Here is a 72089-nt window from a genome sequence, read left to right on the forward strand (position 1 = left end):
GTCCCCTTTTTACAGAAGCAGTCAGGAGTCGTCTTCAAGCTGGACCTTATTTGAGTGGTGTCTTTTCAGGTCCACAAATGTTCTGAAGAGGTGGCTGTTGAGGTACCAGATTTATCCTGTGCACTAGCCAATGATTGGAGAAATGGTGCCACCCAAATCTATGTTCTAACAGTACCCCTACCTCCATTAGCATTTCTGTGCCTTGCTGTAAAATTACCCAGAATCCTCTATTTCAATACGGTAGAACCCTTCTGCAACTAAGGAGGCCTGTATTCAGCTTCTTAGCAACTCCCTTATTTAGATGAGTCTCCTCTGACCTGGCAGGGTCTAAAGTGGTTCTCTCTCTCTCACTGTGACTGGAGCTCAGCTTCCCAAAGTCAAAAGAGTTAGGGCCTGATTTGCGGTGGTGGTCCGTGGACCACCAGACTGACAGTCCACCCACTTTATTATGAGTAGCACCACAGGACCGCTGCAACTGCCGGGGATCCCTGATCCTGCAGCAGTGGCATAACTGTCTGAGGCAGCCATATGCTGGTGGGTCTGATGCGGCACCGCTGAGCAAAATACGAGTGTGCTCACTGCGATCCTATCCATGGCGATGAGCCCACCATGGAAAGCGTGGCAGTGAGGCAAGTCAGGGGTCCCTTATACAGCATCTTGTCACCTCTGTGCACAGGGTCCATACAGGGAGGCATATGGTGTGCCTCCCTGTATGTTAGCACCCCCAGTTCCTGCACAAAAAGAAATTCACAGCATAGTGCATTTCGTCCTATGCAGGAATTCGCTTTGGCACTCCAACTGCATTGATTTTCTATGGTTCTCCATTGAGCCTTACAAAGGCACCGCAGTGGGACCTCCACCGCAGGACCCCCTTCACAGGATTAACTCATAATGTGCCAGTCTTGCAGCGGGGCACTGGCGTGGCAGCCCGCCAAATTTGTAATCAGGCCATTAGTGCTGAACATTATTTTTTCCTACAACTGTTGGTGTTCACCCCTGGTTAGCTAATGCCTGATACGTGGTCAGCCGCTAACATCACTTTGTCCTTCCAGGTCTCAGAAACAGGACATTGTCTTCTTAGCCAGATTTGTTAACTCTCCCAGATGGAGGTGTAATGAATGGCAGAAATGGTTTTAAATCTAGTTCTGGCACAGGCAGCCTAAAGTGTACTTTTGTATGGTTACTAAATTCACAATTATACCAGATTTTGAATATCATGTAGGAAATAACTTTGTAGCTTGCATTTTTCCAGGTGTTAATATAGAATTAAATGTTTTAATCACAACTAGGCCTGCCCATTGGAAAAGACAGCTGAATCTACACATTGAATTTGAATATGGGTGTTCAGTCACTGTGAGGGCAAACTTTCTTAATATGTTGGATGCCATTATTTTTGTAGGCATCCTGCCTTCTGGGCATTCAAAAGACACACAATTGATGTACGGAATGCAGAACTAATTAAAACATTCACCCGCAGTCAAGAGATCTGGGTTAAATCCATCATTCTTTTGCTCACCATACCACCCCAGTTTACACCTGGACATATGCAAATCAGTCTTGACCCAGTGCCTCATGGGAACAGTCCAGCCCGAACTGCCAAGCCAGGTCCTCCCTGGACTGGAAACAAGCATCCAAGACAGGTTTTGGGGTTTCACCCCTCATCAGCCAGGATAACTTGAGTACTGTGGCACAGTGAGCCCGGGACCCATGTCTGGGCATACTCGGCGCACTTAGGGCGAGAAAGCAAGAGACACACAACTGATAGACGGAATGCAGAACAATCAAAACATTCACCCCTAGTCAAGAGATCTGGGTTAAAGCACTCATTCTTTTGCTCACCATGCCACCCTAGTTTAGACCTGGCCATATACAAATCAGTCTTGACCCTGTGCCTCATGGGAACAGTCCAGCCCGAACTGCCAAGCCAGGTCCTCCCTGGACCGGAAATAAGCATCCTAGGACCGGTTTTGGGGTTTCATCCCTCATCAGCCAGGATAGATTGATTCTAGTGGCACATTGAACCTAGGACCCACGTTTGGGCATACCCGGCGCACTTAGGGCAAGAAAGCAAAAGACACACAATTGATGGACGGAATGCAGAACAAATCAAAACACTCACCCCCAGTCAAGAGATCTCGGTTAAATCCATCATTCTTTTGCTCAATATGCCACCCCAGTTTAGGCCTGGCTATATGCAAATCAGTCTTGACCCTGTGCTTCATGCGAACAGTCCAGTCCGAACTGCCAAGCCACGTCCTCCCTGGACTGGAAACAAGCATCGTAGGACCGGTTTCGGGGTTTCACCCCTCATCAGCCAGGATAACTTGATTCCAGTGGCACAGTGAGCCGGGACTCATGTCTGGGCATACCCGGCATACTTAGGGTCAGAAAGCAAGAGACACAAAATTGATGGGCTGAATGCAGAACAAATCAAAAATGTCACCCCCAGTCAAGAGATCTGGGTTAAATTCATCATTCTTTTGCTCACCATGCCACCCCATTTAGTGCATACAAGGCAAGTTTAACCCTTTCTATTTGTCGGACATCCCGGCTGTCCGACATCACAGTGGACGTGTGCGGAGGACAGCGGGTGGCTGTCTGATATCCACCCACTCATTATTTCGCCCGCACCGCTGCGGAATTCACGCCCCGGTCAACGGGTTAAGGGATGACATATTAATATATAAAGTAGGTTTTCCTACATAGCAAATGCTATTTTGTTTGCCATGTGTTACTGCATTGCCTTCAAACTGCAGTCCATCTAGAGCACAGCGGTGCTCCTAGTAGCCATATATTCTGCCACATATGTGGCCGGTATAACTACCATATATTTGGTTAAAGATAGAAGGAAAGGTTCATGGGGCAGACTGAAGCAGATAAAACTGATTATCATAAAATTATTTTTTGCAGTGTGAACTTTATAAATTATTGAAAAGTTATGTACACACCTAGAATTGCTTTAGTCAATGTTGTTCTTAGTTTCATTGTGTACTTTGTATGACTTATTGACATGGTCCTCATCATACTTTTATATGTCATCAGCTTAAGGCCATCGTATGTACATTAACTGACAAGTACATTTAAACAAATGACCCTATCTGGAATAGTATCAATCGTGATCTATCTTAGCTTCCTTCATGACGGTTTCTCTCATGTGAATGAAAGAGAAACTGCATATCTACAGGACACCTTACTGAAACAATACACCATTTCTAAGTGCTGTTGACACCAATATCTGAAATAACCAGGACTTACGTTGTATCTGGAAGGTGCAAAGATTCTGAAGCAGTTTCAGATAGCTGTCTTCTTTTTTTACTCCAATTGGGAATTGATGGCTTGGTCCCCATTAAGTTCCCTGGGATAAGATCCCTGGAAGGACTGCAAGAGTTGATTTTATCAGTTAGGAGTAGGTTGGCACATGCAAATAATTGATTCCAAAGAGGCTACTTTGATATTAGTTCTGATTTCCAATGGCAGTCAAATGAGAGCCCAAAAACAAAACCTCAGACATACATATCCCTGTCCTGTAGGCCATGGAAGATCATGATCCCTGCTTTACATGCAGCAGGTAAAGGGAACACTAACAAATCCCACAATTGAGGCTGTTGTGGAATTTATAATTGCCCTCAATCCCCATGTTGTTCCTAAAGGAGAACTTTGAACACTGGTCGTGTTCTACCTGGACCTGAGCACACCCCTAGTCTGTTAGTCAGCATCAATTTCTAACCCTAGATTCCTTACTCTTTGGTAGAAGTAGGATGGAATTTGTCAGTCAGCTTTGGCTTTCATATTCTGTGCTACAAGACAATAATTTCAGTTTTATGATATTGATGATGGCAAGTCAGAAGGAGACCTTTCAAGATCCGAGGAAGCTAAAACAGTAATTAGCAAGAGGAAATTGCCCATCTTAATTATTTGATACTGATTAGAAAAATTCTGCCAAGCAATTTAAATGCATTATCATAGATCTAGGTCACTCAACCTACTCTGTCAGAATGAAAGCAATAATTTATGGCAGTATTTCTTTTTTATAAAGTAGAAAATTATTATGAAAGCCTCCTGTCCTCACAGACATTGACCAACCACAGTAGACTATCTCATTTACATAACAAAGATGACATTTATTTTATAGAACATTGTCAAGAGCCTCGTGGTGAACAGGAGAGTCTCCCCTTCCCACTAAATAAATATTGACACAGAGAGGGAATGGCATCAGTAAATATAGTGTCTCTAGTATAGTTTTTGTGTTATTCCTTGACAGATGTTGCCAGGTTAGGAAGGATAATAAGGTGTACCAGCAAATAATGTGTCCCAGAGGAAAGCAGGGGAGGGCAGTGGAAACCAGGGATTAGCAGAAGCCTAATTTATGCAAATACTATCTGAGACAGTACACTCTTAGCAAGACCTATTGCCGTGACACTAAAATAAATAGAATACACCTGTTACAACTGTTTTCTACCACCAATTAGAGGAGTTAGAGAAACCGATAAAAATTAGTGCAATAGCAAAGTGGCACCAACTGTCAGACTTCTTCCACAACATTCCTCACTGTTTGGATCCGTTTATGTCTGCCACAAGAAATTCGTTTGGAGAATATTTCTGTGATAAGTTTACTACTAAAGAGCATGCATGGGCTCCATCATTCTGCAGGGTTTATGTCATACATCATTGGGAATAGACATGTTTTTAATAATGAATCTTCAACAGAAGTTATATTATAATGTTTTAGGCTCATAATTGTTTACTCTGATTACATATATTATGAATAGATGAAACCTATATAGTTTGTAAACGGATACATTTCTATCATACAAATAATATGTAAGTATACATATGTGAAGGTTTAGGTCTTTTAAGCACCGTTGTTGAAGTCTATGCAAATAATGTACATGAAATAGTAAGAAAGGGTGAGTGAGTGAATAAGTAGGTTACTTGTCGCCTTCAGTCTTGCTTCAGACCTTAGAGAGGTACTGAAAACACCTTGATGAACAGTAGAGAAGAACCTCTCTCTGGCAACGACTTAGGGAATAGCTGGACCTTGGGTTTTCAAAACCTGTTTTCATCCTTCAATACAATTGACAATGGTTATCTCTTTTTTGTCAGCAGGAGACACGCATTGGGGTTGAAGGTTACAGTACTTCAGCAGTTCAGACGATCCATTCAAATCACACCCATCTGCTAAAGCTAGGTTCCTTCTAGATCCCTTCATTTCAAAAGATCATTAGGTGTCAAATGGTGATGCCTAAAACGTTTCACTCTGAATAAAGTTCATCAACAACAACATAAAATGTAAATATGAAAAAATGAATGTTAAACATATTATTTTGAAAACTGTTCAGCATCCGTAAAGTCAGAAACGTGTTTAGTTGGATGCAAAAATGAAATGCTTTGCAACCTCTAAACCTACCTCTGTATACCATTAATAATGACATTCATTTGAAGCTTCTTACAGCCAAAGAATATTGCACCAGGGTGTACCAGTGCCATTCTTGCAAGCTAAATCAGAAAGTATGGTCACCACATTTTAAATTGATTGAAATCCCACTACGTTATATGTGCTTACCTATGCATGTTACTGTCTGATTATGTCTTTCCCCCAAAAGGGTTTTCTTCCTACAGACACCCTTTTACTCAGACTACCCGTGTTCGCTGTCATTTAATCCCTAATTTTAAAATAGTAAAATGTAGGTAGACAAAGCAGGTTTTGCCATCTTTTGTGAGCTATGAAAGCACTATAGTTCTTTATTCGAACTAAGGGGCCCATTCCGATGTCGGGCGGATTGCCCCCGCCAGGCTGGTGGTAGCCACCGCCAGCCTGGCGGGGGGAATCCGCCCGACATCGTTGCACTAAAGACACCCCGCCATATTAGGATGGCGGGGGGGACCTCCGCGAACCGTCAGCCGCTTTTCTGCCCCGGTCGCCTTGCGGCCGTGGCGAAAAAGGAATAATATGGTGGCGGTGTCTATCAGACACCGCCAGCCATAATAGGATGCCCTTCCTGATGCTTTTCCGCATGCGGAGACTCCCTGCGGGGGCCCGTTGCGGGCCCCCTGGGAGTCCGGGGAGTGTGGGGTGCACATGGGGGGTACCTATGGTACCCCCCCGCATTTCAAAGGGCAACATGACAGGCGGTGCCTGTCATGTTGTGCTTTGAAATGCACAACGTGCATTTTTACCATTGCGGCTGGCGGCGCTTTCAGCACCGCCCGCCGCATTGGTAAAAATACAGGATGCCCCCGCCTGTGTGGCGGGCGCATCTTAATGCTCAAGGCGGGACCGCCGCTGCTATCGCGGGTGGTCCCATTTTGCACGAGGATGGCGGGCGGGCAAAGTCTGCCCGCCATCCTAATGACCCCCTTAAGGCCTGATTCTGAGTTCGGCGGTCTGATGGATCACCAAACGGTTCACTGATAGAATATCGATGGTAAAATTATCGAGAAAAAAAATATAGATTGTAAAAATATCGACTCCCTATACTTAAACACCTAAGTATAAAAATATCAAAGTTAAAAAAAATAGATGTAAAAAATATAGAGTAAAATAAAATAATATATATTAAATGTATAAAATATTGATATGTTTAACAAAATAAATGACATTTAATAAACATTTTAACCAAATATAATAATTAATTAAAAAATATAAATATGCAAACATAATAATTTATACATATGTATATATCTACTTTAAAATAATTTACTATTATATTTATTTTTACTTTTATAAATTATATACAAAATTAAATATATACATATATGAATCATTTAAAATTAAAAAAACACATTCTATAATTAATTAAAACAAACTATTAATAAAAAATTCAAACAAACATTTCGAAATGCAATAAATACAAGAATACGGGAAATGTTGGACAGCAAAATAATTACATTTACTATTCCAACTGCAATGAGTGCAACAGTAGGGAAAATGTTGGATAGCGGAGGGGTAACAATTACTATTCCCACTCCAGTGAGTGCAACAGTAGGAAAATGTGTTGGATAGCCGAGGGGAAAAATTACTATTCCCACTCCAGTGAGTACCACAGTAGCAAAAGTGTTAGATAGCAGTGGGGTAAAAATAACTATTCCCACTCCAGTGATTGTAACAGTAGGGAAAGTGCTGGATAGCGAAGGGGTAAAAATTACTATCCCCACTACAAAGAGTGCAACAGTAGAGGAAGTGTTGGATAGCTGAGTGGTAAAAATGAATATTCCAACTCCAGTGAGTGGCAACAGTAGTGAAAGTATTGGATAGCGTAGGCGTAAACATGACTATTCCCACTCCAGTGATTGCAACAGTAGGGAAAGTGCTGGCTAGCGAAGGGGTAGAAATGACAATTCCCACTTCAAAGAGTGCAACAGTAGGGACATTGTTGAATTTCAGAGGGGTAAAAATAACTATTTCCACTCCAGTGAGTGCAACAGTAAGGAAAGTATTAGATAGCAGAGGGGTACAAATTACTGTTCCCATTCCAGTGATTACAACAATAGGGAAAGTGCTGGAAAATGGAGGGGTAAAAATTACTATTCCCACTCCAGTGAGTGCAACAGTAGTGAAAGTATTGGATAGCGGAGGGATATAAATTACTATTCCCACTCCAATGAGTGCACCAGTAGGGAAAGTTTTGGATAGCAGAGGGGTAAAAATTACTATTCCCACTCCAGTGAGTGCAACAGTAGCGAATGTATTGGATAGCGGAGGGGTAAAAATTACTATTCCCACTCCAGTGGGTGCAACAGTACAAAAAGTGTTGTGTAGCAGTGAAACAAACATTACTAATATAACATTTAAACAATAAAAAAATCTTAAAAATAAATAAACAATATTTTAAAAATATACAATTATATATATTAACCATATAAAAAGAACACATACAATATTAATTACATATAACAAAATGGTGCAAATATTATACAAAATAAATTAATAAATACATTTATAAACAATATTAATTTAAAAGGAGCAAATATTAACAAACAAACAAAATATTCAAAACATTAATGTATTTATTTTATTGCTCACCCTTTAACACCACACAAATAAGAAAGACATCAACATTTGTACTTCAATTTATGTTCTATAATTAACATGAATTTAAAATATAGTATTAATAAACAACATAATACACTTTCATTGAGTACACATTCTTTAACACTATAATATCCACAACACACACCTACAATTTATTACACGAGTACCATAATTAATTACTAATTAATTATGTCAAATTAATTAACAACTAATTAATAATTCCTCAATAAAAATAAATTACTACCCACCCTTCACCACATTTATACCTATAAACACCACAACGCAGACCTAAAATTAATTACACAATTACCATAATAATTTACTAGCTAATTAATCTAAATTAATTAACAACTAATTATTACACAACTATTAATACATTCATTCATACATTTAACACTATAACATTACAATTAAATACATATTAATAAATACAAATTATTCAATACATTTTATATAGTTAAATACCTTACCACCCTATTACCCCATAAACCCACAACCCGCTACAGAACTAAAAATGAAAAATTCAAATAAAAATTATTAACTATTATAAATAATCAATAAACTTTACATAATTAAATTACCACTACAGTTTTCATGGCCCTGAACCCGCCGTGATAAGTACCTTGTATCTGATGCACCTTGACCAAGAGTTTCTGGATTCCTGCTAACCAGGTACCCAGCACCAGAGTTCTTTACCTCAACTGTGCCATTGTTCCACAATTGAACCTTTTAAGTCAGTAGTAAGTGGTACCCCTGGTACCTAGTGCCTCGGGAACTTAAGAAGGACCCTAAGGGCTGCAGCACAAAGTGGGCCACCCAAAGTGAACCCTCACCTAGCTCATGTAAACTGCCATTGCAGCCTGCATGTCTTGGTGCAGCGAAAACCGAAGAGTCGATATGCAAAAGCACTGCATGTGGTATAGGTAAGTCACCCTACAACAGGCATTATAGCCCAAAGGCAGGATGCATTATACCCATGTGTGGTCATATTTATCCGTGTGGAAGTGTCCTAATGATATTTAAGTTCTCCCTTAGATATTACGAGTGTGCAGGGAAGCCATAATGAGCACATGGGCCGGACGCCAGTCATTTTGGGTTCCCCAGCTACATGATGGCTTCACTGTACCAGAAAGTGTTTCAAACAAATCACTTCATCTTAAACCCACACTGATGCCAGTGCTGGATTTATTAATAGATGTACCCCGAAAGCACCTTAGAGGTGCCCCCTCAAAACCTACTGGCTACTGGTGTGTTGACTGACTGGTCTCGACCAGCGAGCCACCCTAGACAAGCTTCTGACCTCCTGAGGTAATAGCCTTCTCTCTGGGCAGAGGTGTTCACACCTTGTCCAAGCAGGATTGGCATTCCAGGACGGGAAGCTTCAAAGGCCCGGACGCCTTTCATATGCAATGCCGGGCCTCTCCAGATGGTGGAGTTGCCCGCCCCCCTGTCCTTATCGCACTTTATGGTGGCAAGACAGGTGTGAGAATTAGATTAGGAGGGGTGCCCACATTCAGCTTACACCACCCCTAGGGCGGGCCAGCCAATGTGGACCCCACTTTTCAGAATTCTCCATCCTGTGTTAGGGAGAATTAGCCTATTAGGTTCTGGTTATACCCACTTCCCACAGGAAGTGGTCATATAGAGGGTGTAGTCGCACTACTGATAGGCAACCCATTGGATATTACATGGCACTCCCATTAACACCCCTAAATTAAGTATTTAGGTGGCACCCCTCAACCCTGTACTTCAGATTAGATGGATTAACAGAAGAAGGGTAAAGAACAGTTACTGCCTGGCGATAACTGCAGCAGAACTTTAGACTTTGGCATGAAACCCTGCCATCCTCAGCCCTCTCTCAACAATTGCAACAGAGTGACTCTTCCTGTAAGCTGGAGAACTACCAAAGCCTTGGGAAGCCTTCCAGCATTTCACAGAAAGTCACCCTTGGAGTGGAAGAGCTTTTTCCCTGAGTGTGGAGGCACTTCCATGCAGAGTCTGGTACACCACCTTGCAGCTCCTTGGCCTGACTGATGCTACAGACGACCAATAGAAGGTACTCGTACTCTGGAATGTCAGATCTGTCGACCCACCAAGTGTGAAGGAAACAGGACCAACCAGAGCCATGCAGTACCAACCCCTGGGGTACCGGACACCCTACACTAATCACCGACAGGGAGTGTCCAGTCCAGACTCTCGCTGCACCAGGACCAAGTAATCATCGAGGGACATCAGCACCAGTGAGACCCACTTCAAGAGTGGCCCAGCTGCCTTGATTTCTCCTCTTCCAGCTGTTTGTCCATGACAGCAAGGTGCACATTTGCACACCAGCCCAATCAACCAAACCACTCTGCTCCCGAGCTCTCCGGCCCGGGTCCCAATGAACTGACTATGACCCAATGCTCCAGGACCCCTTGAAACCTGAGCCCCCATCTGGGAGCCCTCGGACATGCCCACAGGTCCCCCTGTGCATTCTCTTTACAGGTGGCCTCCCTTCTTCGTGCCATGCCAGCTGCCAGCCTCACCTGCACCACGCCTCCGGTAGAACCTGGGCAGTTCCCGAAGAACTTCTGGTAACACTTTGAACCTTGGCCCATTTGTGCATAAAAGTGCACAGGTATGAAACGTTTACTTACCTGTGCATATTTTTTTATCAAAAACTGTACTTACCCAGAAACGAAGTTCTTAAGTTTGAAACATAAATAAAAAGAAGAGTTATTTTTCTAAATTGATCACGGATTTATTCTTTGAGTGTGTGTCTCATTTATTGCCTCTGTGCTTATCTCTGACCCCTGGTAAGCCTAAATGCTTGCCCACACTACCACAAAAGAGAGTGCTAGTATCATATACTTTACCATCTGTAAACTAATTGGGGACCCACTGGACTCTCTGCAAGGTGTACTTCATATTAGTACACTCTATAGAAAGCCAGCTTTCTACACAGCTCTACTCTAATAGCTTGTAACATTGGCAAGCCCGATGAGAGAAAAGGCTTTTTTTCTTATCATTTCTTTTACTTCTGAAGACTGTAGCTGCCCATCCAACAATAACAATTCAGATTCCATATAAAATCATTGATTCAATGTTACCAGTGCTTGCTTTTAAAGTGAAATAGATGAACCCCGATATATATATTGTCAAATTATTAGTGCTGCCAATGTGCTGGAAATCTTTGCCTTAGTGTTCCTCCAATGTCTTTTCCAGGAGAGTTTGGAGGTGAAAGTCAGCCCCAGACATTGGGTCCAATTTTACACCCCTTGATATTGAGTCCATTTGCATACCCACATTTTTAGGCAGGTGGAAAATACCTCTTTTAAACACAAAGACGAAAGCCAGAAAGAGAGGTCCCAGAAATGAGAGGGACGAACTGGACAAAGTACCCTCTGTCTTGTCAATTGAATAGATCTCTCAGGGACCTCACAATTTAGGGTTCTGATTGACGAACTAAATGACAAAAAGTGGCATCTGTAAGGATCTTTCCAGAAAGAAAACTGGAGCCCCAGATGCGTGCACTGTCCCTGATTTCCAACTCTGTCTGCTGAGGAATATGTGATGATCAGGGGACCAACTTTGGAGGCGGGGCTAACAATGAAAACAATGAGCAGAGCTATCCTTAGAGCCAGTACAAGAAAACGGATTCATACAGTGTGCATTTTAAACAGCAAAGGTAAAACCTGATAGGATAACAGTAATCATCTTTTAGTGGATTTGACAATGTTTTTTACGGACAGAGATCATGAAAAAGGGAGTGATTTGACAATTAGAAAGCAGCTTCTACAGTTTACAATATAAAGAACTTTAGATTCAGTTTTGTCCATGTTATTACAAGACGATGGCTATTTTTGACAAGTCCAGATAAATTCCTTATGCGAAATGACAATGAGCTCGTGAAGTATTTTTCATCCCACCTTCAGATGACCCCTCCTATCTGACTGCTGACCAAAGGTACATTGTCAGTCTGCTCATAAATGCCTCACACATGTACAGGTCTTAGAATATTGATCTTCGTGGGTTAACCTACCCGATTTTGGGATGTCTGTCTGGCAAGTCTCAGGTTTGTGCTCTAAGGCATCTTTCATTCCTTCCGTGATTGAGTATATGAGTGATATTCAGATTACAATATTAACAACTGTTAATAACCTTTCCTGAAAACTGCGTTATTTTAAATCAAAATAAAATCGTTGTTGTTAGCAGCTCACATGGAGCAGAACCACATCCACAAGTACCAAGATTTGTTTTTTTTAAAAAGGTTGTTGCCTCGAAATAGTTTTGCGACATGTTGGGTTCTAGCATGCAAAGTTACACATAGAATGTGTGGCTTATGGGCAATGTCTTGTAAAGAGGTCACTACAACAGTTATTATATCTCTTAATGCATATGTTAACCCTTTCTATGCTGATGACGGAACCGCTCCGTCATCAGCTGCGGTGGCGCTGTGCTGATGACGGAGCGGTTCCGTCATGGCCCGCCCGACGCGCCTGCGCGGCGCTGATTGAACCGCTCCGTCATGAGCACAGCGCAACCGCGGCTGGTGACGGAGCAGTTCCGTCACCAGCATGCGGCCGCCCCGCCCCTTAGCGCTGCGGCGGAATAGCCGCCGCAGCGATGCGGTTAAGAACATTTATGCTTTTAATTATGTTCTGAAGCACCAACTGTTAAACCACTAAGAGGCAATGTTGCTTTTCATTCATCAGTGGCAATGTGCATTACAAAATGCAATGTTTGTTACAAATTTCTCCAAAATTCTTTTGAGAAGAATGACCATGTTCACCTTAAGCGCTTAGCCTGGCCTGGTTAAAACCCTGAATGGTGCATAAGAAAGACACCAGGCAGACAACATGGTTACTAGTTTGTCATTTTAACACTCTAAGAGTAGTGCATGGACTGGTGTTTTAATTGTGCATTTTCTTTGCTTTATTAACCTTTATTAACCTATTATACAGAATATCTACATCTACATTATGCTGCTTTTGACAGACCCAGGCTTAGTTTGACACAGAATTAGGTTTCACAAGCATTGTGCTACCAAACATTTTGAAGAGGCAGGACACAGCTATTCAATGGTTACACAATGACAGTGCTGGTGTACTTCCTCTTAACAGACATCATCCCAGAGAAAGTCCTAACAAGGCATACGTTAAAGCAAATTCTACACCTGTCTTACTATGCAGGCTGAGAAGCAGAGCATTGAGGCGTGTATTTGCTTTAGGCAGCTGAGGCATACCCCTGGTTAGACATAAATCATATGTTCAGGAATCACACAGCTGAGCTATCTCTCGGTCTACCCATAGGTCAGATGCTTTCTCCCAAATGGCAATGTCCCATCACCAAGATATGAGTTGAGTTGATACTTATAAAGTGCAATGAATACCCTAAAACTGAACTGACTGACAACATCAGAAAGGATATAAAATATTCAATAAAATACATGAGTTCTTAGAGACTTCCGAAACACAGAATCGTTCTCCATTTTTCACAGGCCAAGACAAGTGCATTCCAAATAGAGGAAGCAACAAACGAGAAGGAACATCCATCTCTGCAACCTGGCCCACCATCACTTTCTGAATAGGGGGACTAATAGCAGGAGGGAAGATCCAAAATGAAGGGATTGCTTAGATTTGGAAGCAAACACACACGCAGCGTGAGTCCTGGTTCATAATAGGCTCTTTAGGCAAAGTGGAGTGTACAACAGATTATGTCTATGCATTCAGACACATTTATTAATATTGACAGCTTTTAAACAGGAACTCAGAAACTTTTATGCCCCCCTGGCCTGAGACCAATGCCAGTATTGAACTAAGAGGCAAGCCAGTTGTCATGTTGAACCGAAACGTGGCGTAGATTCTTATTATACATAGAGAAATAATATAGTGTATTAAACCAAACGCAAGAGAGTTTTTTGCACAGCTCACATCCTGAACTTGTATATTTCAAAGTGCTTTCATATGCCATGATGAAGAAAAAGGAGACACAGTGAAATAAATCATATGCCTAGGATAAAATGATTTGATGCAGTGGGAAAGCTGGGATCAGGTTTTCTGGCTTCACGTTGTGCATTTCAGCCACAAAATGGGTATTTTTTCCTCTCTCATGTTTTACATCAAAGGTTACTGCTTTGCCTTTAATTCTTGACAAATGAGTTTTGAGTGCACATGAAAGCTCAGCTCGTTTTGGGCTCTCATGGACAGGCTGGATCCTCGGAGTACTATAATGACACTATTCCCCATTGGACTAACCAGGGCTCAGTTTTGTAACATGTTACACACACCGACATTTTCCACCAATCACTTTAACTTGCATTTATTTTTCACTTAAAGTGTGCTCATTGCATTATATATGCATTTACCTGAAGGTGAAAGGCAAACAAAATTGTTACAGAATATTTTGTTCTCTTTTAGCCACATCTCTGATATCACCCCCATAGCACTGAGGATCACGGTTGCATACTTTCTTTTTTTTTGTGCACTTCAATTTCTGAATCATTTGCAAAATAATGTGTCTGAGGCTGTCATTGAGGCCACATCTGCAGCACAACTCAGAACACATCAGCTAAAGAAATGTGTGCATTCTGGAAGCTGCAGCAGGCCGGGCTAAGACACGACAGGGGGTGGGGGGTGAGTTCAGTGGAATTGAGGCCCTTTCAGCCCAGTGGGCACGCCTGGTGGTGAAGCAACACTTTGAACGCTGCTGATAGGTCTAACAGAATCAGGGCAGCAGAAAGATCAAAATCTACGACAGAATCAGGGCAGCAGAGAGATCAAAATGTTCACTGCTGCACAGCTCATCCAGGGATAATACGACAGCCGCTTCAGTGCTGCAACCAGGAAGGTATTCGGACTGCAAGGATTCAGAAATGCTACATGTCAGTAAATGGTAACATGTTTTCAAACCCATATTTACTTTACACCAAAATCAGTGAGGAGTTTCTAATTGAATAATATTTAGCATCTCTTCCCTGTTGTTATGGTAGAAGCCACATTTTTTTATTTCAACAATTGGAGATACCACTGTTTTGTTCTTATATTATAGTAAATTTAAATCAGCTTTTCGATTAATAATAGTCAACAGGTTTTTTTTCCTCCTTTTTAGGACTTTAATTTCTTTATTGAACTAGGGAAGAGCCCCTTTGCCAGTCTCTACATTGGAGGGAAATGTAATAACATGTTGCACCGAGTTTGTACCACAGTGCTGTTTTGGGATTACTTTCCAACACAAATAATGATTTTGGTAGGAAAGTTGCCTAAAGTAATGCAAACTAGCACTTGGAGCTACGTTGCAATAAGGGGGCATCGCATGGGTGGTACAAAGGCATTTCCATGCAGTCAAGGTTGAACTGGCTTATAGGGCAATCAGGTAGTGCCCAACAGGCTAGTCAGACAGGTGAGTTTGTGGTCTAGTTTTTAGGTTTTTTGTAGGCCTGTTTTATGGTCTGATGGGCCAGCTTTTACTGTTGTTCTTTCTGATAATAAAACAAAAAGTTCATGCAGCAAGTTCAAATCCATGTAGTATTCCATACTTTTCAAACCACTGATACAGTGTGTCTTTTCAAGTTCAAACTGCCCCAATTTGCAAACATGGACCACCTTTTTAAGCAATCTAATTTATTAATAGCTGCCACTTTTATTTTGGTGCCCAATATTATCTGTCTTAGTACGGCCCTTCATACAGCCAACTATGGTTTTTTGATGCAAATCCCTATCTATAAACAGAATTTTCACCAAAAACATTATCTCCTAGAGGTAGGCGTTACAGTGGGGCAAGTTCAAAACCCTCCACGTTTTTCCATCTATGCTTATTTACTCTACTATACAGTACACATACTTAGGGGGTCATTAGGATGGCGGGCGGACTTTGTCCGCCTGCCATCCTCGCGTGGAATGGGACCGCCCGTCATCGGTGTGGGGGTCCCGTTGCATACATTAGGATGCGCCCGCCACACAGGCGGGCACATCCTGCATTCCAGACATTGCGGCAGGCGGTGCACTCAGCACCGGCCGCCACAATGCCAGGAAGGCATGATGTGCAGTTCCATGCACAACATGGCAGGCACCGCGCGGTGCCTGCCATGTTGTGCATGGAATTGACCTCCCATGTGCATCCCCCACTCCCGTCAGAGTCCCTGGGGGCCCGCAACGGGCCCCCGCAAGCTGACTCTGCATGCCAGAAAGGCATGTTTCAGCCCTCATCCAAATAAGTCGACTGGGCGGAAAAGCGGCGGACCGCCTGCCATCCTAATGGGGCCCTAATTGTAAAAAATATTAAACTATGTCAAAGCATAGTGTTTGTATTAGGAGTGTACCCTTCCAGTACAAAAGCTGTGCTTGACAGAACACACACACCCTTGCACTAAATGGAAGGGTGTGTGTGTGTTGGTGCATGGCAGCCTAAAGTGTGCCAGTGGTGAGAGAGAGAAAAACGTCACCATATTTTAGTAGAAAGTTTTTCTGCCCTTGATACAGCGTTGCATTGTGTATAAAGTTAGTAAATTTGGCCCTAGATCTTTAAGAAGTTTCTGGAAGCATTCAGCAACTTTTGATATTAGTAGCTCATACTAGTGTAAGGAATTCATACCTTCCTCCAATTGTTGAGTGAATAAAAATTCTGGAATGCATACAGAGGATACCTCGTAGTGAGATGCTTAGGAAAGACCATTGGTAGTTGTAAATTTAATATTTTGTTTGAAACAGCACCACCCAGCAAGAACAATGGCATAGAGAGGCGGTGACTATCAAAATGGTCACTTAGAAAAAAATTTCTACAGAATGTGAAACATTCAGGGGAATCCAATACAAACTCAATTGGGTACCTGCTCTTTTCATTATAAATGTTTTACCTGCTAGTGGATTACTTGGGAAATGATCATTAGTGTGGCCCAGCTGAAGTAGATCTACAACGTTTGAGCCTTAACTGACGGATTCAATTGGGGGCATTTAAACTGGGGGGAGCATACATCTTCATCAAATCCCCTATAAGATTTTCAAGTTCTTGGAGATCTAATTGAACCTTCAGATCACTCTTAAGGAACCAATGCGAATTGTGATCTATGTTTAGATCTTCAGTATAGGAAATCTGCTTTCAACAAATTCAATTCATCCAACGAATCATGTCTATGAATCACCTTGGTAGATTTCGACCAGCTAGGAGCCAATCGAACTCCAGCATTTTGGATTTGTGTGGCTACCTGATTTACAACTGTTTGTTAGATGGTGTTGAAACTATTTATGTGGAAGGTTAAAAGACGATTACCTGATGTCGTTTTTGCTGATAAGGCTCAGTAAATTTTACGCTGTTGAAATGCATTATAGTATCTGTAATATATAGTTTTGAGGGTCATAGAACGAGCATAAAGATAACACATGCTTGTCAAAATATAAATCAATCATTGATGGTGCCTTACTAATTTTAGGAACTATGATTAATTCTAAAGTGATTTTCCCCTGTGAAAAATTGATTTTATGAACCATCTTTGAGCAATATGCATTTTCCCACATGACTTTCTGATTGAAATTATGTGTAGTTAATATCTTAATCACTCATGTGAGAAAAATGTCTGACATGGTCAATAAAATATATACCTCCCACAGCAGCAGCTTCACCCGAGTTCTAATTACCAACTGGAGTGCTAACATTCTATATTCATGACAACTATGAAGCTCTTCTAAATTCAATGCTGCTGGATGTAATTGGAGCTGGATAATTGGAAGTATTCCCTAGGAGGAGACAACAGTAAATGAACATGATAAAGATCAATTCAAAATGGTCAGGCGATTTAGTTGATGTTTCCTAAGTTAAATTTGCCCGGCGTAAAACGCCTCTAATACCATACGAGGTTATCCAATAAAGAGGCAGGCGCTGGAGACAGGAAGACAGGAAACAAGTTTTATTCCGACGGAGTAGAACACATCAGATCAGACAACAAGGTATCGTCTCGAGGTGCTCTCTCAAACCTCTCCGAGACCTGGTCTTTTATACACTGGTTCAAGACATGTGGACGCTCTTTATTACAACAAAGACATTGTGAAGTATGAGAACGACATCCCCGGCACCCCCCAGTTCCGGCCCCTTCCAACACATGACAACAGTAGAGGCCCTTTCCCCTCATATGATTGGGAGGGGGCTATCACGCAGCTGAGTGTTCTGCCGATTCCTTTGGAATGTGTGCGCCTGATCGAATCTCAGGGTGTGGGGAGGTCGTGATCAATAGTGGCTTCTTTCAGGAAAAGCGAGTGCATACAGTAGTGGGCAATAAACTGTATCCTCGGGCTAAAGGATGACCAGCGGTTCGTACAGGCAGTCGGGCTCAGAGGAAGGGGTCATCAAAGGAGGGGTATTCATGGACGGAAAGGAGGTGTTGGTCAGGCGCGGGGTGTGATTCCCTGAGACAGAGTCATGGGAGGGGAGGGTTCATGACTTGTGCATGTGAGTGCGGGGGCAGCCAGGGTGAGCGGGGAAGGCTTGCAAGGTTCAGGGAAGTGTGCTGACGGGCGATCGTGAACAGGGAGACCATGGTACCTAAAATGGCTGTCGTGTATGCTCATACGTGAGTCTGCAAGATGGCGCAGATGATGTTCAGTACACGAACTAAAATTCCACAGTCCTCCCTTTAACATGTCTCGCCAGCTTGTCAGTTCGGATCAATCCCCATGAGACCACGCACCTCTATCTCGTATAGGGGACTCATGTGCTCAGTTTTAAAGTTCAAAGTCTTTGGGCACATACAGTTGGAAATGAGTGCACATAAAGGTGGTAAACATTGAATACCTAAGCAACACCCACATAGTATCATGATTGGTATCAATAAAAACGTGAACAATCTCCATCCCCAGTTCTTCAAAGTGTCCCAGAACCAGCCTCCAAGCGACCATCCTTCCTGCTCCTGGTGAACCTCCGAGGACAGTCTGTGGAGGTGTTCGATTGCTTTGTAGACTGAAGGTGAGTTATCTGGCACGTAGGTGCAACAGCTGGAGCCGATGATGCGGCATGCACCTCCACGGTCAGCCAGAACCACGTCTAGAACAAGGCGGTTTTGAAGAGCCACCAGGCGGACCGCCTGAAGCTCAGCCGTGTTGTTAGCAAGGATGCCAGCGGTGATGTTAATGGTTGTTTCTACTGCCTGAGTCAGGTGTCGGATAGCGCGGCTATTTGCCATTGGTCCCCACAGAGGAACAAGTCCCTTTGCTGCATCCAGGAACTGTGCTCCGGTGGAGTCGGCTTGTTCAACATCTCCGGCGCGCTTTTGCCGGTGGTGGTAGGCTGAAGCCACATATGTGGGAGGAAGAATGAAGGCGATGTAGCACGTACCCCTCCAGCCTTTTGGGAGCCAAGTATAAGCTTTGGTGCCACAAACAAAGTACATATTCGGGGAAGCAACAAAGGAGGGGGGGTCAGCTGAGACCAATGTTTTGGTGATGCGACAAGAACTGTGACCCACCAGCTGCGTTCCTTGTCCTTCGAGGCATACGAGTCCTGTGACATTGATGACAGACAGGGCCACGGTCAGGGTGGCAGCCGTTTGTTTCCGCAGGTGGGAGAAGGTGGGTCTGGCTGGATTGTGGAGCACTTGCATTTCGACCCTTTCTTTGGCAGGGATGTTCGTAAGGAAGGTTGAACCTGAAATTGCAGGACAAAAGGGAGCAGACGTCTTTCCTGTTTTGTTCAGCCAGAACCCATAGTAGAAGTGTGACACTGTTTGACCAGAAGCGGCGTTGTCCTTGTGACTTTCCTGCATGAGGATCAACCAGGCGAGGCAGGAGCCGTGGACTGAGAAAGGAGAAGGGATGAAGGGGATGGAGTGTCCGGTAGCATGTGGGAGCAACCCACAGATCCAGCAGTTCGTGGCATTTGCAGCAAGGTTCTGCTGGTGCAGCAGTTGCACGAAGGAATTGTTCCAGAACTCCTTACGCCTTTCTCGGAGCTGAGGTGAAAGGGTGATCAGGTGGTGCTCTTTCATGGTGGTTGGCTGTACAGTGGCCTGCAATGTCTGGTGAGCGGGTGTGCTGTCCTCCAAGATCCAGAAGGAAGTCATGAGGAGGAGGCAAAAGAGGAAGACAATGAAGATAGCGATTGTCTTTGATTTGTGCACCTTATCAGTCTTTGGGTTCCTGTAGTGGGTATTTCCTGTTGCTTCCGACGTCTTCTTATCTGGCGCTTCCATCATCTTCTTATCTGGCGCTTCCATCATCTTCATCTTCAAGGTGCTCGGTAGTGGGCAGAACCACAGACTTTGTTTAGCTTCTCTCCGGGTAACCCTTGGTTGCTTTGGGTCACCGTTCTGAGATTTTTAACTTAGTCAGTGGCCTACTTAGCCGAAGCTCCCTCCTTTCGACGCAGGAAATACCCTTCTCGGGAAGGCACAGTGGGATCAGAGTGTTTTGCAAGTTCAAGTGCCTCGGTATCAGGATAGCAGTTCAGTGATGGTCGGTCTTTGTTCAGGAGCTCTTCTTGGGTGCTGACGTTGTCTGTCGTGGCCAGGGTCGAGGAAACTTTCTTGCAGTGGTGTGCGTGCAGCCAGTTCTTTTTCCCCTCCACTCGAAGAGCCGTCCGAGTGGTGATCAGTACTTGCCAGGGGCCCGTCCACCGGGGTTCCAGACTCTTTGCTCGTTGAAAGTTCCGGACTAGGATGTAGTCCCCCGGTTGGATATCGTGACCGGGACCCCTGGAAGCATCGGGGATGGCCTGCTGCACCTGTTGATGAATGACAGACAATGTTTTAGTTAATTTGTACAGATAATCTGACAGCAGGACGTCGGGGACGTCGTGAATGGAGGTCGGTTTGGGGGCAGTCCAGAGGTTCATAGGCCGCCCAAACACAACTTCGTAGGGGGTCAAGTGGTGCTTAGTGGGAGTGGAGCGCATCGATAGTAATGCCAGTGGAAGGGCATCTGGCCATTTATGTCCTGTGGTGGCCACTATTTTTGACAGTTTCAGTTTCAGTGTAGCGTTGTGTCGTTCAACCAGGCCAGCGGATTGGGGGTGGAAGACTGCATGGAACCTCTGTTTTACCCCCAACCCCTTCAGGATTAGTTGGATAACTTCAGCTATGAAGTGGGGGCCATTGTCGCTCCATAAAATTCGACAAAGGCCATAGCGAGGGAAAAACTCTTTCAGTAGTACTTTGGCAGTAGTCATGGCAGTGTTATCACGGGTCGGATAGGCTTCCACCCATTTGCTGAAGGCACATACAATGACTAATACGTACTTCAAGCCTTGGCACCTCTCTAATTGGATGTAACCCATCTGGAGGACCTCAAAGGGGTGGTCGGGGATCCCAAACCCTCCCCGGGGTACCACAGTTCCTTTCCCGGGGTTGTGTTGTAGGCAGATAAGGCACTGCTGGACTAGGCGTTTGGCCGAGTCGGGGATCTTGTTGTTGTGCCAGACTTTGGAAATGAGTTCAATCATGGGGGCAGAGCCTATGTGTGCAGGGGAGTGTGCCATTGTCAGCATGGGGATCAAATATGCATCAGGCAGCAACCATTTGTTCGTGTCTTTTGTCCGCCAGCAGCCTTCATCGTCCCTTAGACCCACCCGTGCCCATTCAGTCAGTTCGAGAGGTGTGCTAGCCGACTGGATGTCCCTAATTGTTTCCCTAGCGTCGGTCCATTTTTCTGCTTGTGACCTGGTCACATACATGCGTGTCGTTGTCCTATTCTCAGCTGTGGTTCGGGCAGTGATGTCGGCTAGTGCGTTTCCCTGTCCAACTAAATCTGTCACCTTCTTGTGTGCCTGGCATTTGATCACTGCTAATTGTTTGGGGAGAAGAACTGCTTCAATCAGGGCGGAGACTAAATCTCCGTGAAGGATGGGCGTACCGTGGGACGTCAGGAATCCCCTTTCCCTCCACAGAAGCCCAAAATGATGAACCACCCCGAAGGCGTACTGGCTGTCCGTGTAAATGTTTGCCGTGGTTCCTGCTGCTATGATACATGCTCGTGTGAGGGCAATTAGTTCTGCTGCCTGTGCGGATCGTTGTGTGATGCGAGCTGTTTCAACTACTGTTCGAGCTGTCGTCACCGCATAGGCAGCAGAAGTGGTGCCGTCTGGGAGTTTGATACAAGAGCCATCTACCCATAGTTCTCCATCAGGATCTGTAAAAGCAATGTCTCGGAGGTCAATTCTACTCCCAGTCTGTTCGTCCGTGAGGGTCACACAGTCATGTATAGGGGGCACATCGGGGTCATTTTCGGGCAAGGGTAACAGTGTAGCAGGATTCAATGTCGTGCATCTCTTCAGGGTGATGTGGGGTGCAAGTAGAGTCAATTCGTACCCTGTCAGTCGTGCACTAGTCAGGTGTTGAGTCTTGGTCTGGTTCAAAAGGGTGTCAACTGCATGGGGCACTAATACCGTGAGAGAGTTCGAAAGCACAATTCCCTCACTCTGGCGGATAGAGACAGCAGCAGCGGCTACTGCTCGAAGGCAGGCAGGTAGAGCTCTGGCGACTGGATCAAGAGTGGCAGAGAAGTAGGCACAAGGGCGTTGTTTGGCGCCGATGGGCTGAGTTAGAACAGACAATGCGCATCCCTCCCTTTCGTGAGTGAAGAGGGAGAAGGGCTTGGAGTAATCTGGTGTTCCTAGAACAGGTGCCGAGCAAAGGGCATCCCGCAACTCCTTAAAGGATGCTTGGCATTCGGGAGTCCAAGGGAGTGGGAACGGAACATCTTTGGCCAACAGGGAAAGTAGGGGTTTTATAATGAGACTGAAATTTGGTAACCATTGTCGGCAGAAAGAAGTAAGGCCCACTAATGAACGGACTTGCTTCTGTGTTTTTGGAATGGGGGTGTCTAGGATGGTTTGGATTCGGTCGGGCGTAAGTTTCCTCCCTTCTTTGGACAGGAGATGGCCTAGGTATGTTACTTGGGGCTGGCAGAACTGCAGTTTCTTTTTGGAGACTTTGTGGCAATTCTCCGCAAGAAAGTGCAAGAGTTGGATAGTGGCTGTGATTGCAAGTGGAGTGGTGTCGGCCGCCAAAAGGATATCATCGACATATTGGATCAACACTACTCCATCTGGTAGCTGGACGGCGTCCAGCTGTCTTTTGAGGGCCTGGCTGTAAATGCTGGGACTTTCAGTGTAGCCCTGGGGAGCTCTACAAAATCGGTATGAACGGTTTTTTAAAGTGAAGCCGAAGAGATAACGGCTGTCTGGATGGATGGGGATAGAGAAAAATGCATTTTTAAGATCAATAACGGTGAAGGTGGTGGCAGTGGACGGGATGAGAGTCAGAATGGTGGCGATGTCTGAGACTACGGGGTACTGTGGCACCACCACTTTGTTGACTTCTCGCAGGTCGATGATGAAGCGGTACGCTTTCTCATCTCCCTCACCTTGCTTCTTAACAATGGGTAGGATAGGGCTATTGCAGACATTACTAACCACTTCCTCTACCACTCCTGCATCTACCAAGGACTGAATAATCGCTACCAATGCCTTCTCGCCTTCGGGCGATATCCGGTACTGTGGGAGTTTCGGGAGTATTGCATCTGGTCGAACAGTTATGTGTACAGGATCGATCATCATTCGTCCTACATCCGAATCGTTTCTGGCCCATAGGTACAGGGGTAGGGTATCGAGCAAGGATAGGTCAGCATCTGTTATGGCGTACATATGTCGTGCGGGGTAGGGTCTGGACATGCTCGGGTTGTCGTACAGGATGACTCGGACTCCATCCGGGGAACACCTAATAGTAGCTCGGAAATGTTTCAGTAAATCAATACCCATAATGGCGTCAGGGGAGTTGGAGGAGAGCAGAAACGTGGTGTCAGTGGGATTGTTTCCTAGGTCAAAGGAGATAGGTACAGACAGGGGATTAGTGGAGGGTGTTCCATCGAAACCTATCGAGGTAATGTGTGAGCCAGACAAGGGTGCCCTTGGAATCAGTCGTTTTGATAATACACTACGTGTCGCTCCAGTGTCTACCAAAAATGGAGACTTTGTACCCAGGACCTTAGCAGTGACGTAAGGACCTTGCTGGTCAACACAGAGCTCGACTGGATCCCTCCCTTGCCCCTGGCAGTCCTATGCAGAGTCGTGAGCATTGTTGCAGTCGGACTGTTGGCACTGATTCTGTCGGGGGCGGTCAAATGTGTTTGGTCTGCCAGGTCTGTCATTGGTGGTGTCGTAGGTCTGCCCTCGTCCCTGCCCTCCAGTTTTTGGGCCATTTGTCATGTCCCTTGTCTCTTTATTTTTAATCATTTCCCGAAGGGCCGGGCATTGGGACTTCCAATGTCCAAATTCTTTGTAAAATGCACACTGGTTCTCATCGAGGTCGGTTCGTGGAGCACCAGGTGTGGGGTTGCGGCCTCTAGGGGGCGAATTCCTAGGGGCATTCGACTGGTAGTTTCCCCTATACCGTTCCCTTCCTGTAGTCACTTCATGTAATTGAGCAATCATCACTCGTTCCTTTAAGTCCTTTTTCTTTTTCTCATTCGCCCTCTCGTTCTCGTTCTTTTGGTGCTCATAATACTGAGCCATCTGGAGGATAGCTGCAGGTTTGGAGGCTCCCCAACTACTCTCGCTCGTCTGTAACTTTTGGTAGACCTCTTGCGATAGCCCTTTTACGTAGTTTTGCACGAATAGGTGTTGTCCGGTTGCGGTGGTCATGTCTTGGCCACTGTAGTCGGAGAAAACCGTCTCAAATCGGGAGAAGTATTCTGATACGTCCTCCTGAGGTTTCTGGCGGCAAGCCGTGACTACCGACCAGTCTACCTTCTTTTCTGGGATCAACGTCTTTAGCTTTTGCACTATTTTGTCGGGGAGTTCCAGTATGTCTTTTACAGGTTTCTTTCCGGGCTCTCGTTGCCTATCTAGTTCATTGAGTTGTTTCCAGGTGTGTCCGAACAGATCTGTGTGGTCGGCTTTCCGGATTTGCTTCCACACATCAGCCGGTAGACACAACCCGAAAAACAAATCAATGTCCGATAGAGTCATTATGGTTGAGCCCAAGGCTGTGCCTAGTTCGGTATAAAATGCTGTAGGGTTCTTTCTTAAATCGGGCAGGGTTTGCCTAAAAGTTAAAATATCTTGCCGATCCCATGGTTGGTAAACCCAGTTGTACACAACCCTCCCTTTTGCATCTGCGTGGTTGATATCATCGTTTGTTCCCTGACCTCTTGGGGGAACCCAGTAGGGGGCGGCTTCTCTGATAGGCATCATAGTGTTGGCTGCTTCTAATGAGGGCTCAATCGTCTCAGGGACTGTGATCTTGACCTCTGGTTTCTGTTCCGCGAGGTGGCGGAAAACCTCAAGCGTTTGCATGAAGAGGTCCGTCACATCGCTCTCAGTCCCATCTCCAACATTGACCCTTCTATATAGAGTCGTCAGTTTTGCAGGACCCTTATTCTGGTACCTATCCTCATATGCGTTCAGGGTGTGGTAGCTGAACCGTAAAATGAAATGCCGTCTGTGACTACCGGCATGTGAATTATGCATATTCATCGTATATTCTTCGCTCTCCTTCCGTTCTACCAGGGTCTTTGCTATCTGGTCGATTCCATCCCGCTCATCTTTGCTCAACCTATTTGGTCTGGCTGTTAGCTGTTTGCCAGTCTCGAGTTCATCTGGTGTTGTTACCGATGCGGCTGGTGCGAAGGCCGTAAGAGCCGGGGCACTAGCGCTAGAGTCACCCACGCCTGCACTTTGAACTGGTGAGTGTTGTGCTAGAGGTTGGCAGGGAGCATATGGAGGAGGCATGTAGATAATTGGAGGACCGAGCAGTAACTCGTCATTTGCCCGCTGTTTGGAGGGCATCTCCGGGTAGAGCGTAGGGGCGGTCCTGACAGGGCATTGGCATGCCAGTCCTGATTCTTGTGTTTGTTTAACTTCCTCTCTTCTTCTTATTTCTTCATCTAGTTCTTTTGCGGCCAGATGGGCTGCATTTCGTAATTCTTTCACTGTTTTTGCTTCTTCTCTTTTCCTTCGCTGTTCTGCTTCTTTGCGCCACATGCCAATACTATCGAGCATAGTGGGCGTTACCTTATTTATTTTTACAGCTGCTTCTAGTGTTTTTATTTTATTTTCATCAAAAGAACCTATCAGTGGCCACTGACTTTCAGGATCCTTTTTTGTATATTTATGCCATAACTTACTATAAGCTATGGCGACTAGTCCTTGCTTAGTAAACATGTCCTTATTAGGGGTGCCTTCCAGTGGAGCTGGATGGTTCATCTCTAATAAGCGGTCCGGGTTGACCCAACTATTAACCAATGGGGAGAAGATAGGCATGACGGATTACAATGGGGGCAAAAGCCTGCACTACCTATCTTTTCACTACTTGCAAAGACTGGACAGAATATTCTATTCTATGCTGTTTGTAAATAGAGAATACCTCCAGAAAGAACCAATTCCAAACAGTCAATGTTTGGACAAACAATCAATCAATGAGGAACGAAATAGGCACGACGTGTTAAAGGTTTGCGTTACCTACCCTTCACTATCTGCAAAGGGAGAGAGAATATTCCTATTCTTCCCCGTTTGTAGGCAGAGAAGATCCTTAAGAGAACCAACTTCGAACAATTCAATGCTCAATTCAATGAATCAATCAATGGGGAGAAAAATAGGCACGGCAGATTACAATGGGGGACAAAAGTCCGCGTTACCTATCCTTCACTATCTGCAAAGACTAAACAGAGTATGGCGATTCTGTGCTTGTTTGCAAATAGAGAATCTCTCAGAAACAGGCAATAAGTAATACTAGTATTTTCAAACAATCAATCAATCAATTTCGCAATTTGTCGTGTGTCACGACCTTACCCGGACCGCATGGACAGTTTCTCGTCTTCCGCTTCCAGCGCCCGATCATCCTCTACTCTCTGTTGCTATCGCGGCACTCCTGGTGGTTCCCAGTCAGGACCGTAGATCACTCGGGAGAGGTCTGCTCGGAATCAGTGAAGTTCAGATGATCGGCTGTCAGACGAGGGTCTATCGGACAGGAGCTCTCCCGATCGTTGCAGTCGTTCACTCTGTCGTCGGGACCTCTCCCGCTGGATCCACGTGTCGCTGATGGGCCCCGCGTTTGGGACGCCAATTGATAAAGATCAATTCAAAATGGTCAGGCGATTTAGTTGATGTTTCCTAAGTTAAATTTGCCCGGCGTAAAACGCCTCTAATACCATACGAAGTTATCCAATAAAGAGGCAGGCGCTGGAGACAGGAAGACAGGAAACAAGTTTTATTCCGACGGAGTAGAACACATCAGATCAGACAACAAGGTATCGTCTCAAGGTGCTCTCTCAAACCTCTCCGAGACCTGGTCTTTTATACACTGGTTCAAGACATGTGGACGCTCTTTATTACAACAAAGACATTGTGAAGTATGAGAACGACATTCCCGGCACCCCCCAGTTCCGGCCCCTTCCAACACATGACAACAGTAGAGGCCCTTTCCTCTCATATGATTGGGAGGGGGCTATCACGCAGCTGAGTGTTCTGCCGATTCCTTTGGAATGTGTGCGCCTGATCGAATCTCAGGGGGTGGGGAGGTCGTGATCAATAGTGGCTTCTTTCAGGAAAAGCGAGTGCATACAGTAGTGGGCAATAAACTGTATCCTCGGGCTAAAGGATGACCAGCGGTTCGTACAGACAGTCGGGCTCAGAGGAAGGGGTCATCAAAGGAGGGGTATTCATGGACGGAAAGGAGGTGTTGGTCAGGCGCGGGGTGTGATTCCCTGAGACAGAGTCATGGGAGGGGAGGGTTCATGACTTGTGCATGTGAGTGCGGGGGCAGCCAGGGTGCGCGGGGAAGGCTTGCAAGGTTCAGGGAAGTGTGCTGACGGGCGATCGTGAACAGGGAGACCATGGTACCTAAAATGGCTGTCGTGTATGCTCATACGTGAGTCTGCAAGATGGCGTAGATGATGTTCAGTACACGAACTAAAATTCCACAAACTTAATTTTGTCATAGGAATTATGGTTAGTGCACCGGAAACTAAAATAATGACACATATTCTATACATTCACAAATATTTTTCTCATATATGTAAGGAAAAAGTCTGCCATCCTGAGCTAAACGTGTCCTTCTAACAGCAGCGGCATACTGTCAGTTGATTCTCCAGGATTCTATTGTAGCTTCACTCCAGAGATGTCATGAACAACTATAATGTAAACATTCCATAGGCATGATAGATGGGAGACAATATAAAATGCCTTGCTGCTTGAATATAAAGCCTTTCGGGGGGGGGGGGATGCTCCTACAGATTGTGAGATCCATGTTTAAGTTGCTGTTTAGACCTTTCATTTTTGTTTTTACTTCTCCCACTTCATTTTGTCAGTAGTTGCACAGTGGCATAGCAAAAGCACCATGGGCCAGAATGCAAACAATAAAATTCGGTCCACCAACCTTAGGTATGTTCGTAAAAGCACCTATATTTGAGGACCAACAGGCTCCACACACACACACCAGGGCCCTGGTAAAACTGCATCTGCTGCCCATTTGGTAGCTATTCCTCTGTAGCTGTATCTCCTTGACAAACATGCACTGGCTTCTAAATCATTATTATTTAGTGCAAATAAAAAGAAATAATAAAACACATTTAAAAAATATCTGTCTGTGTAACTTATGAGCACCTATGTTCAAAGGTAACTGATAAATACAAAATATAAAATATGCAATATTTAAATAAGACACAATAATGACGATATTATTTTAAAATGCAGTTACCAGTGCCATGGACTACACGCGTTTTACAGTCTACGCACACCTTAAATATATAGGACAACACATGAAAAGAAAGGTTTTTGCGGGCACTGATTTCAGGAGCGTGTAGAAGCTGAGATGAGGACTATTTCCATTATACCATTTAGTCTTCTGAACAGTAAAATAAATTAATCCAAGTCTGTCTTACCCAGCAGCATGTCTCCCAGTACGGGCACATTTTGAGCTCTGTGAGCACTTTATGTTCTTTATTAGAACTCTTTGCTCTTCATAAGCAGCTGTTAAGGGTAGAAGTTATAATGGGAAGTGCATTGATTCTGTAACAGGGCTTGTCTCAGGTACTTACTATGACCCTCTTGGAAAGATATCAATCAACCAGGGGCCAATCAAAATGTGGCATGTGGTTAGCGTATAATGCATATAACAGTAATGAAAAAAAGATTAAAAATAACGTATTAAAATATATTCTTCATTTTATTCAGTACAATATACATTGATTTTCAAATGATCAAACATCATAAATACAAATACACATAATAAAAACACATGTATATATGATTTTTTAGAGTACACCTTGATGCCCATATAAAATATCGGTGGCTCCTCTGTACGCGAAAGAAATCTCTAGTCACGATCTAAGGACGTATACCTAGGCGTGAGAAGCAGTATCCACATATTTCCAGTTGGATTCTGATGACGTAATCATTTGAAACCCAAACCAAGATACGTCTGGGGTACTTTTTGAAAATCGTGTGTTTGAGAATTTGTCCTGAGAAAGGTGTTTTTATCCTTAAAACCGAAACGCTGTGTCGACAACCACTTCTCGAATGTTGTAACTCTACAGGAAATGTGTTTTTATTATGTGTATTTATGATGTTTAATCATTTGAAAATCGATGTATATTGTACAGAATAAAATGAAGGATATATTTTATTACCTTATTTTTAATCTTTTTTCATGTACTATGTTATATGCACAGTGGGGTATTGATTATTGTGGCACTAACTTCTCTCTATATTCTTGTTCAGTTTGAGGATATTAGTTCCTTTGTCACTGGGACTTTTATTATTTCTGTTTATCTCCCCCTCGTCCCTCATTGGATTAGTTAGGGGACCTCCCCTTTTCTTTTGCGTTAGCGTATAATGACCTGATTTACAGTAAACAGGAGCATACCCAGCAATTGAGGTTTGGGCCCAAATCTTTTGAGTGCCCTTACTCCATGCATGTGCGGACTGACCAATAACTCGATATAGTAAATGTCAGACAAGCTCAGCTGCATTATAGGTCGTGGGGCCACTCCCCTCCTGGTTCAGAGCTGCTTCACATTGCTTCTCATCAACATGTCTAAAGGGAAAATGTCTCCCTAAATTTGTATTTAGCAGGACATTTTTGTGCTTCTGCAACTACCTCCCAGTTACTTTGTAAACAAATGCTGGCCATTCCAAGCACTTCTTCTTACTTCATAATCATGTTGGACTATCCTGCCAAGGCAGCTTTATGGACATGACACCCAGACTGCTTCAGGTTTCCCATCTGCCCCAGGATTTTCAGTCCACCGCTGCATTACTGAACTGAATACTATCCACTTCCCATGAGGAGCTAAAAACACATCTTCAGAATCTGCAGTGTGATGGCAGAATCACTCTGTCTCTATTTCAGGGGAAGATAGGGTCCCCTCTTCATTGATGAGGAATCTGCACCTGTCTCATAGATGCAGTTCAAAGCCCCTTCTCACCAGAGACAACCCCAGACCCTCTTCAGACTTAACCCCCACTGCCTGGAATTTTTGAAAATTTTTGCTTCTGATACAGTACAATTCTAAAGTTGCTGAAAGGCAACATGACGAGGTGCAACTAACCGGGGTGTCAGAGGGTCTGCCAAGAGTATCAGCCATGGCCGGCTTTAGTGCTGGTGGTGCTCAGTGCGACAATCTTTTTTAGCGCCCCCCCCCCCCCCCATGACTTCCTCCTCTGATTCCCTGACTACCACTGCTCCTCATCTCTCCATCATAGGCCCTCTCGCGCATAAATGTAATTTGTTTTAAAGTGCTGGTAAAGGCTGGCTTTGCTAATCCGCTCAGCTATCCACTTTAACTACATCTCTGTTCTTTGCAGCAGGCATATTAACCCTTTGTGCTACTTTATGGTGAGTCAAAACTGCCACTAGACAAAACTCCAAACTGTCTCCCTACCAGGAGCATTAATCGCAAGAGTTATCTTATCATTTGTATTGCTGCCTGAAATCTGGACGCACAAGGAACTCTGCATTAGCTGCTTTTCAATGGTAAGTTATTGCTCAACACAGAGCCTCCCCTCCAGGTCAGCTCCCTGTGCGGCCGCACAGGTCGCACTGCCCTAAATTCGTCCCTGGTCTCAGCAGGTAACACTAACTTGTACTTTGCTATCCCCATCATTGCTTTTACTGCCCGTTGTCACAGGGGTCATGAAAGAAAGCCCAATTAACGTTCTGTAGTTTCCACTCCAAGCCCTGTGAACGCACAGGTCAAATGTCAGCTGTGACCCTTTGTTCTTGTACATCACTCTTTCTTTGCCGCAGCTTTAGATGTTTTCCAAGGACACACCTTGTAGTGCAGTCCGTCGGTGAGCACCTCTCGCTTCATGTTTTGAGCTTGTAATCAGACGATCTTACAGCGAGGACGTTTCTGGAGGGTCTTAATGCAACAAAAGAAAAGCTCAGCTTGATCTTGTTCCAACTGAAGGCGTTTTGTTCATATTTCTTCACTTGATGGTTCTTTTGTACATGTGCTCACGGTTGTCGGTCAGGCAGATTACCAGGGAAGTGAAGTCTGAATGACAGGCACCTGTAAGCTGTCTGGCAAAGGAAATATGAAACACAGCGCCTACGGCGACTTATGGGGTGACCCAGGGGCTTATCCAAGAGCACGCTGAAAACACACTTCTGAGGCACTAAATAGAAAGCAGATATTACTTCAGACTTTGAAAAGGCTCATCCTAAAATGCGCACACTTCCATTATAACACATATAATCCATTTTAGACTTTCTGCTCTTTGCCATCATATGTTCAGCATAATAAAGAACAAACTTCAGGTAATATTTATTTACTGTAGGTTCTTCGCTAGACATATATTAATATAGGCATTTAAAGGAAGTTGTTACCGTTTATCATACAAGTGATTGAATACTTGCACAAAAGATTAAATCAAAACCAATTTCAGTTATCTTTTAGTAGGAAAAAAGTAATGAGAAATGGCTTAAACGTTGAAAAATATTTAATGTCGCATTTTTGAAAATCCAGAGTTTGTCGGGGGAGACAGCGAAGCCATTTACCCTCTGGCTGACTCACATGTTATACAACGCTTGACCAGATGAAAGCCCGTTGAATGCTTTCTAATTTAGCAGCATTTCTTAAAAACATTTACAGTTTTGTGTAAGTTTACTCCTTTTCAGTATTCATAAAGGTAAAGTTAGACCAAAAGTTTAACTTTACTAGTAGAAATTTACCTTTGTGAATACCGAAAAGAAGTAAAGTTAGGCTTTTGGTCGAAGTTTGCCTTTGTGAATACCGAAAAGTATTAAGCTGCCACAAAAGTGCAAGTTTACCTTTGTGAATCGGGCCCATGGTCAAGACTCTTGTAAATATTTCCATGCTGTGAGTTCTGCTACTAGAAACATTTAGTTGCAAAGAAACTGTAGCTAAGAATGTGAAAGAATCCTGTCAAAAATCTCTCCCCTGGAATGGCGTTTTATAGAAATAGAGGAAGCACAGTCCATGTCACAGGTACAGTAACACTTGATTAGCAGTTCTCTGATATTCATTGCAAACTAGAAGACAAATATTCTCGCATTGCTTGACATAGCCGAAACGCAAACTGTTTGTGCTTGATCTACTTACACAGGAATCTACAGAGGTCACCCACTGGGATTTTACCCTGAAGGAACTCTGCACCCACCATTTTTCATTTAGAAAGCTTAGAAAAAAAACACCCAGAACAAATCTAGAGGCATTGGATATTTACATTTATTGCAAATGGTCTATTTATGGGCTTGTCAAATTCACCAATTACAGTTGGTACTATTACATTGTTTGCATGCTGTGACCGCAACAAAGATGCAAATGAATGTTGGTAGTGCCTAAGGCAACTCATTGACCCCCTTAAGAAGGCTGGAAGGATGGGGCAACTGTATACCTTCAGTAGCTCACAAACTGAAGATTATTTACAGGAATAAAATACAGATTGTTACTTCACCATTACAAGCACAGTAATTACTACAGCAGTGACAAAGTAAGAGCCAGGTTTAGGGTCAAGAGAGTATATTTTCTGATGTAGAATAAGATTATACTGTGACCAAAGGCTGTAAAATACACGTCAGGTCTATTCTTTGCAGCCCCTATGGGTTTTTTCTTTATATGTCTATCTTTTTATTACATCATAATATAATTCCTATTTCATGGGTATAGTTTGGTAGTAACCAAAGTGATTGGTAAAGGTGGCATTAGAGTGCATGTCAGTGATGGGCAGTGGTATGCACATAAGGGCTCTGTAGGCAGCTTGTTTGAATGCAGCCTGCTATAGGGGTGATTCCCTCAGGAGGGCGTGGGTCGTGTGACGAGAGGCTGCATGTAAGTGGGGATGGTGTGGGTGGGATGTGGAAATGGGTGGCAAGGGGTCTTGAAACAGAGAATGTAAAAAGGGTCTGCCAAGACAACTTTCAGTGAGAGGTTACTTTTCTGTCAACAAAGATGCAATGACAGTGTGAACGTGGAAGATGATATGGGTAAAGGCATGGCCTCAGTGGTTTAACATTAGAGTGAATAAAAAGAAGCTTCAGAGTGTGCAGTCAGATATAGTCTGTAGGAAACAATATTGCCTACCAAGATAAGCCTCTTCTGAAAGGGGTCGGAGCAGCCTTGGTCGGTAGGGGAGTACCTGCCGGGGCGGTGACGTGGGGAGGGGGAGGGGCAGGGTGGGGGTTAGTAATGTATGAATAATGGAGGTTTGCAGGTAAGTAAACATTTAAATATATCAAACGAATTTCGTTGCCCGCACTGCATCCCCAAATGCAATGCAGTGCGCGCAACAAAATTCGTTTGATTTATTTAAATGTTTACTTACCTGCAAACCTCCATTATCCATACATTACTAACCCCCACTCTGCCCCTCCCTCTCCCCACGTCACCGCCCTGGCAGGTACTCCCCTACCGACCGCGGCTGGGTCGGAATATAGCCTACTTGACTCGTAATGTCTCAATATGGGGGTGTTGTGATAGGTACATTATCTGTCAGATTTATCAAAAAGTGAAGAATGGACACTTGTAGCTTCATAACCATTGGTTATAATTGAAACACCCTCATAAACGCTACGATATTCAATGCGGTGTATATCTGTTATCCGCCCATTATCAGCGTTATGGCATAGTCATCGGGTGTTCAATTTTGTGCTATATGCCGGCCTCAACCTGAGGCAACCTCTGGTCTGGGTAGCAGTGTCTAGAAATTGGAGGACTCTCCCAGAGAGAAGGTGCAGAAAAAGTGGAGAAAAAATCGAAAAAAAATAGTTTTTCTTTTCATAAAAAACAAAAATTTTAATATAAAAGGAGAGGTAGTGTTGGTTAAAATAAGTATCGATATGATAGTCAATCAAGTTACTGGATCACCTCATATCTATTGCAAAACGGTCGACATGTTTCTGCTCTTTGGGCCCAGCCGGGTCTATAGAGCATTTGTCAGGACATACAAAACATATAAGTACTCACACCATTTGTGTAGTTTTCGTGAGTGTCAGAATTCTTAACACTCGACTGAAAGAAAATGAATTCCTAAAAATAGAAAAACAGATAGACAAACATCCAAATTATGCATGTCACCATTATGCAATATAGCACTGTCAGAGTACTCTGATTTCAGAGGAATGAACAAACAAATAACATGTTTGATTATTTTGTTCACAGGACACAGATGTATAGGGAGTTAAGAGGGTTTATGTGGTCGGAGATTTAAGTTTTACCAGTATGATGTTTAGTAGGGAGGCTTTGAAAGGCGGCAAAAAAGTGAAGTTAAGGAAGGTATCACTCTAAAGATCTGTGTCAGAGGAACCTTAACATTTATCCTTCTGTTTGCTATTTCGTAACGGAGATTGAAATAAAACGTGGCAACATTGATTTTACTCTGTTTACATAGAACACATTGATATGTTTTGCATGAATGAGGTATATTATCTGGTCAACAGCATATTTCTCATTTAAATGCAGTCACTCAAGGTAGATGGTAATTACTCAAACCGAGTCCAAGTATGGGGATTGCATCTGACTCTATGTTCAATATGCAGCCCCAACATTGACGATCCTACTTTCAGGATCTGATTATGACCATAATTGTGACCCTCCCCATTCTAATTGGCTTTGATCTGTGTATATGCTCACATACTAAATCTTCGCTCCCTTAGTCTCATCAATTAATGGCTGTTGTTGTAACGTTCGCTTACACCTGCCGGAAACCTATGTTCTCAAAGATCCTTAATGAAGACTACAGTGATCAGCTAGGATTCAAATTGTATCAATCGCGACTGCCTGCATTGAGCAAATCTCTCCAGGTGGTATTCTAGCACCTGAAAATCGCAGAGGGCATGCCAAATCTTGCTCACGCTCTCCAACTTAATGTTGGCAAGCCACACACGAGAACAAATTCTGCCATGTGGTTGTTGGCAGAGTTTGCTGGAACTCTGCGATACAAGCAGAAAGCAAAAAGGGCAAAACTCTGTGAACTCTGCCAGCGGAATGGAATTTTTCACCCACCCCTACTTAATATTCATACCTACATCTATCCTTTAGTGTACCACAGTCAAAATAGTTTCCAGACTTACTTTGAATTCACTTTAGAAACAGTGCTTCTCAAAACAAGAATTAATTCAGTAATATAAGTCCATTTGACATTTGATTTAGAGCTTAGGCCATTTCTAAAGTCTCAGAATCTTGATCCGTTATTTCAAATTTAGGCTCACTTAAAAGATTTGTTGGTGGCTAGGTCCATGATCATCAAAAAGGCATTTTAAGATTCATGCTTTTGGGGAGCAAAGGCTGTATCTTGTCACTCAGAATATGCAGAAGGTTTGGACATTCCCACATTCCCATATTGCGGACTTTTAGAACTCATCCAAGAAGATTTTCTCTGGAGGAGGAAACATGGCGGCCGGCTAGAGAGTCCGGTCGGGACTACCGAGGATCACTAGGCAGAAGCAAAACAGGAACATACCCCCTGAAATGGAAAACAAGATGACTTGGAATGTAAACGGATTAAGAGTTAGGAATAGAAGACAAAAAAATCTCGGAATACATTAAAAAAGTGCGAGAAAATAATTCTTCAGGAGACGCACTTACTGAAGAAGGAATGGGAAGAGATCATGAAAACAAAAAAATGGGTTGATGACTATGTCTGCACAAATCAGTCATGCTGTGTTAAAGGTGTGGCAATAATATTTAAAAATACAACTAAGGTGTCGATTGTGGAGGCCATCACAGACCCTAAATGTTTTTGTTTTTTTAAAAATCTTTTTATTGAAAGAAAAATTCACAACCAGCTCCATAACATTGCACAGCAGTGAGCAGCGGCAAATCATGGACAAATAGTGATAGAAGCAAGCACCATCATGGCTATAGAATCATCCAACCCATCATCTCCCACCCACCGGACTTCAACCCAGGGAATCTAAATGTTAATGATAAGCTCCAAGAGAGAGTTTCTCAAGCTACGTACCTGGGTGTTGCTCCACACATCTAGAATCTCATCCATACTAATCATGACCCTCCACTGAAGCAGTGTGTCATATTTATGGGTGAGGTTACCCGTGTCCACTACTGGACAATGCAATATAGTTAAATGCTAATCCTATCAAAATGACCGTACTCATTTAGGCCAAGTGAAGTTTATATTCCATATTCTCCTTTAGTAGATGAGAGTCAGCTTCATATGGGACTATTGGGTATATCAGAATCTACTGCCGGCTCCCATATCTTTCACGTCATATGCAGTGAGAGAGCTGCACTCCCATTCTAGTTACAGTCTTTTTGCATGGTTCCTCGTGTGAAACTGAAAACATTACCTGTATATAAGATTGTTTCGAAGGTTACGCCTCTTTTTGATCTACCCAGAATATCTAGCGATGTTCTACTCTGGAACAATCATCTCCTACCTGCCTCATTCAACAAGAAATCATGTGAGATAATGGCAGAAGCTGTTATTTGTACAATTGGTGCTGCACAACATTACTAAAAGCTTAATTTGTAGTTTTCTCATCCTAAACCTGCGTTCTGTTCTTATTTGCAGATGCAGGATTTTATGTCCTAAGGAAGATCTCCCAATCACATCCTGTTTTGGAAAACGGGCCCTGCGATTATAATTGGGCAATTTTGCAATCTTTTTTATTTCTCCAAATGGATAGGACAAGAGTCAGGCAATAACCAAGTAGAATGCATGCATCAACGATATGATCTCACAAGAAGAGTTTGTATCGGTTATGCATTCCACAGCTTGATGCCCTGCCTTGAGAACTACATTTTTTTTCCAAGTTGTGACGCCAAATCATACACTTTAAACAACAGCAGTGGCTTAGACTAGAGCATTGCCTACTGGCTTTAAATCTGGTAAAATGCTGGCTATTTCGATGGATAATGTGAGCATTGTGCTTCAGCTGGTGGTGCTCTTTTCCATTGCCCGTGCTGCTCTTTGATACAGATCGGTCCAATATAAGCATTTTAGAAACATACAAATAGAGTGCCTTTTCCTGCCAGTTGGAAATGATGTTTTGGTTTATCAGGTGTATGGTTAGGATTTATTTGAAGAATAACATGCACATCCTTCATTGGTTTAGTTCTCCAAGTGGGAGGACAAGGGATAATGTAATAGGTTTAATATGTTTACAATCTACTTACCAGTAGAAACTTGAGACATTGGAATTACCACATTTAGAAAGAATTGTTTCCTGACTGCAAAAACCCTTTGGGGCACATTATCAAGGGCTGGCATAGAATTATCGCCGCTTTAGCGTCTGTTTTCGGGCGAGAAGCGACGATAATGTAATCGCATTATTAACAAGGACACGCCAGCGCGTGTTTCCTTGATTTAGCTCCCATTTTTGTCACGACTCGCATCGCATGGATAATGAGATGCAATGTAGGCGTGGCTGTCAAAACAACACAGGAAAATATCGCTAAGGCAGTTTCACGATATTAACAACGAGGCATAGCGATAATCACAATCGCGCTAACTCTGACTTAACGCAGGAATTTAACGTCTGCTAAATTCCTGACTAAGACATACCTAACATGGGAGGTGGATTATGGGGTTAAGGCCACAGGGCTTTTCCCCAAGTTTATCGCCGTTTTAAAAGGGACATCGCTGGTTTCTCAGCGATGTTTGGCCATTTTCCCACTATCGCTGGAATATTTATCACCATAGCGCTAAGCGTTGATAATACAGCGCTAGCTTAGTGATATATTCCAGCGATAGCCAGCGATAATAAAAAGCGCGCTAAGCGCGTTCAGCGATAATTATTTCTAGGGCTTGATAATATGCCCCTTTAAGTCTTCCAGTCTTCTCAAAGACAAACACTGAAATCCCCCAGTATCATAATATTTGTATATTAAGCACTTAGCGTGCCATAAACACTGCAATGACAGTTCTAAAGCTAGGGTCAGATCAAGTCAAGAGAGACGATATATGAAATATATAGATACGAGACAACCAAAGAAAAAGGCTCTATGGGTGAACTGAAGGAACTGTTAGTCAGCTGGTTCAGATGAAGGGTACTCTAGAAGGGTCAGACGTGAAGAAACACAATAAATGATTGTGAATTCACCCCTCTTTCACGACTCCTGATACTTGCAATGCTTACAAACTATACCAAACCCATAGGTATCTCAATGACTGGCCAGAGGAGTCCCTGAGCCAGGGCTCTGAGATTAATGAAATATTTATCTTAGCCAATTCAAGCAGCAAACAAATCTCATGCACATGGAGAGGACACTTAACATCATACAACTGAAGTTGTCATTAGAGTTAGCAGAAACCTTCTTTACCTTGGTACATTAACAGATCCCCACTGGAAGGGAGAATCCATTAACAGGCCACTAGTCAAGGCATCTGGAGGGCCAGTGTATGAAATTTTATAATTACTGTAAAAGGCTTTGTATTGTCGAAGTGTCTCTGTATCAAATAGCGCCATCTTACACGGCACAAAGTTAGCACTGACTACTTGGTCAAATGCTACTGTTTAGAATTGTCTTGCTTAAACAGAAGCACTGCATGTTTATTCATTCATTATTTACTAATGTATGTTATGTATATAGTATATCTATAGTGTGAAGTCAGCCAAAAGGCAGTGGAGCAATGTACGTGGACAAAGACAACCATAAATTCAAAGAATAATAGGAGAGGATACTGAGTTGTGGATGGTTACTGTCTTAGCAAGAAGAAACTGGGAAAAAGCTTAAGGTAAGAACACGATTTGAACCCATGAATGGCAACGTGAGTGGTTGTTTGTTGATAGTCTTGCATAAGTGGTTACGTCTCTTAGGAATAAAAAAGGCGTTAGGTAAGGCAGCAGTTTTATTTTGTTGCCGTAGAAAAACAAATATGTTTTGTGAATTCCTTTCCAATTTCACACTCTGTGGTTTGTGGTCGTTCATTGCGAAAGAGTGATAATAAAGGGAGTTTCTGTGTACAGTTAGTTCTTCATTTGAAAACAATGTTATAGCCAGAAAATGTTTCCTTTCAGGTGTACACATGCCTGTGCATTTTTCTTCAAAATAATTTAAGGGACTGGGTTACTAAACATTTTTGACTGGCGCTATTTTAAGGTGGTGTTTTCTCCAAGCAACTTTTACTACTGATTATGAAAACGGGATTATGGAGGTGGTGTTTGGTATTTTGTTGTGCTGGTGATATATGTTCTGTTGTTTTTTTGCTGCTGTGTTTTTGTGATCAATTACTGTAATGTGATTCTAGTGCTGTACTGCAGTTGTTATGCTGTGTTTTATTTTAATGTACCTTGTTAAGTTTTAATTGTGTTGCAGTGTTCCTCTGTGCATGTTTTTGTGTTGTTTCCCATTGTTTACTTTACATATGTCAGCAAATACTGCAATGTTTTAAGCCAAAAGCAGCACATTCCTTGAACATTCGTGTGACAAGCAGCCATTTACAGCTGTCTAAGGTGGTAAAATAACACTGCAAGAGATCTTCATCTTCTTATAAAACCAGAGAGCCCGAAATGTGGCAAAAACTGAGTCTTAATTTAGCACTCCCATTGCTTGCTTTATGTGAGCTGGCCTAAGATGTTAGTAACTCAGACGTTGGTGCTGTTCACAATGCTCCGCCATTGCATACCTCTTTCTTGCACTCTCCAATGTCCCTTCTTATTTGATCACTCCTTTTCTTGATGGGCAAAGCCATCCTACAGATGTTCCTCAGCAGGGCTCTAGGATACATTTCTTTATCAAGCAGATATATATATATGCCACTCATTCCTTGTCTCTGTATGTTTTTTTTTTACCTCAGAAAGTCAGCAGCCATTATGTAGACATCTGGTGCCAAGATTTAAGACACTCTGGGGCCTGATTATGTGTTGGCTGGTAAAGGGTGACATATGTACATCAACTGGTGAATTTAATTACCTCGGTGTGAAATGTTAACTCCATGCCAGTCAGTCGATACCACTTTATTTCGGCAGGTTACAGCCATAAAAGTACATAATACAATATGATATTAATACATCAGCTTCATCATAAAAATAACAATTAAGGAATTGCAGAATTAAAAGAATTAAGAAAACCTAAAAAGCACTAGGGTATATTAAAATTTTAATTGTCAAGTGCTATCCCCGCTCCGTAACAGTGGAGCAACAGCAAGCCCCCTGGCTAAGATACGGCATAGGGGCTTTGTACATACAGTTGTTATTACGCTTTCGGGCATCCATAGCAGCAATTTATTTGTCATATTCAGTTAAAATGGCCTATTAAAATAATAAATAAATTACACTAAGGAACCTAGAAAGGATCGAAAGGTACGAAGGGCTTTGTAGATCTAAATAAACAAACTTGTCATGATTAGGGAGCATTGAAGTTCTCCATTCAGTCTAAGACATGGCACCTATGTTTGCACCACATTGCAAATAGAAATTTGGCGATAGCAACAACAAAAACTTGGCATGAGTCGTATTTAAATATCCTGTAGGCCACATTGAGACTTTTTATGCCCAGATTCCGACAAAGTTGGAGGATCCATTTGGTTCTGGCCATCCTGTATGCAGGACAGAAAAAGATCACATGGATCTCGGTCTCCTCTACACTTTTACAGCCGGGCATAGCAGCTTTTTCCCTTCCGTCCACTTGTTCGTAAAGGCGTAGAGCGGAAGTGTCCCTTGCCTGAATTGGAGGAACTATTTCTTAGCTGCTAGGGGCTGGATGATGTCAAGAGCGGGCTCCAAGCTGTAACACTGTTTAACATCCAAAAATCTAGCAGTTAAGCAGGAGGAGTCTATAGACTGGATTAGACGCTCCATTCTATATCCAGTCCAGGCCAGAGTTAGGGATTGTTTTGAATTAGCTGAACAGGCCTGTTCGGGTTCCATCCATAAATCATTTCTCCCTATGTTTCTAAGCGAATCCCGAATGAAAATTAACCAAGGGCCCTTCCCTGCCCCCCTAATTAACATGACTGATTTTAACTCCTCTTTAAAGTTTCCCAGTTCTGGCGTGCTCCAGAGCCGTCGCCAGTACTGGAGTGGAGCAATCAGGTCAGCAATGGAAATAACCACCCAAATCAAGCCTTTTGATGAAGACCCAAAAGCTGCCATAGGAAGTTGTTTTCCGTCACAGTCAAGGATTTACTAGGGCAGTGGCCCCAAAGTTCCGCTCCGTAGACAGTGGCCCCCCTTGCTTGAACCTTATAAATTTCTACTGGAGGGCCAATCACTTTTACAGCGCAGCTTCTGTGGACTTTTAGGATGCCCCCACTAGCTTGGGTGAGTTTTAGGTTTTCCTTAGTAATCTGCGGCCCCCATTCCATTTTGTCATTGATAGTAAGCCCCAGATAGTCGAATACTGGGACCCTCTCTAGGGGCTTAGAGTCCAAGTTGGGGTGAGCACAGTTAGTGGAGTCAGCATGGAAGACCATGTATTTTGTTTTATTTATGTTAACCTCCAGATTTCTTTTCTTGCAAAACAGGCTGAATGCTGCAAGGACATGCTGCATCCCCATAGGTGTTTTAGGGAGGAGCAGTGTGTCATCCGCGAACATCAGCGCGGAAAATTTGCGGTTAGCGAGTTTTGGGGAATCTATGTCCCTTACTGCTAGCAAATCCTCGATTAAAGCATTGAGAAAGAGGGAGAAGAGTGTAGGTGCAAGTACACAGCTTTGTCTCACCCCCTTCTCAACCGGGAAAGGCGCTCTGAGTTTACCACCTTTTCCAGATGCACAAATGCATTTGATTCCAAGCTTCTTGCTTGGACATCAGGTATAATGTTCTAAATCAGTATTTAACACACCAAATTCCACATGTTTTGTCAGATGTTTTCCTCCAGAAAAAAATGAAGCGCAGGAAAATCATTGGAGGTGTGGTATTTACTGCAAAATTCAAAATATTAGTTCCTGACCAAACTTCTGTTTCTGTTTTGAATTTTGCTTTTTACTGATAATCAAAGCCTTCGTCAAGTGACATTCTCACCCCCCCATTCCACGTGATATACTTCATGCTTTCATGGGCTATTTTGCACCCCACAGCCGGTGCTTGATTTTTAAAAAGATAAGTTGAAGAGACCAAAAATGTTTTGGCTGAATGCCGGTGTTGCCAAATACAAAATCTACCTAGTCTTGATTCTACGTCATGCCTCCTTCGTCCATCATTGTACATTTTCCGTATCTTTATCTCACCAGTGTAGTTTCTTTTTCCACCCTGCTTTCTCTCGTCTGCCTCTCTCTTACTTGGCGTTGAGGTTTGATGATTACAAATAAGTCCTTCTCCCCAAAAATAAGTGTTGCTGCCAATCACCAGCAACCGGTGGACAAAAGTAAGCACTGATTACTGGGTCAAATGCTGCAGTCTAGAATTGTCTTTCTAATACATGTTTATTTATTCATTCATTAGTTTATTTACTCATGTATGTTTGTATATAGCATTTCTGTAGTGTGAAGTTAGCTAAAAGGCAGTTGAGCACTGTACAAGAACAATGACAAGCTTAAAGTCAATGAGTAATAGGAGAGGAGACTGGTTAATGAATTATGATGAGATATACTTTAAGGAGTGACTCTTAAATTATTTCCTAAATTGAAGCAGCCCTGATGAATAGGTTTTTCCAGATCCTGGGTGCACAGAAGGAAAAGCCGGCCTTATTTTTTTCATTTTACACTTCTAAGACTGAAGCCTGGTGGTGTCTTGGCTGCAAGTGTGCCCAAATCCACCAAAGATGGTGAGCTTTTCTTCAAGATAAAGGGTGTGTTGGTTGTGATTACTTTGTAAATGATGCAGCTGGTTTTGACGATAGTGATCTTCAGGCCCTGGATGATACGTGCTGCAGTGGGTAGATTGCCCCTGATGTATGCCAGTATGGAGTTTTGATTGCCATGAAATGGAGCATTACCTCCATACAGATGTGAGAGTAGAGAACTTGAACAGCAGATCTGAAGTCACTTTCTGGAAGAAATGATTTGACTTCCAGCACATCTTTGTCTTTTTTGGCAAGTGTTCCTTGAGGGTGAACTTGGCATCCAGGGTGAATCCAAGTGACTTGGCATTGAGTGAACATCGGGGTTTGAAGACACCAAGATTGATGTCAGTGAAACAGGCTTGAAATGCATCTTGTTAGTTGTTCTAGGAAAATAACAGGAATTCTATCTTGAGTGGTTTGAGCTTTAGATAGGTGCTAGACATCTAATTTGGATGACGTGCAATACATGTTTGAGGCTGGATGTCTGAAGCAGAGGAGACTTTCTAGGAGAGTTGTGCATCATCTGTATTTTGGAGAGAATTGATGCCATTACCTGTGAGTAGAGAACCAAGTGGTTCCATGTAAAGGTTGAAGATGAGAGGAGTTAGTAGGCAACTCTATGGGACTCCATAAGTGAGAGGGATCTTTTGTGACTTGGAAGTGCTGAGCTTCATTTGGTAATGATATGGCCCATGCTACAGGATCTGCATACACATATTTTAAAGCGTATGGGCTGAGCCATGTTTTCCTTTCAACGCAAGTGGAACATAGTCCTATACTCCTGATATTGAAAGCTGGCGGAGGTATAGAGCTCTGCTGTCGTAGACTCTAGAAGTCACGTAGGGAGAGCAAGCGATAGCAATTGCTACCTATTATATGATGGGTTATGAAGGTAGCAAAAGAAACAGAAAATACCTTTATTGCTAGGAGAAATGTTTACTTTCTGTAGTTTACGCTCTGTGCACTTATCCCGGTGCCTCACACCAACCAGACAGATATTGAAGAGAAGGCTGTAGGGCAGGGGGTTAACCGATGGATGTCATCAGAGCTTAAATTATCCCTGGCATTTTTTGGGAATTTGGGTCCATATCACAGACAGCCATCTTTTGCTTCCAGCCAGCTATTACTGAACCTCTGGCCACAGAGAAGCTGAACTTTTGCTCATTCACTTTGCGGGTGGGTTGGAGTCTGTGCTGTGCATCCTTTCATCCACAAACACATTCCTCTGTTTCTTAAAGCCGGATAAACTCTACACAGATGGAGGGGCCCTTGTTTTATATTATTCTGAGACCTAAACTTCAAGTAAATTGAGTGTTAGTAAAAATTCAGTGCTATAGCTTCTGGAGAAGTGTACCAGATTCGCTTGAACTGGACAGGAGAGAAACATTATACGTAGTTCTTGTCTTAAAAATGCGAGGCACCGTGCAGCCCTCGGGGTGCCATCTGATAAGTGGGTCAAAAAGCCCAGAGAAACAGTTTTTAATATGTTGTAGAAACAGAGTAATCTGTTGGGGCACATCCTGCATATTGCAACAAGTAGTTCAGCTTTCCGAAGCATTCTACAGTTTCAAAAGAGAACAATGTACTTTGGCTTTAGGGAATATTGTGACTTGAATATTATCTTTTCATTTCTATTTGTCAGTCTGCTGTAACTGTATCTATGCATAGATGTCTCATCCCGCGATTTACAGAAACAGGATTGTCCATGACGTTAGTGTTTTCCATCTAATCCGAAGTGTTCTTGTGAATTTCATGGTCGCCTGCAACTGCGCGTTCTGCGCACAATATACTCCACTATAGATTACAGAGTTCGCGTTAAACCATATTACATACGTGCCAACATTTTAGAAGAGGAAAATGGGAGATAAAAAAATGAATTGGGAAAATGTATTTCTCCCACTGACTTCTATTGAAGCAAAGGCAATTTCAGGTGATAGACAGGTATCACAAGGCCATATTTAGCTTTAAAAGTTGTGAGTCTCCCGTCTGAATCGGGTATATTGGCATGCATGACGTTTCACCTCAGCTCTCTTTAATTGTGCTGGATTTCTTTAGCTGGAGGATAGCTCTGTGCGCAGTTTCCCGTTGTTTCAGGGGCGCGGCGGAAGCTAGCAAGCTGAACCGCCGCGATTGGAACTATGGTGCAACCTAATACACTGAAGAAGTGAGAGGAAACAGAAGAGGCCAGCAGAGAGGTCGGTGCACTTACAGCTTACAATGGTGTCCAAGTACAGTGATGCATTTTTAAAGCACAGCTCAGTCTCACCTGCATCCATGTTAAAGTGCTGTTTGATAAGGGAGAGCAGACCTGCTGATCCTACATCATGCTGTCGAAAAGGAACATTACTGTGCGTTTTAGCAACTGGAAGAGCTTTATTGAAAGGGGAGTCGTGACCTGCCCACAATATAGTGTCTCGAGGCTCTATATGAGTAGTACACCGCTGTTATCAATGGCCAAGAATTGCATTAGGGATAGTTCAAGGGGTGAACGGGCCAGCCACAACATGGGTGTCCAGCGTAACCCTTGATGGGCTGTATCCAGGCCAGGTTTTTAGATTAGCCACATGATGTAAATGTATATACATCTAAGGTTCAAATCATGAGTGGGTGTTAAATACAGATGTGTGTGGTTATTACTGTTACTGCACATGTAGGAGTTCCAAATACCGTGGTCCTTACTGCACTCACACAGTTACACCCAGGTTTGATTGATTGATTGATTAGATTTGGCCAGATCAACCCTCAATAAATACTGGTACTTGTGGAGTGTGAAGCTGTATGCTTCGTAGTGTAATGGAAAACTCGGACTGGCAGGTTTTTATCACATCTGCTAAATACCTCACATAGAGTGTCGGTGTTTAGTGGGTATAGTAAATATTCTATCACTATCCGCCCTACTTAGATTGGGAGCTTAAGTGCCAGATGTAGGTTTCCGGGTGTAGTTCTGGATCTTCTCCAGAGCCAAATTTCCGGGGGGGGGGGGAGCTAATTTTTCCAGCCATTGATTGGAGATGCAGGGGCACTAAGAAGGGCTGAAAAACAACAAAGCCTCATTAACAAGCAAATGGTCTTTTAAATGCCTGTGAAGTACTTAGGTGCGGCTGTGTGTGTGCCCGTGAAGCTGTCTCTGCCCGGGCTGCCACACACGACGGGTGGGAGGGCTGAAGCCCTTTGAGCCCAATGGGCGTTGTGCACCTGGTCCTCTTCCCACTGTGCAGGGTTTTTGAATAGCGGAGAAGACTGCATAGGCGTAAGTTAGCCCCAAGACAAATGTGCACTTTTTCACAACGATAAGAACAATTTTTTCCATGACGAAACAGTATCCAATAACATATGAATGCTACACAGAAGGAAATATGACATTCAATAATAATCATGTGATTTTTAGTATTTCCTTGGGGTTTTTGTAAAGCACTGCTATCCACCATGTGGTGGCCTCGAAGTGGCTTGGTACACAGTATATATTGGAGGTTGGGGTGAAGAAATGCAATACAATTGCTTAAACAGGGAACCCGTATATCCTCCATCAACGATAAGCAATACCTGGCGATGTCCTTCTTTTAATATGATCCCAACTACAAAACCAAGCCTAAATAGCAAGAGTTCGGAGTGCATGCTCGAAGAGGCACACAGATGACTGACACATGTATTACAATAACTTTAAAGCCGTAAGTTACTTTCCCTAAAAATACAGTATATCTGAAATTAAATGTTTAGTCATCCCCAAGTGGCCATAGATGCTTACAAAAAGACAGAATATTGAGATACGTGCTCTATGTGACAATAGTCAAATCTACTTTTGTCCTTATATTACTTCTATATTTGTATTTACTGGTATTGTACTTTTAGCTCACATTGGTTGTCATTGTAGGTGACCACCTTTTCCTTCCACTGGTTACAATTGTTCAGCTGAAATGTGTATTGCTCATGGGACCCACCAGCCAAGCAGCTTTTGAATTGTGAGCCTTAACTTGGTGCTACTCATGTCGGTACATTTTTGCTCGGGTGTTTACTCATCATAGACGAAATGACATCACATTGTTTTTCAATAAATAGCAGTTATCATTAACTGAACGTATTTGCTTCAGAATGGCAGTGTATGCATCCATAATAATCTTGAAAGTCCTCCCCTTAATGCATCAAATTGTCCTGATTTGTTCACGTCTATAATTTAATTCATATTGTGTCAGACGTGCTTCAAATTATCCCCTTAACAATTAACAACGTTTCCAAGCAGGCAATTCATCACCTCAGAGGCTCAAGAGTCTGTTTACCGATACGCACAAACATTATGCAAATGAGAATTTGGGAACCCTTGGTAGATCCTAGGTTGTGGGTGGAGTGCAGCTCAATTATATCCACACCACCAACAGTCTAAATCTGCTCACCTAAAAAAAAAAATCTGTTTTTCTGCCAGAATATCTAAGCATAGGTGAAGCCCGATGGCATCTACCCTGAGCTAAATATTTGTTAAAGCCTTTTGCTATTTTTGGCACCGTCTTTAAGCCTAGAATTAGCAGATGCTGTCCACGCCAAGTCAAAAAATGAAAATGCTTTTGTCGTTTGATGAAGCTAAAGAAATGAATAATTATGTGTGTTTAATTAACCTGAATAAGATGCAAATGCAATGCATGCGCTGCATTTACCATGACAAAGTTTTAAAGTTGACATGACAATGCTTTAGATTTATTTGCAGTGTCATAAACTTCACTTTCTGAATGGGCCTTCTCGCTTCCCCGTCTGTGCACTGGGAGTTAAAATCTCCTTCAATATTGAATACATTGTGTGCTTTCCTTAACAGCAGTAGGCATCAAACCCAATATTGGGATTTAGGCTGATTGCACTAAAAACATAGGGCCTCATTTATGAGAAGTGACACATCGCTGCGCGAAAGCAGGGATGCGTCACTTCTCAGTGCGCCCTCGTTGCGACATGCTGGATGCGTCATATGTACTGTATGACGCATCATGTCACAAGGAGTTACAGATACATCAGTATTTCTGACGTATCTGAATGGCGCAAAAGTGACGCATTGCTGGAGTGTGTCACAAAAATGACGCAACTCCAGCAATGTGTCCTTTCACATGGGGCAAGCACCATGTTAAAGGGCCTGCGTCAGTCTTACGCCTGCTGTGAGGCAGGTATAAGTTATTGACGCATTTGCACCCTAAAAGTGGCGCAATAAAATCTGGTAGATTTCACTGCGTCACTTCTACGAGGCTCACTTACGTGGGAACGCCCACCCTGCATACATTATACCTGACGCAGGTATAATGTAGCACAAGGGTTTACAAAGTGACGCATCTTAGATGCGTCACTTTGTAAATATGGTGCAACAGGAGGCATGTTTTACGCCACCGATGCGTCACAAAAAGTGACTCAACAGAAGCGCAAAACTGTCGCAAGGCCTCATAATAAATAAGGCCCTTAGCTTTTAAAAGTTGTACGGTGCACCGCTTTTGTTCAGTGTTTTCCTCTATTTGTTAAATAGTCGAAATGTGCTCTGTAAAGTGGTAATCTTTCTTCTAGTGGTAACAGTTTACAAGCTCACTGCATGCTGATGGAGGAGCATGCATACAATGTTTATACATTTAAGATTGCCATCTTGTTGGTAGAACATGGCCTATTCATATTTTCAAGCAGCTATTGTTTAGTGATGTGATGTCATTTCCACCTGTATGTAGGGCAAAGGGACTCATAGACTATTCATTTTGGGAGGGTTTCTGGAGTGAGTTTGTTTTACATAGAGTAATTTCTAAATCATGCCAATGCATTTTCCCTTTGCTAGATGAGCAGGCTTCATGTCATACTGTCAATCAATCAATCAATCATAGCATTTATATAGCGCACTACTCACCCGGAGGGTCTCAAGGCGCTGGGGGGAGGGGGTCCGCTACTGCTCGAACAGCCACTGTAACTAGGTTTCATACTTAGAGATTTCTAAATGTCTTTCTCTTGCTTTCCTTAGATACAGACTCCATGTCAATCTTCTTTTTGAGTTAATACTTTGAGATTTTTCATTATTCTCTCCTTCCTTTATACTGAGCAGACCCTATGACTGTTTGTTCTTTGATTTATAATTTGCCTTGTGCAACAAAGTATTTGTTTCTGGCTATTGACTAAAGTAGGGCTCAGCTTCCACTGGCTATGCTGACTCACATTTATTTGCATTTGAGTATTTTGAATTGAATTGACTAACTATTGCCTTTCTACCTTTTCTATTGATTTCCACATTTTAAATAAAATAAACCTTCATTGTTTGCATTTGAACCTTGTCCTATGTCGGTTCTCTGGGTTCCTTGTAATTCATATCAAGGGCTCTCATTTCTGGGATTCACACATCGATCCAATCCATTTTATAAGCCCTTTTATTGACAAAAAGCGTCACCACAGTATTACAGTACCTTTCAAGCTAATTTGAAATAAGTAAAAGCAGCTACTGACATGTGTTTCATTAAAGAAGCACAAAGTATAAATCAAAACAAGCCTTTTCAGGCTTATTAAAACTTACTAAATATATGCTTAAAGACATTGCCAAAGCAAAACCAAAGGGGATGATGGACAGAGTGTTGAACATTGCAAGCACTCACCCCCAGTCAACTGATCTGGGTTTAATCCATCTTCATTCTTTAGCTCACTCCGGCACCCCAGTTCAGACATGGCCACATGCAAATCAGTCTGACCCTGTGCCTCATGGGAACAGACCAACCCGAACTGCCAAGCCATGTCTTCCCCGGACCGGAAACAAGCATCCTGGGACCGGTTTCTGGCTAATCAGCCATCATCAGCCAGGCTACCTTGAATCCAGTGACAAAGTGATCAAGGGACCCACGTCTGGGCAAACACTGCCAACTTAGGACGACCAAAGCAAAACCAAAGGGGAGCATTGCAAGCACTCACCCCCAGTCAACTGTTTTGAGTTTAATCCATCATCATTCTTTAGCTCACTCCGCCACCCCAGACATTGCCATGCATGGCTCTATTTAAAGGAGCTGCTCTCCACCTAAGACTTGGGAACTAATCAGGGGTTTCCATTTCTCATGTATATATTATGTACAAAGGTAGCAATAGTACCTCTGTGGGTATGGTTAAGCCGCAGTTACCTCTGAAATGGCATTTTTGTTGTTGTTCTTAATTACTTTGGTGCCCTTCAATCTGCAAAGAAACATTAAAAAAATGAACATCCAGTTGTGGAATCTGTTTGCATTTAATAGCTATAAGTTACATGTTTTATTGAGTCATTCCTTCGGATTTTGAATGACGTAGTGTCTTACAGATTGTTTCGTTCAAAAATATTATTATTATTGCATTTCAATAAAAATGTAAGTGTATAATACTTTGTATGTAGATATCAATGACAATTAATCATATCATTTTTGTGTAGACAATATTTTCTGGATTGTCATTGAACATTTACATTTGCCTACACGGGTTACCTGTCCATCTTCATCAGGGCAAAGATGACATTTTAAATTGGCTTATGCTATCTTATTACCTTAAAAAAGAAACTGTGACATAGTTTTACATATCTAATGCTCAACTGTGAATCTGCACAAAGTAGACGTGAAAGGAGAAAAACAGAAAACAAGCCACAACAACAATAATTTAAAACGGGCCCAATTATATGTATTACATATAATATATCCAAACTTAAAACATTCATGCACCTGCGTAGCGGATAGGTCTACCTGTGTAAAGGGATGGTACATTCAACACGAGCACCTAGGTTGTTTGAATGAATGTGGCAAATACTCATTTGAGCTTAAATTGTCACATTAAGTACATTATATCACATAACATTCAAGTTCATGTCGCGTATGTTGCATACATGGGCAAACTTTGGACATATTTGCTCTGAAACTTTCACGAAATTACATTATAGCTCATAACACTCCATTTCACATGCCTTCAAAGTATGAAACGGAAAAATATGTGATATCTTTCCATAATTTCTATTATGTTGATTACTAAACTGCATGTGTTAATGATGTTTCTGCTTTCAATTATGTCTAATGAAAATTGCAATATAATTTCTCCAATAATAATGTGGTGTAATTACATGCATTATTGTTCAATGTCGCAAATACCGGAAATACAGAATTTGATTTCTCACTTCGAAGTTAGTTACTTGCAAGGTTGTTGTGCAAGTTATGAGCCACTATCCTAACCATAACTTCCAACTTTTACTGTTTCTCAGCCTTTTGCGAGTCTACAGCATGATTTGCCTCCCCCATTGCTTATCATGGGTTGGGTTTACTGCCACTCTCATTTGCTGGCTTTTTAGGTTGAGCCTGGGCAGCGCATGTGCTGCTCTGAGGCATGCTGTTGTGAAGTATGGAATTGAACCCCCGCCCACTCTCCGCCCATATTTGTCATTGGCTTGTGTCATTGCCCTTCCTAAATGCTGGCTCCTGATTCGTTAATAGGCTTCTTAGTCCCTCCTTGTCTTATTTGTAACCTCCCATGAGGACTGGCCCTTTTACTTCAGTTGTTACATGGTACGTCTTTTTTAGTCAGTTGTTTTTTTTAATGAGTTTCTCCTATTGCGGGCACAGCATGCTTTCCTGCAACATTCAGCACGTCATGCGTGCGTTCACTTTCCGAGTAGCCTTGGACAATGGCGGCCGCTTCTTTGAATAGGTCTCGCATTTACAAGAGTTTGAGCTTGTAAATGACAATGCCCTTTATTTATGTGTTAATTAGCAAAACAGATAAATAAAAGGCATTGTCATTTACAATGCCAATAGCTTACACTCTCACAAATGCAAGACCTATTGCATTGCAAATGTTTGTTGTTTGTTAGCTGTTGCGGACCTTCCTTTCTCTTGTGTTTGTCCCTCCTCTGGAACAAACCCGTGTTCTTCCACAAGCAGCTTTTCTTTTGGATTCAGCATTCCATGAGAGAGCATGGTTTTGCGAGCTGTGTCCCTCATGTACTTCTCTCCTCCGACTCCATTCCATGTTCCTCTTTCTTGTGCGTGTGCTTCACCCCCACCCCATCCATATTGTGCTTGGCTTTAGTGATGGTGGTGCACAGTGCAGTGATCTTTCTTGTTGTCGCCCAAAGACCTCCTTCTCTATGGATTCCCTTAGTACCACCCTCTGTTGGTTTCCCTCAACTCTCCATAGACCCCCTCTCACATTTATTGAAATTCTTTTACAGTGCTACTCATTGCAGAGTCTATTGTCAGAGTGCTTTACAATCAAACACACATATTATATAGAGACATGTTATCCAATTGTGTTAATCAATGTATAGAAAATGGTACATAAGACAATGGGGCTGCAAGGTGTAGGCGTCACATGTCATACATATTGGTAAGCATTGTACGCTAATGGTGCTTGGTCTGGGAAACACAAATTCAAGATGTAAATTGCAGTGCAGTGGTTGGAGTTGTCTATAATAATAAGACTAATAATACTAAGACTCCATTAGTACCCAAGGAACTCTTTTAGCAACCTTAAAATGATGAAAGATGGAGAAAAAAAACACAATAAGGTTCTAAAGCTGTGCATTGCAGTTTGCATGCAGCCCATTAATGTAGGTCTTTAGCTCCCTGTGCTATATGAAAAGGATTGCAACTTATGAACCGCAAGTAACAAAGGGAATTCTGTGACAAAAGCAGCAGCCCACTGAGCCATCTACATAAAATACACATTTGTGATCTGCATGTTACGTGCTTTGGTTCACTGTGATTAGCTGTGACTAGACAAAAAAAAGATTTCTCCAGCCAGTTCAACAACAATGAGTTCCAGAGATCCAATTGCTATGTGAAATCTGCTGTATTGTGTGGCCATGATACATACATAGTCGCTGGACGTATGGGTGCTGCAGAACCCCCCAAAATAACCACGCTGTAATTAGGAAGGTGACCTACCAATAAAGATGCTGTTTATATCGTGCGGCACTTGCAATGCTTTTAAAGACAGGAGTCAAATGTCGGTCTATGTTTTCTAACAAATTGCTGCTTATTCTTTTTCTTCAAATCTGTTTTTATTGTGAACACAGCGGTAAGCCTACAACCCCTCCTCGGGGCCGGCCGCGCAGATAGAAATCAATAATAGGAGTAGGTAACCAGGTGGGGTGGAATCCTTAAACACAGCGCCTTGCCTACAACCCCCAAGGGGCCGGCCGCGTGGCCTAAGGGAGTAGAAAGCAAGAGGTGGCCATGTGCTGGCAGTGTGCCTTAGTACGGGGGAGGCGCGTATGGAAAGGAGAGCAGCGGTGTCACATTAACAAAGGCCCAACAGGGGCCAAACTGCCCCAAAAGTGGGGCGAAAGCCAGAGTGGCAAGGCAAGGAAAAAGAGAAAGTCGGAAGAGGAAAAGCAGGGGTGAGGTGGAGAGGGGCCAGGGAGGTGTATCTGCGGTCGCCCACAAGAGGCAGAAGACGCAAACCGGCACTGAGGGAAGTGACTATGAGCCTAGTCTGCTTGGGTCGGCGGGGATGAGGGCATCCTCGAACAATTGCAGAGCGCGGAGCCTGGTGGGCATGTGGCGGGCATAGCTTATGGAGCACAGGTGACGCACGAGGGGTTCCCACACTGCCTTGAATCGCACCCCCCTTGATTGTATCGTGCCGTGAGCAGCTCCATGGTCAGGACCTGCCAGAGGCGCACGAACCAGGAAGCTATCGGCGGTGCCTCAGTCCGCTTCCAATATAGTGCAATGAGTTGTTTGGCAGCGCCTAGCATGTGGAGGGTGAGGATCCAGTCGCTGCGCATGAGTGCTTTAAGTGTGGGGGGTCGTATACCCAGCAATAGTGTGCAAACCTCCTCAGGGAGGGGAAAACCCAACACCTCCTTAATGTGACTGAGGACCTCCTTCCAAAAGACAGCCAGGGCAGGACACGACCACCAGATGTGTATGAAATCGCCAGTCGCAGTGCCGCACCTCCAGCACAGCGGTGAGGAGGCAGGGAACATTTTGCTTAGACGCAGGGGGGTGTAGTACCATTGTGTTAACATCTTGTATGCATTTTCCCTCTGCGGGATGCTGCGGTAGGATTTGGGGATGTCGTTCCAGAGCCTAGACCACTGAGATGGCGTGATCTCAGTGCCAGTTGCCGTCTGCCACTGCCTTTGGTAGGGATGCGCAGGCGGAGTGGTGGGATGCTGCAAGATGTTGTAGATTTGGGAGATGAGTCGTTTCAATCCCCCGAGGGAGCGTGCCAACTTTTCAAATGGGGTGTGCGCCCTGGAGGCGGCCTGATACACGTCATCTCCCGAGGTCCAGTGGCGCAGCTGCGCGTACTGCAAGCTAGCAGTCGAGGGGAGGTTGAACTCCTCTTTGCAGTCCAGCCACGATTTAGGCGACCCACAAAGAAAAAGATCTCCTGCAACCCTGCAGTCTCCTAGAGTCCAGCTCTCGAACGCCCGGGTCTGAGCAGCAGGGGGAAAGTGCGGATTGCCGGCAATGGGGGTATGCGGAGAGGGGAACGTGGTCAGCCCTTTGGACACTGCCACTCTGTCCCATACTTCAAGAACCGTCCTCGTGGGGACCGCCATGTACGCACTTCTGGAGCGCGCCACCCGCGGCAACCAGGGCAGGTCCCATATGGTGCGCCCCGTAACCATTCGGTCCATGTGGAACCAGTGCTTGTCGCTTTCGCGTGCACCCCATTCTATCACGAACCGGAGATGCGCCGCCCAGTAGTAGTGGAGAAGATTCGGGCAGGCTAGGCCGCCCCTGTCCCTCGGCTCCATGAGGACTTTTTGTGAGAACCGGGGTCGTTTGCCTCCCCATATGAAAGACGTGAGGTCGCGTTGGAGGGTCTTGATGCAGTGAGTTGGTATCGGGGTGGGGAGGCACTGGAAGACATATAGAATGCGGGGGAGGATCGACATCTTGACCGCGTTGAGCCGCCCTAACCAGGAGATCATCAGGGGTTTCCATTTCCGCAGGTCCGCCAGGACATCCTTTCGGCAAGCAGCCCAGTTTTTTGAGGACCACGAGTCGAGGCGAGGAGTGAGGTCCAGACCCAGGTATTTGATGTGGTCATCCGCCCAACGGTAAGGCGTGTCCTCCCTCAGCAGGCAGACCTCCTCCTCGGGGATGGTGAGGTTAAGCGCCCAAGATTTGGTGTGGTTAATTTTAAGGCCAGACGCCCGCTCGAACAGTGTGAGGGCGTCGTGTACCGCTGGGAGCGAGACTCGAGGGTTCGTGAGAGTAAGGATCAGGTCGTCCGCAAACAGCGCTACTTTGTTAGCACGCCCCCCGTGGGGGATGCCATGGATGTCAGGGGTACGCCTAATCAACTCCGCCAGTGGCTCGACCGCCAGGGCGAACAGGAGCGGCGAGAGCGGGCATCCCTGCCTCGTACCCCTGTGGATCGAGAGCGGCGGTGTCAGTTGGCCGTTGACCCGGATTCTAGCCTGTGGTCCAATGTATGGGGCCATGCACCTGGAGATCATGGTAGGGCCAAGGCCCAGTTTCTCAAGGACCGCCCTCAGGAAGGTCCAGTCGACCCGGTCGAAGGCCTTTTCCGCGTCTAGCGAGAGGAGGCAGGCCGGGATTTTCCAATGGTGTACCTTTCCTACCAAGTGTGCCAACCTGCGAACATTATCGGCCCCCTGGCGGTCTCGTATAAAACCCACCTGGTCCGGGTTCACCAGGCCCGGCATATGTGGATCCAGCCGCTTGGCCAGGATCTTAGTGTAAATCTTAAGATCAGTGTTAAGGAGGGCGATGGGGCGATAAGAAGCACACAAGTCGGGGTCCTTCCCAGGTTTGGGGATCAAGGCTATTTCCGCCATGCCCATATCGGGGGACGGGCCGATAGCATCAGAGAAGGATCCATAAAGGCGCAGTAAATGTGGGCGGAGCTGGGTCAGGAACAGGCGATAGAAGGCCAATGGCAGGCCATCCGGCCCCGGGGTTTTCCCCACGGGGAGGTCCCCTATGGCCTCTGTCACTTCCTCCTCCAGCAGGGGGTCCTCCATCGCGGCTGCACACGCCGGGGACAGTGGGGATCCCTCAAAGTTCGCGAGCACGGCCTCCCGCGCCTCCGCAGAAGTGGGTTCCTCGGCGTATAGTGAGGAGTAATACTCAAGGAACGCATCCTGTTTGGCCCTCTCAGAGGTGACACGAGTGCCATCCTGCCGCCTGACATTAGCGATGTGGGCCCTAGCGGCTCGCGCCCGCAGTCTGCCTGCCAGCAGGCGACCCACCTTGTCCCCTCCCTCATAATACCGTTGCTTGAGCGCCAGCAGGGAGAATTCCGCCTTGTTAGTGCGCAGGGCGCGAAGTTGTCCCCTAAGATTGGCAAGGGCTCTCTTTGTCGCCCGAGTGGGGGCGTCCCGATCCTGGGCCTCCGCCAGCTTGATCTCGCTGGCCAGGTCAGTTTCCAACTTGAACACCTCTTTCCTCCGTGCCGCCGCCAAGGAAGTGATGTGGCCCCGAATGGTGGCCTTGAAGGCGTCCCACACTGTGTGAAAGGGCATGTCAGGGGTGTCGTTAACGGTGAAATACGAGTCTATGGCGTCACGGATGCTGGCAACGTCATCCGGATCTCGAAGGACTCCCGGCGGGAGCACCCACCTGCGTTCGCGAGCGGCCCGAGCCTGGGGGTCCTGTAGTAACAGCTCCACGTGGGCGTGGTCCGACAGGGAGATGTCGGATATAGCAGCAGCTAAGGAGTCTCGGGTCAGTTCAAGAGAGGTAAACAGATAGTCAATACGGGAGTACGTCCGGTGGGAATGCGAGTAGAAGGAGTAATCTCGGGACCCCGGGTTATGGTAGCGCCATATGTCCACGAGGCCCAGGTCCAAAAGCTACGCCTTGAGGGTAGAAGACATCGCTCCCGCGCCATTAAAGGGGGCGCCCGCGCGGTCCAGCTCGGGGTCCCAAACAAGATTGAAGTCACCGCCCAGTATTGTATTAGCGTCGCCCATTGGGAAGTGGTCCCGCAATAATGTCTGGAGGTACTTGTCCTGCGACTGGTTGGGTGCGTACACACACCCCAGAGTGAACTGTGCACAGCCTATCTGTACCGTGGTTCGGAGGAAGCGCCCGTCAGTGCTTTTAAAGGGTTTCACGGGTCCCCGCCTAATGCCAGCCCTACAGAGGATCGCCACCCCCGCCGTCTTGGTGTCAGAGGATGCCCAGAACTGTGTGGGGTATCTAGGGTGTGTCATGCGTTTGACGTCTCCCCTGAGGAGGTGTGTCTCCTGGAGGAGAACAATGTCGGGGGAGTGGTGCAGGAGATAGCGCCATACCTGTCTTCGCTTGTTGGGAGAGTTGAGCCCCTTGACGTTAAGGGAAAGGACCTTCAAGGGTGCAGGGATGTTTGCTGTCATAGCGCTAAGGGGGTTTGGAGTCGCACAGGTCCCGGCCTAGCAGACCTCCCCGCGAGCGGGACAGCAGAAGCGGCAACTCGTCGCAAGCGCGGCAACTCCCGCAGGACCCACCCTGCCACCCCTCCGCAAGCGCGGGGAAGGAACAGGAAGAGGGGGATGTGTAAGGGGGAAGTAGGAAGAGAGGAGAGAAAGAAAGAAGAAAAGGTGCAGAGGGGGAAGAGAACCAAAACAGGCCAACGGGCCCAGTGTACAGTGTCCCAGGTATCGGACATCCTCCACCCGAGGGTTAGGATGAACTCAGGAATGTCACTTCCTACGGGACAAAGGGAGGGAGCGGAGATCTGGGAAAGTAGTGTTCAAACAAGTCGTCTCAGAGCCCGTCTACCCCGCTGCTTCAAGGTAGTTCGGGGGGGTTGCGCCGGGCCGTGGGGTCCATTCGGCCCGGTCAGGCACCCACAGGGCGCTGGAGCTCGGCGATGTGGTGCTCGGCCTGGAAGAAGCGAAAAGCGTTGTCCATGTCTAGGGCAGTGGGATCAGGCCACCGTGATGGAAGAGGGTGAGACCAAGCGCCCAGTTGGCAAGCGAACGCCCAGGGTAGCACGTGACACAACAGCAGCGATCAGCAGCCATCCGGCGTTGAGGGGCGATCCCCACCCTCCGAGCCAGAAGCGAGGAGCTGGGAGGCCTGCCCCTCGCGGTCGCCCTCAAGGGAGCGGATGTGGGCGATGATGTCCTGCTTGGCCTGCGAGACAGAGAGTGCGTCCACCGGAGGAGATCGTCGACTTCTGCGCACCGTGGACCATTCCGGGTGTGGAGGTGCTTTCCCCGAGCGGGGAGGACGAGCCGGGCTGTGGTCCGGGGATTCCGGCATGCCTAGTATTTGTGCCGCCTCTCGGTAGGACCGGAGGGCCCTGCGCTTGCCCTCCCACTTGAAGATGAGCGCGAAGGGGTGGCCCCACTGGTACGAAATGTTCAGGGACCGGAGCTTCTCTGTGATCGGACGGAAGACCCTCCGCCTGTGGAGTGTGGTGGGGGCCAGATCCTGGAAGATCTGGATCTTGTGACCCTCGTACTGCAAGTCAGGGTTGTCTCTAGCCGCCTTCAGGATGGCCTCTTTTTCAGTAAAATAATGCAGTCTAGTGACGATGTCGGGAAGGAGGCCCGCTTTCCCTCCCGCTCCAAAGACTCGGTGCGCGCGGTCAAGGCGCGGCGGGGGGGCGTCTTCCTCGCCCCACACCTCCTGCAGGAGTAGGGCCACGTAGGCCATGGTATTAGTCCCCTCTTCTCCGAGTGGCACGCCCCGAATGCGGAGGTTGTTGCGGCGTCCTCTGTTTTCCAAGTCCTCCTGCTTAATCTGGAGCTGGATGTGCTGCTCTTCAAGGGTCGCCACTCTCCGCCAGATCTGCTCCAGGTCCTCGGTGCGGGAATCCACTGTTTTTTCCAGGCCGTCGACCCGGTCGCCAAGGTCGGTGACTTCTCTGCGTAGCTCTTTGACGCACGTATGGACCTCCGTCCTGAGGGATCCAATCTCGGTTTTCAGATCGGCCATGAAGGAGGACATGAAGGCCTGCGTCACCGGGGGGGAGTCAGCCTGCGTTGGGGGTTTCCCCTCGGATGTCGACGGGGGGCCCCCGGAGGAGGATGGCGAGCCCGCCTTGCTCCACATGGAGGCCACCGACGCCCTCCTGGTCGTCGTGGATGGGGGGTCCGGTTTGTTCCCCTTGCCGCGGGTCATGGTCCACTCAGGGCGTCGAAGGGCAGCGGGGGCCTGCGTCTGCCGCTGTGTACAACTCTTGGTCGGTGGCGTGGGGTAGTGCAGGGGAGGGTGTGCTGGCGCCTCGGTGATCAAGCCCGGGTTCCACGGTCAGTAGCACAAGACCCCAGGGCTGGGGTCGGCGGTGTGTTCTCCGACAGGGCACGGGGCGCGTGTAAGCAATTATTGTCCAGCAGAGATCCGGGCCGTGATGAGGCTCAGCCCGGAGGACAAGGTGGTGCGTAGGCCGGGGAGGCGTCAAGGAGGTGACGGTCGCGGGTGCTCCACGGCAGGTCGGGTGGAGATCCCACAAGCGGAGGGCCCCCGAAGGGCCGCGGCCCGGCACAGTCTCGTGGTCCCACCGGGGCTAGGATCCGCCCCCAGCGCGACGTCCAGGTGGCCGTGTCCAGGCGAGTCCCCCCGAGTCGTCCAGCAGCGAAGAGCCCAGGGCCAGGGGGGGCAGAAGGCGGGAGCCCCTAGTGTCCTCGCTGGCGCTCAGTCGGATCTTCTGGGCTGGGGTGGCAGGGCGGCCAGGGGATGTGTCCAACAAAGTTCGGGCCCCCAGAGTACCAGACTGACCCACACGCAGCTTCAGGGTCACTCCCCAGGTCTCCGCCCGCGCGCCCCAGGCTGCAGGGAGTGCTCAAGCAGCGGCCGCCAAAGCGCGGGAAGCTGCCCCCCACCAGAAGGGCAAAATGGCGGGCCGGTCAGTAGGTAGGCCCCGCAGGCGCCGGGCCCCCGCAGGGAGGCGGCAGGGGAGGGGGGGCGTCTCACCTCGGTACACCAGGGCGTCCAGCGGTGGGCGGGGGAGTCGTGGCCCAGGTTCGCGGGCAGGGGGATCTTCAGCAACCCCTCCGGTCGGGGGCCCGTCGTCGCCTCCAAAGCCGGGGGCTCGCGTAGGTGCGGTATCCAGGCCGCTGATGGTGTGTCCCGCCGGCGATCGCCCAACCCCGGCAGTTCCGGCACAGCTCCGCCGGCGTCAACCGGGCTCCGCCGATGTGGTGTAGCCGCCGGAGGGGTAGCAGCGGTGTGGTGCCTCACCCAGCCCGCTGCAGCGGTCCCTCTCGTGGCTGGCAGGCAGGTCAGGCGGCGCGGCAGAGGGCCCGGCTCAAAGATGGCGGCCAACAGTCGAGCACGGGAGCCCCGGAGCTCGGGGCAGGGGCCTCGGGCGTGCTCGCAGTCGCGGTCCGCCGATGGAGTGCAGCCGCCGGAGGTAGAGGAGCGATGAAGAGCCCCACCCAGTCCGCAGCAGTGATCTCTCTCTTGGCGGGTAGGTCAGGCGGCTCGGCAGAGGATCCTGCTAAAAGATGGCGGCCAACAGTTGAGCCCGGGAGCCCCGGAGCTTGGAACAGGGGCCGCGGGCGTGCTTACAGCCGTGGATCGCCGCCAGAAAGAGCACCAGCAGGGTCAGGATAGCAGGGGGGTCCCCAGGAGCGGATGCCCCCCAAGAACTACGCTGTAACAGGCTGATTAATGCAGCGGGGCGACGGAGCTCGCTCGAGACACGTCAGGTCACATCGCTGTCTCGGCCACGCCCCCTGCTTATTCTTTTTAAAGGGATATTGGTGTTTACTTTTTTCTGCCTGTAAAGTGAGAGGATTTTGTAATGTGAACTATTTGATCTTCCTGGGGTGCAAGGAGTGTGAAAGGCTGTAGATACATCCATGTAAATACATGTAAATGATCTGTACCACTATTTTAAAATGTATAAGCAGCATGAAAAGCAAAAATGAAGCACAGTTTTAATTCTGAAGTGTGATTGAAACAAAGATTTTAATAGGATCGAAACAATAAAGACGTTTTACTTTGTTCTGGCCACATGATAAACATTCACTGAAACCCGATTTCCACGCATTCCTTTTTATGCGCTGCATAGTTTTATCAGTCCAACTGTACGTCGCTGCCAATCTAGTGGCCATTTTAATCGAACATGTGACGTCTGTAAATGACAGAGCACTACCACACAATGCTTTAGTGCTATAATTGCGACAGTGTGCTCTAAAAGGCACCATCATAAAAAATGTTTACACTCTTCCCACTTTCCTGCTAAACGGGGTAGGTCACTTGCTATTTTTGTTCTTTGTGTGATGCTTGAATTTTCACAATCCCTATGACTTCTGTGATGTAACATTGATGGCAGCACTCTGAAAGTTGTTCCAGCACCAATGGATGCCTCAGTTCTGCAGGAAATTATTAAAACTAACGCAGTGCTTAAAATGAATAGGCACAATTTCAGAATTCCAAACCTGTTTATAGAATGTGAAAGGGAATGTGAGCTGCGGATGGCCTCTCACATGCACCTTTGTTATTAGGATTCGCATTGCAATACTGAGTATTTTGAGTGACATGAAAACAAGGGCACACAATTTCCAATGTACTTTTATGATACTGCAGGTAATAAATTATGCTGCATGTTTGCATTGCAATTTGTTCAAATTATGGGAAAGTCCTAAAGCTATTCTATGCCTACCTGCTGGGAAATGCATCTCAGGGAGAGCTGTTCGGGCATACAAAAGCACGGATCGCTCTCCAAACATGCAGCATAGTTTATTATCTTGCATCTCACCTCAGACAGTTCTTACCTTTTGTGTGCTGTGGTGAGTGTTGAGCTTCTGTAATCAGTCCCCTCCTCCAGCCACCTCTCAGGCTGACAAATCATGGATCATTAATAGACATTTCAGGAGCTTAAATTATCATTTAAACCTCCCCTAAAGCTTAACAATTACAAAGAGCTACAAGTGAAGGTTAAACAGGGCATGGCGACCAGACCAGGACAGAAAGACCCCAGAGCTATATTATTCACAGGTCTCGCTGTGTCCCGTACTGGCAGCGCTAAGTTGCCACCCTTTGCTTACCACTGATATATAGTTTGTTACAATTCATAAAATAAAACCTAGCCAGACTAACACCAAAATTTTAAATGTGAGCATCTGCCTCGCAGTACAAGCTGCAGAGCCTGAGCCCTCTGAATTATTGACTCTATGTCTCAGTGCACCTTCGAGCTTGGCGTCTAGAGCAGTGGCACCAGTTGCACTGCCCTAAAGCAGATATTGGCGTGCATTGCTTTCTTAGGCATGTGCTTCTTCCGCAAATGGTCTATGTTGCTTTGTCTCAGCCGCAGCATCTTCCCCATACCACCCTCCATGTTGTTTCTGTTCCACGCATCCTCTGTATTGCCTCCTACCCTGCTCTCTGTGGTGTTTCCACACCAGCATTCTTTGTGATGTTTTCCCCACTTGTGTCCTTTGTGATGCTTCCACCCACACGCCTCCACCATGTTGTCCCCCAAACCTCACTTCGAAAAAAGAACAGGAATACAGTAGAATTATGTTTAATAATCAGTTTACAATGGGTCAACATGTCCATTGCTACGATTCACTTCAAGATGGTTATGATATGAAATGACACATCACCCCCTATATCTGCCAGAAAATTCATGACATCTCCTGACTTGAAGGATGTTCATCCTCATGTCCATCTCAGACAATTTTACTGTCTCAGATTTGCTCCAGGTTTCGACACTGTCAATCATAACATCTTGATCCTCCGTCTTAAGAGCTTAGGAGTATCCGGCACTGCACTAGCATGGTTCCAGTCCTTCCTCCGTGACCGCTTCTTCCAGGTTTTTGAAGGAGATGTTGTCTCCAATCGGCTGCCGCTCAGTTGTGGGGTTCCCCAGGCTCCTTCCTAAGCCCCACACTTTTTAACATCTATATGAGACCCCTGGCGGAGATTGTCCATCCATTTGGCATATAGATCATCACCTATGCAGATGACACGCAACTCGTGGTAGCACTAAATCATCCCGAGCGGTCAACTAGCACCCTAGGCCCCTGCCTAGAGGAGGTTGCCAAGTGGATTGAACTCTCCTGTCTCAAACTGAACTGAGATAAAACGGAGCTAATGCTTCTCAGCAACTCCCCCTCCTTCAACCCTGCACTGCTATGGCCTCCCTGTCTCAGCCTAGCTCCAGAACCCAAGGACCAGATCAAGAGTCTTGGCATGTTGCTGGACCACTCCATTAGCTTCAACTATCAGGCTAATAAGCTCTCAGCCTCCTACTTTGGCCTGCTGTGGATGCTCCGCAAGATCCTCCCCTTCTCCAATTTCAGGTGAGAAGAATACTGGGCCAGGCCCTCATCCTCTCTCGCCGGGATTATGGAAATACTCTTTATCTGGGAGCCCCTCTGTCCACCTTCTATATGCTCCAGATCATCCATAATTGTGCAGCTCGTCTGCTTCTTCAGATTCCCCGCAGACAATCTGCTAAACCGGCATTAAGGAACCTTCATTGGCTCTCCATCAGAGCATCTGGCAACCAGAAACCCAATTTCTAACACTGGGCATGGGTCATCTCACTTCCTGTAACACTGGGGCCCAACAAGTCTCTAGATGGAAGCTCACATCCTTATCTCTCTAGACATTAACAAGGAATTATAGTGACAACTAACTGCAAGTGTTCCATTAGTTTTGAAAAAAGCAGTCATTCTCAGCATGGATGCTTCAGGTCTGGGTTGTGGAGGAACTCTAGCAGAATTCTCAACTCGGGAGAACTTAGTCCAAAAAGAACTATCAGAAGTCATCAAACTGGAAGGAAGTAGCAGAAAATCTTGCAGCTCTCAAGACGTTTGCTCTGACTCAGCATTTGTGAGGATTGACACATCAAAAACATATGTGAACTGCTACTGGCGTATCAAATCCTGATTCCTAGAAGCAGTATCAATTCAGATGTGTGCATGGGCAGACTTTTGCCTTCTTTCTCTAATGGAAGTTTATCTCAGGTTTGTAGAAAACAGTGTGGCAGATTCTCCGAGTCTAATTGTTCCCTCTTCTCAGAAATTCTGCTTATCCCTAGAGATGTTTGCTGCTTTAAGTACTCATTCTGGCACCCATTTTTGGACTTCTTTGCTCCAAGAGCCAATGCCTTGCTTCTGTTTGGTTCTGCAGTCAGTTCACAAAACACAGGAATGGGGTGGATACCTAGCTGTGTCCTTGGCCTTCAAATCTTTTCTGTAGGTTGCTTCATTTCCAGCTTATTCCCCAAGTGTTGGATATCTGAGAGGGAGGTTAGAGATTATTTTAGTAGTTCTTTAATGGAATATTGTTCACCAGTTAGAAATTGACAAGGAATGGGTTCTTCCTTTGCCCCATACCCAATTAGTTTTTTCTATTCTTCTGGCAATCTCCAAATGGATTTGCCTCTCTGTCCAGAAGCTGTAAGGTTGGGGCTACAGCAAGTAAATTTGCCCCAAGATCTTACTTTCACCATTCAAGTATTGGAATGTCCTATAACCTCGATATGATACGAGCACCATTAGAAATCTTTCAGTTTCTGGTGTGACAAGGGTTATGATCCTACTTTTTTTTAATCATTTTCGAAAACAGTTTCCATTTAGGGCTTGCTTCATCAATACTCATGGTTCAAGCAATAGCCATTCAGGCTCTTTATAAACTCTGAGAAACATCAGGGAATATTGGACCATTTATTTTCCATCGTTCTAGAGGCCTTTTCTGCTTCTGACCTTCTTTTAAATTCTCCTGTTCCTGTCTTGGATTCAGCCATTGTTGTGGAAGCAACGAAAAACTCACCTCTTAAGCCTCTGTCAATTTGTTGCCTTTGGAGTCTTTTGTTAAAATTCCTGTTTTTAGTGGCTGCCTTGCCAGCCCATACACTGGATGAGTTATGTTCATTAGAGAACAATGCTCCTTGGCCCTCACATCCAAGTCTTTACAGATCAATTGGTGCTTGGTCATTGTTCAGTTTTTGGGTTGAAGGTCAGTTCTAATTTTCATTCCTCAAATGAGATTATTCTTCCTCTTTTTTACAGAATGCCTCCTCTGTCTTCACTCTTTGAAGGTTCATAGAGTAGTGGTCGGCGATTTCAAAAGCGCTGACGAATTTAGACAACGTGGTATCTGGTATGTATATTTTGGTTCTGCAAGATATGCCCTTAAAACCTGTGGGCTGATTCACAACTACAAATTTACACTTTGTGTAAGTTTACAGTTGTTTGCTATTCACAAAGGAATTTACAAGTAGTATTTTTATGGTTGCGGAGTTTCTGCACATAAAAAGATAGATTTTTTATGTGCGGAGACTCTGCAAGATTCATAAATCTCTTTGCGAATAGCAAACCATTGTAAACCTACACATTAGTGTAAGTTTACCGATTTGAATCAGGCCATTGTTGCCTACTCTGTCTGTGTTCTGTAATTCCTAGAGCATATAAAGTGGCCAATCTGCTCTTTCGAGAGAAGGTGTTGGGTTGTTCTTCCAGAGGAATCCTAGGTAGAAGTAATGGGGGAACCTCTCGCGATACGTGGACAGCTTCAAACTGGTCTTTTCCTACTTTGTTGCTCGCTATCAGCTATTTAAGGGTTTTGATAGAAAAGAGAACATTTGATGCACCTGTGTTGTCATTAGTACTGCTATGATGCTCAGTGAATGCTTGATTATCTGGATATAAATCTGTGTTTTGCATCAGACTCATTAGCTTAATGGAGCTATTTAATGACACATATGTCTTATTTGGTATATCCTCCAATCTGTACTGATGAAGTGGATAAAGAGGTAATGCTTTGATTATTTACCCGTAACATAATTACTTCGAGTCCATCTTCCTTGTTCCATGCCTTACACCCTTCCCTCCTTGAATGGTCCTATGACTTGGGTATGACACTCATGAAATGAGAATTCTTGGGTCCTGGTTTCTAGTACCTGAGGAGGAGAAGGAGTCTCAGTCAGGGTAGGAACAGGGTGTTTTTTGCATTTAATGTGGCCAGTGGGTTGTCTTTGGGAGGTGCACACACCTCACTTCTGAAGGACTGGGACAAGGAAGATGAAATTGGATTAAGGAGGCTGCTGATACGTGACTGAAGCATGTCCTAGTTACTTTGTAACTGATCCTGTTGCATTTGTGCAGGTCTTCCTAATAATTGGATGAAATCAGAATTTGCCATATTTTCAATGTATTCAAAGCTCTCCCAACCCACTGAACGTTATGCAAGCTTAGCCTGTGGGTCAAAGGGGATGGAATGTGAGGAATCTTTGTAAACCTTTGACGATTTTAGGCACAGCCAAGTTCCAGCATGGTAGTGAAATGATTTATTTTTCTTTTAAAGCCCTGCATGTGAGTGCAGACCCAGACAGGACACTGCTGCATCTTTAGGAATGGTGATAGCAAAGACCTTCTGATTTCACTAAACTTATAGGTATAATATATTTACTTATGCTAGGACTTTCTCCCAGACCACTTAACCATTGGTCAGTTGATGTAATTTACTTTTTCTTCTGCTCACTACAGCATTGGGCTGTAGGTCAGTCCACTTTAGCCACTGGCTCACTACACTATGAGTGATGGCATTCTGCTTTTTTACAAGAAGCATATTGGCACACAAAGTGCTTCTACTGCTGGGGTATAAAAAGTATTGGCAAATCCAATAGTTGCGACATTGGCTGCCAGCCTTTTGGCTTTCTCAAGTCTTCTTTTGTTTTGTAATGGTTGTAGGAATGTCATCCTTTTTTGCCCAAATCAACCCTATTTTCTGACTGATGCTGGTAGTTGCTGACTCTGAAAGTACCCTGGGATAGGCTAACCAGGGCCAGTGCTCTGCCCTCTAAGGGTCTATGATAATTGGTATAATTCTAGTTGGCAAAGACAATCTACCGGTAAGTCCCTAGTATATGATAGGGCATTTAGGTTTAGAGACCCCAGTGGGTCTAATGCACTTAAGTGTGCACTGGTGGAGTGTCTGGTGTAATTTTAAAGCTAGGCCTGCCTAGACTGGTTTTAAAACAAAAAAATTCCAAATTCGATTTTTGATTCAAAAGTACTTCCAAAGGCCAATACTTCTTCCTTTTATTAAGTCACCCTTAAGGTCTGCCATAGTTGCCCTAAGGGTAAATGTAAATGTAAAATTGATACTTGTATAGCGCACTACTCACCCGCAAGGGTCTCAAGGCACTTGTACGAATACCACTGTGGAACTCATCCTGGCTTTCCCTGTGTGGTGTCCACTCCTGGACACGCCCAAGGTGGAGGCCAGGCATCCTTAGCGTTGTGGGGGCCGTTGTGGAGATTAAGCAAGCTATTACCCAGAGTTGCAGAGTGAGACTCCATGTTTGGAATAGGCACGGAGGCGAGAATTATCAGGTCCGTGGAACTTTTTGAGCCCAAGACCCGCCGAGGCAGGGAATTGAACCCTGGTCCCGGGCTAGATCTCTGCATCAGGGTCTGCCGCTCTAACCATTGAGCCACACTTCTCCACTAAGGGTAGGGTGGATTGTTATGAAAAGCAGGTATGTTATGAAAAGCAGCTATTGTTATGAAAAGCAGGAACAGTATAAAAGTTGATTTATGTGCCCTGGCATGGAAAAACAGCCCAAGTCATTTTTCCCTTTTGTAGTGCTGCTAGCCTTATAGACAAACATGGGAAGGCTTCATTACACTTCATAAAGTCTATCTTTGCTTGGGCTCTAGCTGGCAATTTCATTCAAAGTATCAAAGTAATGGTTACAATAAATCCAACACCTTGCCAAGGTCAGATTTATTATAGCTATTACAGGAAAGTGGTTTTAGAATGTACTATCCTGACATTACCTAAAGCAGCCCTGTCTCTTCTGATTGGTTAGACTTTGACAACCTGAGACAAGATGCTCCCTCTGTAGGTATTATGAGGCCTGGGTCTGAATCAATACACCCATTTGGTGGGAGGAGATTTGCTTCCTGGGGAAGCCAAGGAGAGGAAGGCGGCTGGGGAGATAAGCTGGACTTCAAAGGCAAGAGAACAGATGTCACAGGACTGAGACTCGCACCCCCAGCTAGATGGGAGCCCCCCTAATTAGATTAGGAGAGGGGCGGGAAGGGGATTGTAGTGAGATGTTAACCACTTCGTTGGGCTGGGTCACACAGACACCACGCTAAGCAAAGATTTTCTCCATGTTGATTTTTGTGAGAAAAGCACATTCTGGGTTGAAAATATGGCACACTTTGCAGGAAGGGGTCATAGCAGGGGTAGATAACTTTATCTCTATTGAACACATTGTCACGCATTGATTTCTGTTTGATCTCACAGGAAGCTCGAACCTGGGTCACACAAATAGCATATCTGCCCCGCACCCTCTCAGACCTCACTATGGTCCTATTGGAGCTGAATATACCACAGGCGGTCCCTCGAATCTTAGCCTGGTGCCTACCCTCGGTGCTATGAGATTCTGTCTTTTGAGATGAAGTACACAGGGCAATTGCGGACCATTTCAAACATAACAAATACTTGGTGTCCTCTCCATCAACTCTATGGGAGGCGTTTAAAGTGATGTCCTAGGGTGTCTGCATTGCTAAACAATTTGGCATCCTTAGGGAAATCCGTGAACAGCACACCAACCTGGAACGAGAAATTAGATCACGAGAATTAAAATACTTTGCTTTGAAAAATGCGCCCATAATTGTCACCCATTGGGGCAAGCCAACCGAGTTCAGTGAGGAGGGTGTCCGAGAGATAAGATTCCTTGAGCAGGACGTGAGGTCGCGCAGATATGGGGAAAATGACTGCCCCGGCAAGACACTTGCAGGCATGCCTCACAGTCCCAGGACCTACATGTATGTAGTCAAGCTGCTGGATGATGAATAAAAACTCCAAATCACACCCACTGGGCTTTTGCACACTATGACATCCTTCTATTCCAAACTTTACTCAGCTACCGTGGTACACCCAGTGTACCTCTACTCTATCCAGGTACTAGGCTAGAAAGCACCCACCAGTCATATTTGGATTCCCCCATCACAGTGGAGGAAATAATACAAGTCATCGAGAGTCTCCCAAAGGATAAAGCATCTGGACTAGATGGGCTATCTTCCTTCTTCTTTAAGGAGTTTGCACCATAACTGGCCCCTTAATTGCTGGCCATATTTAGGGAATCAAACACAATACCCCGAAACCGGTCCCAGGATGCTTGTTTCCGGTCCAGGGAAGACCTGGCTTGGCAGCTCAGGCTGGACTGTTCCAATGAATCACAGTGTCAAGACTGATTTGCATATAGCTGGGTCTGAACTGGGGTGGCGAAGTGAGCTAAAGAACGTGAATGAATTCAAACCAGATCTGTGACTGGGGGTGAGTGTGCGAAAGGTTTCAGCTCTCCGTCCGTCATCTCCTTGTGTTTGCTTTGGTTGCACTAAGTTGGCAGGGTATGCCTAGACGTGGGTCCCTTGCTCACTTTGCCACTGGATTCAAGCTAGCCTGGCTGATGAAGGGTGTTACCCCGAAACTGGTCCCATGATACTTGTTTCCAGTCCAGGAAAGACCTTGCTTGGCAGTTCAGGCTGGACTGTTCACATGAGGCACAGGGTCAAGACTGATTTGCATATAGCTGGGTCTGAACTGGGGTGGCGAAGTGAGCTAAGGAAGGATGATGGATTCAACCTAGATCTGTGACTGGGAGTGAGGGTCTAAAAAGTTTCAGCGCTCTGTCCATCATCATCTTGTTTTTGCCATGTTTAAGGAATCCCTGGAGTATGGAACTCTCCCACCCTTCTCTCCACAAGGAGGTCAATATGACGCTCCTCAAACCTGCAAACCGGCTAACAAATGTGACTTTTATCAACTGCTATCAGTGATTAATTTTGACATTAAAACATATGCTAAGCTACTGGCAACTCATATCCTTCCATTGTTGCCCTCTATCATGCGGCGTGAGCAATCTGGCTTCGTACCAGGCCTCCCAACATCTCACAATCTCTGCACGATTTTCGCGCTCATGTATAAACTTAACCCTAAACTACCTGCTACTGCTGCACTTCTTGATGCCACTAAGGCTTTTGATTCTCTCAACCTGCCCTTTCTGTTTCCATAATTAGGCCATCTGGGTTGCGGCCCATGATTTATTCAACAAATACAACTTCTATATACAGTAACTACTGCCAGAATTCGGCTGAACTGTATGTTTTCAGACCCATTTCCTCTATTGTGAGGGACACGCCAGGGATGCCCTTTATCCCTGCTTCTTTTTGCAGTGGCAATGGAGCACATTGCGGCGCACCTCCGGCAACATCATTCCCATCGGGGTCTTAGCTTCACAGAGCGAGGTCTAGTAGTCTCCCTATACGCAAACAATATTACCTTATACATTTGCAGACCTGCTCAGAACTGAGCCTCGATAAATCAAGAGGTAATACATTTTGACGGTTTCTCAGGCATAAAGGTTAATTGGTTCAAATCAATATTCTACATCTTCGCCAATTGCAGCACGCCCTTTTCCCAAGAGTATCCACCCGATGGGCATCAGACTGAGTTTGTTGCCTTGGAGTCTGGCTAAGCCATGGCCTAGACATGCTTTGGAGGGCCAACTACAGCTGTGCCATAGCATGGCTGGAGGAGAGAGTCCCAATGTGGTCTCGATTACCACTAGTGGTGGCTCCTCCACTAAGGCTAAGGAGTGTCGTTGAACTGCTCAAAATAAAAAATAAAATGATAATAACGTATTGATAAGTGCGGATTACTTCTTGGCCGGCACTCTTAGGACGGCCAAACAGTCATGTACACTTTGCATGTTCTCCACCAGGCTACATTTCACAGCCTGGTGAGGAACATGCAAAGCCTCTGAGTCCCCGTCTGAGCACCGAACCATGGCGCTCATACCAATCACAATGCTGCATTGCAGCATTGTAATTGGCTTGGGGAAGCTGGGAGCCCGGTTGCTTCCTGCAGCTGTCGGAGACAGGAAGTAGGAAGAGGCATGAGGAGAGACAGTGGCTGGCTGACCCAGGCAAGTGTTTTATTTGTTTTCATTTCCTTCCCCCCACCCCCTGACCCTGCCACACCCCACCACTCCTGGCCGGTAGCAGCTGTTACTGCTTACCACTATCTGTAGCGGGATTGATTGCAATCACCAAGATGGTTGTTCTTCCCAATTTTTCTTACCTCTTTCTTAATATTCCGGTACCTCTTGCAGCTCATTTCCTCTGGCAATTAAAGTCCAGCCTGATTGCACTGACTTGAGTAGGCAAAGGATCCCACGCTTCCATAGGAAGTCCTTACCTTGCCCCTTGAACAGGGTGGGTTGGGAGCACCTGACATGACCTTATATGAACTCTGCACGCAAGCATAATGTGTACACTTTTGGCTCTACCCTACGCAATTCAACCACACACAGCCATCGAGGTGGATCATGCTCTGCCGTGCCCCTTGAACACAGCATTGTACCTACCTTATATACCCTCACTAAAAGTGATTGACACTGCAGAATGTGTGAGATGAGTGTGGGATGGTCAGAGGAAATGTGCAGGAGTCAGGTGTCTATATGCTTCCTCTATACCTCTTGGGTGCAATCCCCTTGTGCCGCCTTGCAGAATTAGGCACCAGGGTGAGGCTGCTTGGACGCGATTTAGTCCTGTTTTCATACTTCTAGCCAGATGATCACTTCATGCGCCCCTTTGAGGGTTCCGAACTGACGGTTCCTGGCACACTTGAGCTTCTCCTGTACCATCAACTTCGAGCCACCTGCCATGTGCTATACTACACATTCCCTGTCCCCCTCACTCCCTTTCAGCAGTGCAGCACATACTCACTAATCCATCCCCATGAAAATTAATTATGCTCCTTTACTCTTTCATGCAAGCCACAGCTGCTGTCAGTACGCCATCAGCTCGCATCAAGTGGGAGGCTGACACAGACCCACCAATAACTGGTGGCAGTGGTCCTACTGCTGTAGCCAAATGGCGACTTTCTCTCCTAATTACAGATTGCGCTTCATCCACTTCAAATTCCTCCATCAACTATATTGCACTCCATTACAGCTATTGCGGATAGGGCTGGCCTCCAATGCACATTGTCTTCGGTTTTAAGTGCCCCAGGCCTCCTCCTTACATCTCACTGGGAGTGTACACAGGTGAGGATTTTCTGGTCCAT

The sequence above is a fragment of the Lissotriton helveticus genome, chromosome 3_1 (assembly GCF_964261635.1).
Source record: "Lissotriton helveticus chromosome 3_1, aLisHel1.1, whole genome shotgun sequence".
Lineage (NCBI taxonomy): Eukaryota > Metazoa > Chordata > Amphibia > Caudata > Salamandridae > Lissotriton > Lissotriton helveticus.